The sequence below is a fragment of the Bidens hawaiensis genome, unplaced genomic scaffold (genome assembly GCF_021521415.1).
Source record: "Bidens hawaiensis isolate Kalapana, Puna unplaced genomic scaffold, B.hawaiensis_p1.1 tig00040808_1, whole genome shotgun sequence".
Classification (NCBI taxonomy): domain Eukaryota; kingdom Viridiplantae; phylum Streptophyta; class Magnoliopsida; order Asterales; family Asteraceae; genus Bidens; species Bidens hawaiensis.
In genome coordinates, this window is record NW_027497224.1 from 73,830 (window position 1) to 145,918 (window position 72,089).

At 38.5% G+C, this 72,089-nt stretch overlaps 1 protein-coding gene and 1 pseudogene across 2 annotated transcripts in view; one reads left to right on the plus strand and one right to left on the minus strand.

Annotated features, from left to right (window-relative positions):
* Positions 1-17,443: 17,443 nt before the first annotated feature.
* On the minus strand, positions 17,444-20,414 carry LOC143592459 (indole-3-pyruvate monooxygenase YUCCA6-like; annotated as a pseudogene). Its single transcript, XR_013145933.1, has 4 exons — positions 19,784-20,414; positions 18,362-18,610; positions 17,746-17,868; positions 17,444-17,665 (listed from the first exon to the last, which is right to left on the minus strand). The product of XR_013145933.1 is annotated as an indole-3-pyruvate monooxygenase YUCCA6-like (transcript).
* Positions 20,415-71,869: 51,455 nt separating this feature from the next.
* LOC143592446 (FCS-Like Zinc finger 10-like) overlaps positions 71,870-72,089 on the plus strand; it is a 2,041-nt gene continuing 1,821 nt past the window's right edge. The window contains exon 1 of the mRNA XM_077072359.1: positions 71,870-72,089. This exon is cut by the window's right edge and continues 1,133 nt beyond it. The gene's annotated coding sequence lies outside the window, so the exon portion shown is untranslated.

The following is a 72,089-nucleotide window of genomic DNA, read 5'->3' on the forward strand; positions in this document are numbered from 1 at the left end:
GGCGCATACCGGCTCGAAAGGCTCGATGGCACTCCCGTCCCAAGAACATGGAATGGATCTCAATTACGCAAATGTTACATGTAGATCAATTCCAAACTTATAAAGAAACGGCCTGGAGCCACTTCTAATGGAAATGATTCTCCTTTATCACATTGTGTTGATCGCTTTACATTTATACTTATGAACTTTCCGGACGGATATGCCGGTATTCACCGCATAAATATGGAAAGAAGTCGTTGCGTGTGGACGGCGGCAAAACCCGCATAAATACAAAAAACGGCAAAAGTTTCTAAGGAAAAGATGAGAAAAACCTTCACGCTGGTCAGTTATAGGTAAAGTTTGGTCATCCCACTAAATGAAAGTGACGGTCCTACCCGCACAACCATGATAGAGGAAACTGAACATTAACCTATTGACAACCGCACGTCGAAAGGTTAACTTATTCAAAACACTTGGAAAATTGCTAAGTTAAACTTAAATATGCATGAGCAAGTCATATAACGTTTATAACGCAAGTCAAAGAGATTCAAAAGTAAGCGGGACTATGCCCCCTTACCTTGGCAACCAAGTAACTATAAGACAGGTGCGGGTACAGTGTCAAGGCAAAACCCTTCACATACTTAGCACCTGCAGGGAATTGAAGCCAAGAATACCTTGGCAACCAAGTAACTATAAGACAGGTGCGGTTACAGTGTCAAGGCAAAACCCTTCACATACTTAGCACCTGCAGGGAATTGAAGCCAACAATACCTTGGAAGTAAAGTAACTATAAGACGAGTGCGGGTACAGTGTCAAGGCAAAACCCTTCACATACTTAGCACTCGCAGGGAATTGAAACCAAGAAGGATCTTCTGGGCCATGCTTGCGGAAACGGAAATAACATCCCCGCATAGCGGGAACGTTGAGAACTAGATTGTTTGAAGCTCCAAGATGGAATTGGTTGTATAACATAATTGATCACTATGTTTAAAACTACCAAAACCTCATGGAGAATCTACACAAGTGGAACTCAACGCTTCTGACTTGCAAGGAGGATACAGACCTACCTGCATCATACCCAAAATCAAGCAGAAAAGTCGGGAATTTCTGCACGTGACATTAGGACTTCCGCGGGAAGAATCCCCATGGAAAACCTTAAAACTAAACCCTTTTCAAAACTCCTTGCTTAAGTCCAAAAGTTCACCTCACTTATTAACAATTCATGAGAAGAACATTGGACTGGGGGGACTTGAAGAGGTAGGTCCCAGCAGAGCCCAGTTGGACCCGCAAGACTCACCTTGAACAGGGACGTCTGCGCGGTTGGACCCGCAAGACTCACCTTAAACAGGGACGTCTGCGCAGTTGGACACGCAAGACTCACCTCGAAGAGGGACGTCTGCGCAGTTGAACTCGCAAGACTCACCTTAAAGAGGCACGTCTGCGCAAAGACCAACTGGATCCGCAGGACCAACCATGCTCAGAGAGATGACGTCCTTACGCGCAGTACGCAAGCTGTTCCCACAGGAAAAGCCTCCCAATGGTGACGTACTCCGCCTGTTCCCGCAGCTGCGGATACTAGCCACCAGGGAAGGCTACCCGCACTAACAGCAAGGCTACACGCACAAGGCACTAACTCTCAAATAATTCAGTAATGTCACCTGAAGAGGGAATGTGCAAGCCGGGAATACTCCCGCCCGAAGCCGGGAATTCTCCCGCCCAAATGAGCCAGTCCGTACGCTACTGGAGGACCTTTTGTACTATACCTGCCAAGGTATGGACAAAAGATCTGACCAAAGCTGCGACAGCTCACTGACAACAGTACGACGAGCAGCACGCTCTAGTACTTAATGTCACTATCAGCCGCTGCCTACTCACCAACCCTTGTCGTGGCACGTACATAGCCCGCAGTTGGTGGAAAAGGAATAGTACACAGCCGGCCATGTCACTATCAGCCGCTGCCTACCCACCAACCACCAGCACGGCACGTGCGTAGCCCACAGTTGGTAGAAAAGGAATATAATACAGCCGGCTGTACCTTCTTGGACACCTACCTTTGGCTATAAATACTCCAACACCTTGGAACGGTATCATCATCTTATTATCATCTTATATCTCCATATATTATCTGATATCTGCTCTAGTCATTTCTCTTAATATACACTTATATTCAAGAGCAATCTAGTCTGATTCTCACGCCGGAGGGTGGTCACAAGGAGGTACCCCCCCTTCTCAGTGACGAGCTCACGGTGTCTGTTTTGCAGGTCATCAGAAGAACAACCATCTTTGCCGGACCTAACCCTCGTGGGAAACATCTATTTAACCCCCAGATTATCCGTAATCTGCCGGGGTCGACTAGTGTTTCTTCAGGTGCGGTTTGATTTCTCTTCTAGTCAATTCACTTATGAAAGGTACACGGTTTTCCGAGTAAGAAAACTATCATTTTCTATATTCGAAGTTAAGCAAACTTCAACATATCAATTACATGATATCTTTAAAGATACATAAAACGAAATGAAGCTTGAGTTTGGGTTTATAGTACATACGGGTAAATGGATCCCGGAAGTATAGTCCAAAAATCAAGTAGGGTATAATCAAGTGAGACATGACTAGAAATTTTATTGAGCTCGGTTATTCTAACATCTCTTAGACTAATAAACTTCCGCATTTTATCGATCACATTGGAGTTTCTATCTTCATCCTTATAACTTAACTATAAAACACATTTATACATAAATTTTTTTAATATCTTATTGTTCGCCCTTCCATTTTTTTGACTGGACAAACATAGTACACTTATCTTTACAATTTCTTTAAAGTGTTCAAATCAAATAGTAGAACTTTTTTTTAACTAAAGGAGTTGTATTTGAAGGGAGATAGCATGATTAGGGAAGAGACCGGCTTAGTTTGTTGCTTGGAGATTATGTTTTTATTTTGTCTATAAAACATACAAACATTTTAATAAAAATAAATTCATTACCGTTACAAAGTTCATATAAAGTACTTTTTGAAAATAAAAAAGTATACAGTTTGCTAGTGACGTATTAAATTGAAAAAGAAAATAAAGACATAAAACCAGTAACTCTACATACTTCGACATTTATTCATAGGATGTTGATGTTAATTTATTATTATTATTATTATTATTATTATTATTAATGCATTTCCCATCAAACTTTATATCATACACATAGCCATCTTCTTCTTGTTGTTAATTGTATATAGGCTTTAACCCGTTAGGGTTTTATCCGGTTAAGAGGAGGCACATAGATTAGTTCGGCAACCCTAATCACGTTCTTAAATTGGGATTAACTTGTTGATTAAGTTACCAAGGGTTTAAACCTAGTTGTATTAATTCCCTATATATAGAGATCTCATATGAACTTGTAATTTTTATCACTCAATAAGTCAATAATATAAACTCTAGCTAGTTGTCGTCCGTTGATGTAGGTCAAACCTAGATCGAACCATGTTAAATATCTCGTGTTTGGTTACTTGTATTTGTTTGTGTGTGTGATTCTAGTCATATCAAATATTTTGAAAAGAAAATAGTAAAAGAACTTTTTAAAACTATATATCTTGTAAATAATTGGGAAAAGGAACTGAAGAGAAGGAAGAATAGTGACTAAAGTCTACGGTAAACAAAATCTCAAGTGAAAGTGCATCATGTGCTAAATGAATGGTGCTGGTGGATGCATCCTCATGTACAGGCATGCATGCATTTTCCCTTTTCATGCACTTATTCAAATTAAGACCCAATTTGTGGGGCATGCATGTGGGCCATGCACACGGCCGGTGACATGCACACATGCATATGATTATGATTACGATGTTTCTGACTTGTATCACTAAGAAACATAACCAATCTCAATGTGTCATTCGTATGAGCTGATCAATACTGTAGCATATGTATGACTATGATTTTTCAAATCAAATTTCAATCACAACCTTACCACTAAGTGGTTTCCTTGGAGGTCTAGTTCAATCTCTACTAAATGCAAATTTTGTAAATATGAGCGAGCACCATTGGGAAGAATTCAAACTTGGGGTAAGAATAGGTTGGCAGGTGTTATAACCCTTTGAGAGAGACATCGCTGCCACCAAGTTAACGTCATTCAAAAACAAATCACAATATTACCACAATATACTCGGACAAATAATAAAATAAAAATGTTTGATTGTTTGGTTTCTTAACTTATATTCTAAAAAAAATGGGAATGCAGTAGTAATGGTGTCGGTAGGGGTAGTGTAGTTATTGTGACGTTGGTAGCAGCGATATGACAATAACAACAGGAGCGATAACGATAATGCTAGCAGGGTGACTATGGATCTGATGGTGATTGAAGCGACGACATTGGTGGTGATAGAGAGAGAGTGAACAATTTTGATTGCTTTGGTTTGATTCTTTCAGGATTTAGAAGAAATGTTGAATTTGAGAGAATTTATTGGACCGTTATTTATTCTTAAATTATTCTCCAATCACGCCATAGCTAAATGCGAGGTCGATATTTTTGTCACACATTTTCATTTGAAAATACTTAATTGAAATTATGGTTGGGTGTTGCTAAACGTATTCGTATTTTTCTCATTTTTACTAAACATATCATATCTCTTAAGTTTTACATTAATATGATTCAAACCTTTGTTGTTTCTTTTTTTGTTATTTCGTTATCTTTTATTATTTTTATTTTTTAAAACACATATTTTAATACTTTTGTAAATAACAGAATAATATTTTTTTTCTTATTTGCATAACATTTTTTATTATTTAAAAATAAGTTTCTTTTTTATAATAGTTTTATTTTTTTAAAGTGTGGTTTTTCAAGTAGTTTTGAGATATAGTTTGCATTTTTTAAAACAAATTTCATATTGTTTGTTAATTAAAATAAAAAGAAATAGTGTATTTACGTAATAAACTACACAATTTTTTTGAATTAAGAATACAATATATATTTTTATGTGATAATTAATATTTTAACATATAAATAATATTAAATGATGGTAATATGTCAAATAAAATTATTAAAAGAATTGAAAATTCAAAGAAGGGTGTATAACAAGTAAGGGAGATGGTGGATGGCAGGTACATTACTAGAATAGATGGCTCAACTTAGTCTTTTGTATAGTTGAAAGGATAAGTGGTTATGTCACTTAGGGTGGAGGGGTGAGTGACGGGTACCCACCACCGGTACGATGGGTTCTCACCACCGCTAAACCCCATTTTTTCGCTGCTGGGTAGTTACCAAGGGTACTATTACCTGAAGAAACACAAATGAATATATCCATTCAACGACTATATTCCATCCCCATTTTTAATAAATTCCAAATTAGTATCCCATATCTTTCTCTTTTAAATCTCAGATCTTTCAATTTAAATACATTTTCTACGATCAAAAAATACAAGCAAAATAGATACACTTTCTACTCAAGTTTCATAGTTTATATCCAATTTTTACACACTCCATACACAGTAGATCCAAACAATTTTAGAGGTAGAGGAGTTGGTGGAGGTTCCGATAAAGGTGTCTGATGACGGGGGTAGCCCAAGGAAATAATAAAATGGCTGGAACACATTAACGCTAAAAGGGTTAAAAGGTTAAAAGCTTCGTTCCCGCCCAAACTTATGTAAACAAGTACCCACGTGCTACAGTACGATGTCACATTACTGTTCACATCCTTGTCCTCTCTGAACAAAGGATATGCTCAGATAAAGTAATATTATTTTAACTATGGACCAGCGGTCCAAAGCTTCCCGCCCATAAAGGTCAACTCTCTAGGCAAACTGGAGGGGAACTAGATTAGTTACAATTGGACGAAAGGCTTAAGTCTCTTCTCCTATTTAAGTGAGACTTAGCCATAAACATAAACACAACAGATTTTGACAGATAACACAATCTCCCTAATCTTCTCTTCTTCCTTGAGAAATATGCTCTTAGCTTATTTCTTTCTTACTTCAATAACTTCATAGTTTCACCAAGAACATCATTCTAAAACCGATTCCAAACATCACGGTTCTTGATCTTCGGTGAGCTATAACAACAAATAACTAACTAGTGAACCTCCTTCTACGTTTTGCAAATGTAGAGGGACACCAAGACCTGCGTTAGGTTAACCTGAACCCTTGAAGCTTGTTAACCTAACCAGTCCATTCACTATCATTGGTCTTATCTTTGTTGTAGCAACAAGTTGGCGCCCACCGTGGGGCTACGCCGCTTACTTTATCATAAAGACCAGTAGTGTAGCTCCATCACCATGTCGGAAGGTGGATCTCCTGGAGAAGTCAATCAAGTGTCAAGAACACCGACACCAAGTGCCAGCCAAGAAGCTCCGGCGACAACCTCGATTTTATCCACTCCGGGAGGAACTTCGACGGGACCTTTGTTCCTCGATTTTTCACCTTTTCGAACTCCAACCCCTTCACGATCCGGAGTTCCTTCTCCTCATGCAGGAGTCACAAACACTCTGGAACGTGTTGACTTGACAATGGAAGGGGTATCCCGACATTTCTTGCAACTAAGACATCTTCTTAACCAACACGTGAGCCAAGAAAGAGAAAATGGGATAAGAATAAGGCTAGATTATGACGAATCAGAGCCCTCACTGTCGCTGGACGTCCACCTTCCCCTCTAATCAGCTCACGCCCGGCTGTTTCTCTTTTTGAAGCTGGTCCAAGTGTAACCTGTCAACCCTTTAACCCATCCCCCTACACCTATGGGAGATCAATCCCAACGGCTTTCCCTTTGTTCACTTCACAACCCCTTGGACACGAGACCACTCTCGACCAAATATGGCAGTCACCAGCTTCAAGTGCTCCTCCTACATCCACTACGTGGGAGTAGGCCATGCCGGTCTTGCCCTTGGCTCGAAGTGCAGTGATGAGCACTTCCATGGGAGAAAACCAAGCAGCAGCAACACCTGAAAGCCTTCAAGGCTTTAACCTCATGCCTCAGATGATGGCTCAAATGATGGCACATTTCCCTTGGACCCAGCTCATCAACCAAGCGCTGGGTACTCACCAAGGAACAACAAGTCATAATCCTGCTGTGAGGCTAGATGAAGATTTGGCAAAACCTTACAAGCCCGGTAACCTATCTTGTTTCTCTCAACAAATCGACGATTATGACTTTCAAACAAAAATCAAGATGCCGCCCCATATAAGAACGTATGATGGGACTGAAGATCCCGAAGACCACCTCCAGATCTTCACTGGGGCGGCCAGAATTGAAAAATGGTCACATGATGAATGTTGTTTGATGTTCATGCAAACGTTAGTTGGGTCAGCCAGGATATGGTTCAATGACCATCCTGCTCAAAGCGTTCGGAGCTTTGACGATCTGAGCAAAGGCTTCTTGGCCCACTTCTCACAACAAAGAAGGTACGTCAAAGACGCCACGGTCATTTTTCAGATAAAACAAAAAGGATGATGAGAACCTTCGAGACTTCATCGAAAGGTACAAGAAAGAAGGGTTACAATATGTGGGGGCTGACGAAAAAATGAGGGTGGCAGGCTTCATGAACGCCATCACCTCCAAGCACCTCACAAGGGACTTTAACAAGTGCCTGCCTAAAACCCTTGAAGAAGCTCTTGAACGAGCTGAGGCACATATTCGAGGCGAGGAGGCCGTTGATTTCAAAGAGCAGCGAAAAAGAGCTCCCAGTTGGCGAGGCAACAGCCCCAACCGAAAGAGAGGGAACTATACTTCTTATGACAAGTATCCCCGGAGTTCAGATCAACGAAGGCCTAAAGGCCGGAACCCTCCAAGCAGGGAGAAGACTGTAAACTTCACAGCCTTAACCAAAACCCCTCAGTAAATCCTTGCCACAGAAGAAGTGAAGCACAACTTCTGACCTCCTCGACCCTTGCCCAAGAGCAAGAAAAACGAAAGTTCCACCCAGTTCTGTGAGTTCCACGAAGAAAAAGGTCACCACACAAACGATTGCTTTCAATTCAAGAGAAGAATTGAGGAAGCCGTCAAGTCTGGAGAATTGGCTCATTTGGTGAAAGGGGTCAAAGACAAGATGGCTGAAAGAAAAAGCAAAGAAGTGAATATGGTGAATATAGACTAAGGTGTTCCCCACAAACGACAACGCTTGGAAGTATGGGAGCTTCAATGCATCTGCTTCCCACCGCCTCAAGGTAACTTACTCTCAAACACTCTAACGGTGGAAGCGAATGTGGGAACACTCCTAAAAAACAAAGCCTACATCGACACAGGGGCGGCCACAGAGATCATGTATGAAAGATTCTTCAACCGGCTGAGCAAGGAAGAACGTTCAAGGCTTCAACCCTCTGAGTCATCTATAAAAGGTATCGCCGATGTACCCTTGAAGCCTTTAGGCCAACTAACCCTTGATGTCTGTTTTAGTGAAGGCAGGATGAAGAAAACCAAACCACTCACTTTTGTGGTTATCAATACACCTTCCAACTATGATGTGATCATAGGAAGGCCAGGGCAATGTGTGTTCAACATGGCTGTTTCGGTTAGTCAAGGTGTTGTGAAGTTTCCCACCGACAGGGGAATTGCAACCCTTCAACCTACCCAAGAGGTTCACACGGTTGAAGGGTAAAGCTCAAAAAGCAAATACGAAGAGCAAGAATTAATCATAAACCCCAAGTACCCTGATCAAAAGGTACGGGTAAACACAAGCCTTTCCAAAGAAACACTTTCACACCTTGAAAAGTTGTTGATAAATTACAGCGATGTATTTGCTTGGTGCCCGGAAGACATGACAGGCATCCCTCGAAGCGTTGCAGAGCATGAACTCAAGATACCTCCCAATGTTAAGCCTGTTGTCCAAAAGAAACGGAGCCTGGCTCCTGAAAGAAGCTTGGCAGCATGTCAAGAGGTTGAAAAGCTTGTACAAGCTGGGATCCTACGTGAGGTCAAGTATCAATCTTGGGTGGCTAATCCAGTCATGGTTCGAAAACCTGACAAGTCTTGGAGGATGTGCATCGACTTCAAAGACTTAAACAAAGCATGTCCAAAGGATTGCTATCCCTTACCCGAGATGGACCTCAAGGTTGACTCTTTAACCGGCCATCCTGTAAGTATTTTCTCGACGCTTACAAGGGTTACCATCAAATTCTCATGAAAGTGGAAGACGAAGAAAAAACTGCATTCCACACGGACAAGGGTATTTTTTGTTACCAAAAGATGCCTTTTGGCCTACGAAACGCCGGTGCAACCTACCAACGTTTGATCGACAAAGCATTTGCTAGCCAAATTAGCAGAAACCTGGAAGCTTATGTTGATGATCTAGTAATCAAAAGCAAAACCGAGCATCAAATGCTTGAAGACATACAAGAAACCTTCCAAAACTTGAGAAAGATCAACCTGAAGCTTAACCCTGGCAAATGCTCATTCGGGTTCGAAGAAGGCAAGTTTTTGGGGTACATTGTGGGAAAACAAAGCATAAAAGCTAATCCCAACAAAGTCAGGGCTGTTCTCGAAACCAAATCCCCACAAAGCAAAAAAGAAATGGAAGGCTTGCAACCTTGAAGCGTTTTACCTCCAAGCTTGCTGAGAAATCCCTACCCTTTTTCAAAACACTAAAGGTTTGCACCAACAAGAAAGACATCAGGTGGACGGAAGAAGCAGAAGAAGCCTTCAACCAAATGAAGAAACACTTGGCTTCACTCCCACCTATTGCAGCCCCTGAAACGAGAGAACTGATCTCTGTCTATCTCTCAGTCGCTGAAGAAGCACTAAGCGCGGTTCTAACCATCGAACGAGACAAAGTTCAGACCACCAACAACGAAGCTGAATACGAAGCATTGATCGCTGGTCTGAAGATTGCCAAAGAGATGAAGATCCAAAAGCTACAAGTCTTCACAGACTCGTTGCTTGTTTCAAGTCAAGTAAATGACAGCTATATAGCCAAAGAGCCCAACATGAAGAAGTACCGTGAAAAGGCAAAAGGGTTGATGATCACGTTTCAAGAATGCACCATCAAACAAGTCCCAAGATCACAAAACAAGAGAGCCGATGCCCTGAGCAAATTAGCATCCCTCACTTTTGCACACCTCACCAAGAAAGTACTGGTGGAAGTGCTGAAATCTCCTTCAATTCAAGAATTGGAGGTTCAAGATGTAATCACTAAAGATGGCCCCAATTGGATGACTCCCATAGAAAAGTTCCTCAAAAATGGTGAGTTACCCTTGGACCAGACTGAGGCTGAAAGGGTTCGAATCAAATCCAGACAGTATGTGTTGCAAGGAGAAACGCTTTATAAAAAGGGCTACCTTGCACCACTACTGAAATGTGTAGGCCCTGAACAAAGTCAATATCTGATCAAAGAGGTTCACGATGGGATATGTGGAGCTCATTTGGGCCAAGAATGGTGGTTGCAAAATTGATGAACCTCGGATACTTCTGGCCCACCATGCACCGAGATGCAACCGAACAACTCAAGAAGTGTGAATCTTGTCAAATTCATGCACCGGTTCCCAAAAGCCCTAAACACGATCTAGTCCCCATCTCCTCAGCTTGGCTATTTCACAAATGGGGAATGGATATTGTTGGTTCATTCCCACCGGCCAAAGGTGGGGTAAAATTTTTGCTAGTAGCCGTCGACTACTTTACCAAGTGGCCTGAAGTCAAACCACTTGCAAAAATAACGGGCAAACAAGTCATCGACTTCGTATGGGAAACCATCATTTGCCATTATGGGCTGCCAGGAGTGTTGGTCACGGATAATGGGAAACAATTTGCTGAGAAGCCTTTTAGCACATGGTGCAAAGAGTTCAGAATCACTCAAGTGTTTAACTCAGTCGCATACCCACAATCCAACGGCCAAGTTGAAAGAACAAACAGAACCATCGTTGAAGGAATCAAAACAAGGCTGGGAAGGCACAACAACAATTGGCTTGAAGAACTCCCAAACGTTCTATGGGCAATAAGAACAACCGAAAAGACAAGCCACAAACGAACGCCTTACAGCCTAGTGTTCAGATCGGAAGCTGTAATCCCAGCCGAAGTCGGAGTTGTGACTCAAAGAACACTCAACATGGACCTCGAATCAAACAACAATGAGACCATGTTGAATTTGCAACTCCTTGAAGAAATTCGTGATCAAGCCGCAATTCAATAGACCAAATACAAGCAAAAAATGGAAGCTTATTACAATGCAAGAGTGAAGCATGAACGCTTCAAGCCTGGAGACCTTGTACTCCAAAACAACGAGGCCTGCAAAAAAGAAAATCAAGGAAAACTTGGCCCAAAGTAGGAAGGACCATACACAATCCTCGAAGCCCACAAGGGTGGATCCTACAAGGTGGCCGACGCAGAAGGCAAAAGGCTTCCAAGACACTGGAACGGCAAAACCCTTAAAAGGTTCCATGCCTAATCAAAATGTAAAAATATATTTCAAGAGATGTACAATTCTCCTTTTTGTGAAACAACAACCTCTTGAATGAATGATAAACTTTTTGTCATAACTTGTCTTTACTATCCTATAATCAGGTTGAGAACCTAGCAAGAAACTCCATGGCAAGGTCCATGTAAGGGGATGAGATCCCAGGCCACATCGCTCAATAGGTTCAAGGGTTAAATGGACCTATATAAGGGATGAGTACCTATATCAATTCGACTCCATGAGACTTAGAAAACTTTTTCAACCAAAACTTGTCTCATAGACAGGTTTGAACAGCCTACACCAATTCGTTCCTTAAACTTCAAAACAGTTTAAGAAAACAAAAACATACACTAAGTAGTGATACAAAGGATAGCCACATGTGCTTTTTACCTAATGAAGCCTTGAAGCTAAAAGTGACTGCAGCACTAAAACTTCTTAAGGAAAGTTAGCTAAAATCACATCAAACTAACAAGACAAGCAACCAAAATACACAGAACATCACAGTTCATAAACAAGGCCATTACAAGGCCATAGCTAAACAAGCATTCATACATAATAAGCCAATTAAAGCTAAAACAAGGAAATCACAAGGATTCCCAAGAAAATGTTCAAAGGGCCAAAAATGCCAAACACAACCACAAGGCAGAAACTTTAAGAGTTCCATGCCAAACCTACATTGTTTAAAGATTACATAACATTGTTTTAAAGTTCTAAGAAAGCTACGAATAAAGTGTTTAAACATCAGGAACAGGCTTTGAGGTACTAGCCTTACCACCCTTAGCCTTCTTGAACTTCTTGACTTGCGGGACAACATCAGCAACAGCCGAGCCTTCGAGGCTTGCCACATGAGACCCGTCGCTTTCCCTAGATAAAGTCTCTTCACTATCACCAGAACGGGAAAGTTTTTTCGACAAATACTCAATCACCTCTTTGGCAACCTTCTCATCAAGGCCGGCTGGTTTCGAATCCTGCAAAACTGAAAGTGGCTTACCATAGCATGATGAAACCGCACCCACATAAGGGTAAGTGAGCCTTTCCATCGCATGAACTGAACCAGTAAAAAGCTTGTAGGCTTCAGGGTTGAACAAGGGGGGCGGCTCCATAGGTTGACCAGTTTCGTGATGATGGAAGCCTGCAATGAAATCCAAATGCTTCCCATGACCTAGCAGCTTCGTGTAAACATCACCCAGCACCGAGTTAAACTCTTTAGAATGAAGCATGTAAGATACAACTTGCTGAACCCATGCTCAATTAACCACTTGTTGTCATCAGAAGTCTGAGTAACTGAAGCCTTCAAGCCTTTCTTCTCCATCTCGAAGGCTCTCCTCTGCGCCTCAAAGGCTTCACGGTCAGCATCCAACTTGGCCCTATCAGCCTCCATGGCTTTCTTCAACCCTGCCATCTCAATCTCATGGCCACGAGCCAACTCTTCAATCTTTTTCACATGCACTTTCTCCTTCTCTGAATAACCTTCAACTTCTTTCTTCATAACCGCATTAGAGGCCTTCATCTTCTCCTTCGACTTCATGAACTCCTCATACTCCTCCATCCCCGTGCGAAACCGAGTAACACCTTCTGCCAAAAGGGCAGAAAAGTTACAAGAGTTCAAAATCAACCTAGACAACAGGGATTCATCTTCCATCTTGGAGATAGTATCACGAACCCCCGGATGAGAAAAATGAGCCAATGCATCGGCACAAACCTCGGGATCCTTGAAACTATCCCCAACCTTGACACTCCATCCTGGCACATAAACTGCATTCCCGTCCAACCCTTGAACGACTGGCATCTGAACCTTCTTGCCAGTCGACTTCTTCTTCTTAGAAACCACCAACCCCTGTTCCTTCTCAGCCTCCATAGTTGGGCCTTGGTCTTCAGAAACCTGAATATCATCACTAACCTCAACTGGCTCATGAGAGGATGAGGCGGCAACAGACTTTAACAAACGACGTGTGGAACGACGAGTGGAAGATTTTGGAACAGCAGTCTTGGTGAACCCTTTAACATTTGCAAACCCAGCATACTCAGCATCCTCAAATCGACCCTCTTTCCCTCGAATAACCGAATCCTCCCCAACAACGGCTGCAGCATCAGTAAAAGCAACGTCGGAAGTATCGTCACTCTTTAAGAAGTCCAAAGCAGACATGACTGCAAACACAAAAGAAATCCATCAACAAATATATCAACAAGGTAAGCCAAATACGGGATAAACAAGCGCATACCCTTATTATCCCTCATGAGCACGGGATCCCGATTAGGCTTATCCTAAAATTTGCTAATTCCTAATAACAGAAGAAGATGTTCGGGGAGAGGGCGAAGACGCGAAGGACATGTTCTAATGGATTTCAAAAAGGCTTCTTTTAACTCAGATTCGGCCGGTTCTGGTTCATTTAGAACGGCTTCGGGTTGTCTCCAAACGGGTTTAAACGGAAGGATAGAATCAGAAACAAAGAAAAACCAGTCATTCCAAGAACCGAGGGTCGTAACCGCTGAGGAAACCAAACATATATCAACCTTGGTATGTTCGAACGTGTACCAATCACCATTTTTCACTAAGTGAAAGAAACGGCGAAAATTCAACAGCGAAGGGTCATAACCTAGGGCTCTACACAAAACTTCAAAGTGCAAAACCCTAGCGAGTCCTAACAGATGGATTTGGCCAAATGATATACGATAATACTCCAAAACATTAAGAACAAAAACCGAAAAAGGGTGTCGGAGGTTAGAAAATTCGAAATGACTGCAATATAGAGCGATAAAACCCGCCGGACAACGATCGATGGAAGAATCGACCGGCGGAGCAATCGGTTTATACTTTAACCCTATTCCCCACTCAATACAAAACGATTCAACCTCTTCCTGGGTTAATCTGGAAAAACTGATCGAATGATCCTTTTTGGCAACCATAACTTTGAAGAAGAAGGAATGATCGAAACTAACCTGGTAATGGATTGAATGAAACTTGAAAGTGTTTATGGTGGAAATTGTTAAATAAATCTGGAAGAAAGTGAATAGTTATCCCATTGATAACTATTAATGAAAAACAGTTATTGGAAACCGTAATCTGACAGTTACAATCACATCAACTGTCACATCAATAATTCAAAAAACAACCAAAACTGAACAAAGCTTCGAAGCCTACAAGCCTTGAAGCCTTTAAGCAATAAACAAAATGTGTGCAAAAGTCAGAAGCCCTTGAGCATACTCCTCAAACACCTCTGACTTGGGGGGCTGATGATAGGGGTAGCCCAAGGAAATAATAAAATGGCTGGAACACATTAACGCTAAAAGGGTTAAAAGGTTAAAAGCTTCGTTTCCCGCCCAAACTTATGTAAACAAGTACCCACGTGCTACAGTACGATGTCACATCACTGTTCACATCCTTGTTCCCTCTGAACAAAGGACATGCTCAGATAAAGTAATATTATTTTAACTATGGACCAGCGGTCCAAAGCTTCCCGCCCATAAAGATCAACTCTCTAAGCAAACTGGAGGGGAACTAGATTAGTTACAATTGGACGAAAGGCTTAAGTCTCTTCTCCTATATCAGAGAGACTTAGCCATAAACATAAACACAACAGATTTGGGCAGATAACACCATCTCCCTAATCTTCTCTTCTTCCTTGAGAAATATGCTCTTAGCTTATTTCTTTCTTACTTCAATAACTTCATAGCTTCACCAAGAACATCATTCTAAAACCGATTCCAAACATCACGGTTCTTGATCTTCGGTGAGCTATAACAACAAACAACTAACTAGTGAACCTCCTTCTACGTTTTGCAAATGTAGAGGGACACCACGGCCTGCGTTAGGTTAACCTGAACCCTTGAAGCTTGTTAGCCTAACGAGTTCATTCACTATCATTGGTCTTATCTTTGTTGTAGCAACAATGTCAGTTCTATTTCGGTAGTATTCAGTTCTAGTTAACAATCACAAGGCTACTAACCTATGTTTTATAGCCAACCACCAATGTTTGTAAGACATTCTATTCTAATTCACTCGGGTCATACTACCATACGGACGATCAAATGGCGCTCAATTCGTTTTTAATGAGAAGTCCGGCTTATAGGCCCCCTCAAGACACTAAAGACCAACCGCTCCCATTGTATGACGATAACGAGGAAGATGAAGAAGTCCTGGAAACGCAAGTCTACTATCAACTTCAATTTGAAAAATATAATTTATGTGATGATGAAGAGGACAATGATGAAATTGAAGTTCAAGAAACGTAAGAGAAGTAACCCAACCAACCAAAAAAATTCAAGGTCGGATGACATATGTACCATGGACAACCAATCAAGAGGTAGCGTTGGCGAAAGCATGGATTCATATTCCGAAAGATAAAAAGGTAGGAAGCCAACAAAAACACGATAGTTTTTGAAATAGAATCCTTGAGCATTACAAACAACTCGTAGGCGGAAGCGAACGAACCTGCATCAACTCAATTCAAAATAGACTCTAATGCATACAAAGATTACATTTTTAACGGATTATATCAACAAGCAGTAAAACCTTTTTTTTTAATTTTGATATACTAGCTAAGTTTATTTGTTTTTTACTATTGTATTAATCTTAATTTTTTTTAACTATATAGGATTGTGTGAGAATTTGAGAAAAAGTTGATGCAATGATCTTCAAGTGATGTAACTGCTACGAATGAATTCCAAAACAAAACAAATAAGGGTGGTTTTAAACATGTAACAAAATAAGAGGCTATGAGAAAGCCTGATAAATGGCTTCAAGTCACACTAATGGGTGAATTATCTGATACTCACTCAGACAAAAGAAGACGGCCATTAGAAGTCGACAACTATATATACACCGAGTTCACCCGAATATGCTTTCACTTCTCATATGTCAGACCTCTATGATTATCTTGCGTTTTCAAGACCAACTCAAAAAACAAAGATGAAAGTCGAGTCATCAAGCAAAACATCATTGAGGAGAGCACAACACAAGGAGAGAAAGCTTTGCGCTTAATAGACGAGCAACGGGCGGCGGTGGAGGACCAACGAGTGGTGGTGGTGTCACAACAACAATTTAACCACGACATGAATACGTATAGGGAGCCACACAAAGGTCTGACTGGTACACTATTGAATTTAATTCTTAAACGAATGTGAGATAGCGGAAAATGTACGGTTTGCCTTGTGACTTTTATATTTGTTTTTATAATGTTTTTGTTTTTTATTTCGAATTATGTAATTTTTAATGAAAGTTTTTATTGATTTTTAATTTATTATTAAAACTTAAAATCATTTAGGATAGTTCAGCTATGTGTAATTATCCCTTAGGGGTAGTTCATGGTAAAAATGAGATGACAGTACATGCTTAGTTAGAGCATATAAGTGCATACTTGGTTAGAGCATATAGTAGTTTTGGTACCTTTAGGGTTGCACCTCTTGCACCCTTAATCAAACAATTACAACATTTTTCCCTCTTTTATAGATGTTAGATTATGGATGAGCTCGGGATGGTATCGGTACAAATCCGAAAATCTGAATCCCAAAAATTCAAAATATTTGGTATTGGTACTGATATGTTTGGTTCGGGTACCAATACGGTACCGGTATTTCGTGCATAATTCGGGAAATACAGGACGGGACAGTAGCGGTACCGAAAACGTCCATCCCTATATCATATATACATTTTTAGGATGGAAAAGAAGTTATATTTATTAGATCGCTAGAAGTTATTGTCAAATAACAATCCTAATAATAATAATAATAATAATAATAATAATAATTAATAATAGAAACACTATAACTAATCAATCTCTTAAGAAAGTAAATTGAATACAAAAAAAATATACAAATAAAAAAACATATCCAACCCTTCTATCTTTACCCCTATCCCTCTCTATGTCAAAGGAGTTAATGTTATGGCAATGTACAAGATGTGTATACGTACGCTACCCTAGATCAAGATAGAGGTCCCTTCCCCAAATCAACATAAATAAAATACCCTAATTGCTTGCTAGCTAGAAGTAGTTCCACCACAATTCCTCCTCACTTTTCTACAATTGGATGACCTACTTTTTGGTTGATTTCAGTGTCAAAAATCTGTTGTAGTTAAAAGAAACTTGCCCCTTCATGGTAAGAAGAAAAAAAACTAGCGTTGTAGTGCGAAAGATCGCCCAATGGTCATGGAAAGATGTTTGGCTTCTGCTTTCCATGACTTTCCTATGTCTTCTGATACTCGCCTTGCATCCATGGATGAACCAAATAAGCCACGCCTAGTGAACCCTACCGCGTATAGCCCATATTCGCCTCTCCAACCTTGAGGAAATGTTTCCCGAGGCATCCCATCTTTTTCCGAGAACATTTGGTTCTCCTATAGACAAATATAGTTAGTTTTAGATTGATTGGAAATAAATTAGGAATGGGATAAAGAGAATGAGCATGATATAGTACCTTTAGCCAAGATGGAGTATTACTTCGGTATCCTGTTAGTAAAATGATTGCATCAAATTTCTCTACTCTTCCATTCACAAAATGTACACTATGATTTCCAACACTTTGAATGCTTGGATGTATCTATACAAGTGAAAATTCAAATTAATTACACGGATAATATTTTCAATTCTTTCAAATAAGTTAGTCTTGTATATTCAAATCAATGCTAGAAAAAATTTGTTACTATTTGGGTTCTTTTTGACCACATATGCTACAATCTATGACATACAAATTCTTCAAATATTTGGATCTACACATATTTATAAAACTTATAAAACTCGATAAAATCTTTGATATCTGAAATTTATAGAGATTCTTTCACATATAATTATAGTAAAAAGGAAAGGTAAAGTAAACACAAAATGTTAAGTATACATTTAATTTAGTTATTCCAGATGGACAAAAGTTATATAACTGAAATTGCATTTAATTTAGTTATTCCACATTAGAAATAAGTGAAAGTCCAAAGTAGAAGAAAAGCATAAAGCTAGAAATGTGAACATGTTTAAGGAAATGAAAAGAACCAAAAGTAGCACAAAAGTGTATAATGGATTCATATAGTAGCTTGGTTTACCTTGATGTCTCCACTTTTAATCTTGGCTAGGGTTCCCACATCCAAAACCGGTGTTTTTCCCGTCTTGTTTTTTAGTTCAAGGGGTCCTACTTTGGGACGGTCGAGCCCAAAACTTGCTGTGTTTCCAAAAATCAGCCACGACATGATCAATAGAAAGCGATCAACGAGTCTGATAGGTAGCCACTTGAGCAACCACATGGACAACCCGAAAGTCGATCTTCCGAACATCTCCCGTGGTAGGACATGGACCTAATTTCCAATATATCAATGTCAGTTATAATTTTTGTTTAATTTGAAAAAAAAAATGATAATGATAAATAAAGTGTGATCTTTTTTTATAAGTGTGAGAGCACTTTTTGATCTTGTGTAGTAGCTTCACTATCATTGAGGGCCAAGGACACTATATGCTAAAGGGACCTTTACAGTAAAGAAACACTCATGTAACTATAATTAATTTTCTTTATTTTACCTTTATTTTGTTTTTCCCAAATTGTTTATGGTTTTTTTATGAATACAGTACACTCTTATGCTATTTGCTCGCATGCTAGTGAGTTCCAAGAAAGTGGCGATTTTACTTAACTTTTCACTCATTACAAAATATTTGGTATTATTTTGTATAGCTAGTGTATGTGTGTGCTGTTTGCTAGAGAGAGAGTATGATATTTAAGAACATATTTTGTATGATAAAGATCAAGGTAGGTATAAGATGTCATTTTCGACAAAAACAAAGCAGGTTCGGTTTTACTAATTATTTTATATTTCATGAATACCAGATTTGTTAAGGTATAATGTTTACATTAATGCGCAAAAAGTTGGTATAAAGTTATAAGCATACAATCTACAGAAATTTGACCAAATCCATCCTAACTATATTTCCAACATTGATCATTAGCTTCAACTTAAATTAATTAATACTTTTTAGGTAGTAACAAATTTTAGATTAATTAAATAGCTTAAAGTGATAACCATTAACAGTTAGGTTAACTTTTTTACCTTAATAATTCAAATCATTTCCCTAATAATCCATAATATAACTATCATAACCATAGTAAAGTTACACCAAGTTAAAACTATATCAATCTATCATTAGTTAATTGTCTACCAATAATAGTAACAATGATAATAACTTAAATATTAAATATTGTTATTATTAGTGTTATATTATAAACAGATATAACAAATAATGCGTTTGGATCAAATACAAATGAAATTAACGTGTTAAACGTAAGAATCAAGTAGAGTAATTATGTAATTACTCTATAATAATTACACTATGATGTAATTACATAATTACTCTACTTGTATATATAATTATTTTACTTGATTCTCACGTTTAGCACGTTAGTTTCATTTGTACGTTAACCTTCCCCACAAATAATAATCTGATCATAATAATAAAAGTATAGAAGAACAAGAACTTACAGAATCTCTAACAATAAGAGAAGGATGAGCATTATGGTTACATAGATCTAAACACACTTCCATCCCAGAATTCCCACAACCTACGACCAACACTTTCTTGCCACTAAACTCATTCCCATTCTTATACTCCGAGGTATGTTTCACCTCACCCTTAAAATCCTTAATCCCTTTAATCTCCGGCACGACCGCCTCCGCATTCTCTCCGGTAGCCACCACCAACCATCTACAAACATACTCCATCTCTTCACCCTTTATCCCCACACTCCTCACTCTCCACAACCCTAAACACTCATCATACTCCGCACTCTCCACCGCCCTGCTCGAAAACCGGCTTTATCCCAAATTGTTCCGCGTAATTCTCCAAATAATCCACAAATTGTTTCTTGGACATCGGGTAATCCTCGGGGAAAGGCATCATGGGAAGCTCACAAAACTTCTTCGGAAGATGCAACCGAAGCCGATCATACGTCTTGTATCGCCAAAGCGATGCAATACAATTCGACCGCTCCAATACGATACTAGGAACCCCTTTATCCTTCAAACAAGCAGCTGCCGCTAGCCCCGAGGGTCCTGCCCCAATGATAACCGGACCGCGAACCCACACGCAACGTTTAGAGGCGTGCGTGGTCATGGCTAAAGTGAGGATCATTAGCCATTTTGCCTTGAAATTCCCTTACAATTAGCCATAATAATAATTTGTATATGATATCTATAGATAATAATATTATATAATGGATTATGGATTAATATGAGTGGTTGATATTGTGTGAGATTCGAAGAAAAGGGTTCAGTCAAAAGCAACGTGTTGTTTGAATTGAAGTGATTAGCTAGGGTTAACTCCTGAATCTTCGGGAGATGGTTTTTTAACGAGAAAATAGTGTTTGGATAAATTATAAGATGATGATCAGTATTTGTAGGATTGAATATATTAAACGGATTAGAGATCGATCATTTAATGGATCACCATTAATATTAATCATACATTCTTTTTGCAGGAATGAATAAATTAAGAATGAGAGTGATCGAGATGAATTAAATTCGGTCACTATATATGATAATATATAGTGGTAGAGAGGAGCTAATGGTAGTGGGGACATATATATATAGTTATATTACCTCTTCCATAAGTTATATAATTTATTTATTTTTTAATAAAGTTTTAAAACATGATGATACATGTCAACCATACGATATTCTAGTATTTTTGAATAAAGGTTTACACGTCAATATCTATTCTTTTCGAATTAAATGTAGTATATATATATGATATATATGTTGAACGGTTTCAGTTCTCAATAGTTAATGTGCAAGAACTACTATGGTTCCAATCCAATTTGAAAGCACATGAGCTATCTAACTAGAGTAATTCGGTTTAATATATCTATACTATTTATAATGCATATATATCAAAACGTCATTTTTAAATTTTAAGTAATACAACTATTATTGTTTATCAGACAACACTTAATTCACGTGGTTAGCATTTCAAAGGAAAATTTGTGTTCTATCGTAATCTTCCACCAACTTTTTTGATTATTTAAAGATTAGTTACAATTTTATTCAGTCATCTTTATCAAGTTTTGATCGGTTAAATGATATTTATACTATTGCTCCCACATTTTTATCCATATTTTTTTTCTAGTTGCACTCTAAAACAAACTTCTTCTTTTAAACATGAGCATTAGTTTTTCAATTTGAGTATGCTATTTCTATATTTTTTTAATTAAAAAAAATGTGTTACGTGATTACCAATGTACTTGTTCTCCACCATATCACATGGACAACTCTCTTGTATATATAAATTATCATCAAAATTTTATTAAATAAATTTGATACGTGCTTGGATAGCAAATAAAGTATGGGCATTAAACGAAATGTATTTGCAAGTTGGCTGGTCGAGTCAAGAAATACTACACAAACCAAAAAAGTGTGAATCAAGGCAAAATGACACGCGTATATGACGGGACGTTTACACGAATATTGTGTCATTCAAGCTAGAAGCCTTGTTGATGAATTAAATGCAAATAAAACGAAAATGTACTATAGAGCCGATATTGGTTGCATGCTTGGGACAGTATGCACATGAGGATCACAAATAAGAATGAATAAAAGAGGGGCCATTGTTGACACTATTTCTAAGTAGTGTGGTTAAAAGTGTACAAGGCTGAAACATGAGGGGCCTCAAAGCACAACTCAAAAGACTGTGGGTGGTGTAGTTAATGACAACAAATGGTTGGTGGTGGTTCAATGAATTCAAGTAAATGTGGAAGTATTCAGGTATAATTAAACACAGTGGCGGATCTAGGAATTTTTTTTAGGTGGTGCACTACTTTTATATGCTTAAATTTCATAGAGTCGGTCGGGTATAAAAAATTCCGGGTCGGTTCGATGATTCGGCCAAAGCTCATTACATAATAAAAATACGATAAAATAATAAAAAAGATACCGTCATTAAAGTGTCTTAATTTACCAACTAAATTGGTTAGAGGTAAATCATGCCCGGTTTGTTGACACGTACCTCTAAGTAGATATGCCCGTCTAATTTCATCTTTTTGACTTCGCTGATAAGATGAAATGGTTTGCCTTTCGAAAGGATCCCATGAAAGATCATCAAAAATTATTTTTGACGGTTTACTACTTGAAATTGATGATCCAAGGTTCGATGGTTCACTTTGTAAATATCTCTTAATATTCAAAATACCTACAAATCAACAATTACAAACTAACAAATTAAAAACTATAAGAAACTAACAAATTCTAACAAACTAAGAAATTAAAACCAACAATCTAACTAATTAAAACTAAAGTAACAATCAAAAACAATTAACAAGAAGTCAAGAACAATTAAAACTAAAGCAACAATTTAACAAATGGATGATCATTTTATAGAAAACTTTCTAAGAAGCATTTCATCGAACACCTTGTAAGCATAATTGTTACAATAAAAAAACATTTATTCATCTCATTCTACCACCAAATTAGAAAGATTTGAGAGCTGAATGTGAGAGTTAAACAACCAAACCACTTATTAACACAACCTAGACCATATAAGACAATAGAAGAAAGCAAAAATCCCAAAAATTATTTCAACATATCGATGGGAATTGGGAAAGAACATGGAAGATCAAACATACCTTCAAAGTCGGAAGAAGAGAACGGCTGAACGGGGACGAGGGGTCAGGGGAGATAGGCTGTCTGTGTTTGAAGAGAGGCCAGGGAAAACTGAAGAGGCGCCAAATTTGTTGTTGTGGTCTTAGTGTTTTAATAAAACCCATAAGGTAAGTTGGTAAAAAAAAATAAAAATAAATCTATCCTTCAACAAGAATGGAACCTGCGACCTTAAGGTAACCAAACAAACACCATACCGGCTGAACCAGCACTTCAAACTTTTATGTAGTGGTTCCTTTCCTATTTATAAGGTGGTTCCTTTTATATTTTCTATATATAATTAGACTATTATTTCGAACTCGAGTGGTTCCGCGGAACCACCCACTTCTACTATAGATCCGCCCCTGATTAAACAAGGGTTGTTTTAGTTGGAGTAAGTTATATTTTAATTCTGTACTATTTAGTCACGGATGAAGTTCTTAACCTTTATAAAACTATATTGAAAACTCTCCTTTACATGCTATTCACGTTACTTCTCTAGTCTCTTTGCAAGAGTTTCCAAAACCAACCCAATTATTTATATTCTTTGTGTATGAAACCATGGGGTGTTAAGCTGACACGTTCTCAAAATATCTTTTTTATTTAAGGTTGTATATAGACTTTATTAATGCTGTAAATCCACGCAAAAATAAAGTTTTTTTTATGTATTCTTTAAAATAACGTTATTTATTTATATGTTTAACTTATTTTAATTATTTACGACGATTATTTGTTTTGAAATTGGTCTGACAATAACATTTTTGAAAACAATTCGGTTATGATAACATTGTTGTTAACTCATGTATGATAAATTTACTGATTTGACAGTTTTACGGTTGTACATTCAAACACCCTTGTTATTCATTAGTAAACATTGTGCTAATATCTAAACAACTATAAGGATAACTTCATTGATGATCACCACTAAACAAATGAGTAGGATGAGATCATATGGTATTGGTATCGTGTCGAAAGATACTGATATAAAAAACGAGTGGAAAGTATGAACCGAATGTCATACTGATTTGTTGCTTCATCGGTATTGGAATCATTGAAGATAGCAAAACCGAATGTATCAAGACCAAAAATATGAAAAACGAATAATGGTACCAGTACATGTGGTTTTGGTTTAATATGCTACCGGTGCTCGACAGAAAACTGCTCATCCCTACAAAGAGTATCAATGACAGTTCCACTTGTCAACAATTTTCTGAAAGTGGTTACCGATAGGCCCATTCATACACACACGTAGCATAAACGTGTTGAATAGCCCACGACTAAAAACTGAAAACATGACCCACTACTTTAACCCACTATTTTAACATAACAAACATGTGACTAAATAAATAACTTCCTAAACACTTGACCCTTTAAACTTGAATTTCTTGCTGACCCGTATCCGACCCGGTTTGACCAGTCAAGATTAACCCAACATAATTATCAATGAATAATTATAGACATTGCCAACAGCTAATTATCGATGAATTACCGATAAACTCTCCAACAATTGCTTGAAAAGTCTGAGTGAGAATCTTATCGAAAATTCAGTTCTTAATTACTGATAGATTCTTCACTGACAATGGTTTCCACCATACTGATAAATTCTAGGTTATTGTAATCTTCTTTGTTGTTTTTCCAATTTAATGTAATTCATCGGAATATATTGATGAATTTGATTCGCCGGTCTAGGTAACTATCTATTGTTAATACACATTTGTTTAGTAATGAATCAACAACCTCGTCACGAGAATATGGTATATATGTAATTTTTTAACCCATCATGGCTGGTTGCTACCTTATGATCAAAATAAAAGTGTGATTTTTGACAAGTGTAATAAATGAATTATAAAATAAAATGTATTTGGCCACTCGTGTGTTATTTTGGTCATGATGAAGTGAAAGAGGAGCAATAACAAAAGTTTGATGAACTTTACATGAATGATGAATGTATATATATGACAAAATTGTTAAACAGTATATTTGGTCATTTGTCTAGGAGCATTTCACCTAAAATTGTTTAATTTAAACTTGTTTAAAAATTAAATTGACACTTCTACAAAAAAGCATCACTAAAATAACGTTCCTAGTGCTGTGTCGGTTGTAGTAAGCAAAGAGAGAGAGTGAAAACTATTGCAAGAGAGAAGAATGTGGTGACTTAACTATGAAACGACCGTAGCCTTAGTGAATGGGGTATAATTCTCAATAGTATATCAAATATATAATATGTAAACATACACGTTAGAGATAATAATTGTAAAGGTGTCAAGCAACATCGTTTGACGATCAAAGTACGTGACGCAAATATGGTCATATGCATTATATTTATCTCCCTCTCAATTATGATTTTATTAACATATGTGATGTGTACGCAATAGAGAGAAATATAATGCGATATGTTTATATTCGCGTCGTATTATGCAAGATCCCACCAATGGTGAAAATGTTCTTGAATGTAACTAAGAGTCATTGACACGTGGAAGAAAAAAAGAGTGATGGTACATCTTATATGACGTTTGATTTGTTCTCACAAAAGGTGTATTACAAAACAAACGTAGTGGTAGGAGAAGATATACTACTAGTTAATACACACATTTACTACTCCCTATTTTATACAGTTTCTATCGAAATATACTTATTCTCATGAATAGTCGGATCACCAAAGAGAAAAACTCCCGTGAGGACACTAACGTTGTTGTATTAATGTGTAAAATAGGTATGTGATGGCGAAGATGAAGGTGTTATGTCTATGTTTTGATTTGGTGGACAGGATAGGATGCGGGTCGATAATACACAACATGTGCAGGGTGGGGAAGGTTTTGGTTAGATGGAATTTGTGTGTGGTGATGAATATAGAGATTTTTTATCAAGTGAACCTTTTCTGTCATTTCGATTTGGCTAATCGAAATGGCTGGCGAGACGTTGTGAAGTTGATGGTTGGTGGTTGTCAAACATGATAGTGTTGGGTCAATTGTTGTTTGGCTCAAGTGTAAGGCTCAACCTAAGAAGTAGGGTTTATTATATTTGGTAATGTCTTGACTAGCAAGTTAGGTTAGTCTATATAAACCGGGTAATGGTTAGACATTAGGTGGTGTGAGTTTGGTGTAACCGAGTTAGGGTTCATCAAGAGTCAAACCGAGTTAGGGTTTGAGGGTTTGTAATCAGTTTTTTGAGTTAGATTTTCTGATTAATATAAACGAGAGTTATTCGTTTAGTTTGTGTGTTGATTATCGATACGGGACTTGAATTGGTATCAGAACCAAGTTCAAGAAATCGATAATCGGTTAGCGGCGATTGGTGGCTTGAGAGGAGCAATCAATCGCGGAACCAAGTTGGGTTCGTACTGATACGTCGGAGTAGCGGCGTGGTATAGTTACAACGGTGTAACGAGTAGGTTGTCGGTGCGGCAGCAAACGCGGAAACAAGTTCTGATCAGAGTTGTAGGTTAGCCGTAACCAAGTTTGGTTTGTGGTTGTACGATCGAAACGAGAACAAGGAAGGTTTAAGATTTCAGGCGTGTTGCTTTGTTTCGTTTTTTGTCCGGACGAAGAAGACAACCTGGTTGTTTTGAAGTTAAATAAGAAAAAAAAGGGTTTTCTCTTTTTGTTTATCCAGGTCGCAAGATTAAGTATTTTTTTTAGTCAATTGGTGATTTTTGGATACGAAGAAAAAAGAAAAAAACAATAACCTTTATTTAAGTAATTTTTAGTGAAGTAAAGCTATCTGCACGTAAGTCGGTTTTCGAGAGGTATTCGTGATCGGGATTTTGCGAGTAAACGGGTTCGGTTCTAAAAAATTGTTCAGCACTAAGTTGTTCGTATTTGTTCCAACGAAGTGGAGCAAGGGTATTCGACAACGTCAATGGCAGGTGACAAAGAAGAGTCGATAATTCAACCCAAAGCGAGTGGGGGGATATCGTTGCAGGTTCCAAAGTTGAACGGAACTAATTACATCACATGGGCGATTGTGGTGGAAGCGATCTTAGATGATTAAGAGTTATGGGAAGTTGTTCAACCGAATGAGGGTGCGGCTATTGATGCGAAGAAGAATAAAACGGCAAGGTCGTTTTTGTTCCAGGTTATGGAAGGTAATATTCTTCTTTAGGTTTCTCAATACAAGAATGCTCGAGAAATATGGGCGGCTTTGAAGGCACAGTTTGTTGGGGACGAGCGAGTCCAAAAGGCTCGACTATTGACGTTGAAAAGTGAATTTGAAAAACTCAAGATGGCGGAAGACGAGACTGTTGATCAGTTTGCGGGAAAAATAACCGGTATGGTTTCAAAGCCAACGGGTCTTGGTCACGTATTCGAGCAAGATGTTTTGGTGAAAAAGTTACTTAACGCAGTTCCAGACAAATACTTCAACTTGGTAGCCTCAATCGAGCAAACGGTTGATCTCGATAGTATGAGATTTGAAGATGTTGTTGGAAGACTTAAGGCGTTCGAGGAACGTCTACGAGGGAGAGAACGCGCTTCAAATTCACAAGGTCAGTTACTTTTCAATCGGTCGGAAAGTAATTACAAAGGGAAGTCGTATGATCAGTCCGGTAGCCGAGGTAAGGGTTGGCCGAGTTCGCGGGGACGTGGAAAAGACCGTGAAACCGGAGGTCAAGATCGGGATGATGAACATCAAGATGGTTGTGACAACCAAGATGGTCAACATCGTGGGTCAAGGTATACGGGTCAAAGAAAGGATCGTCAATGGAGAAGAAAGGATATGTCACAGGTTCAGTGTTTCCGTTGTGACGGGTTCGGTCACTCTGCGTCTACGTGTCCGGAACGTATGAAGAAAAAGGAAAAATCTAATTTGAACAAAATTGATGATTTTGATCCAAGTTTATTTATGATAAAAGGTGATCAGAAAACGGTTTTTCTGAATGAAGATGGTGTGATTCCAAAGCGTTTCGAAACCGAGCCGATGGAGAAAGATGTTTGGTATCTCGACAACGGAGCATCGAATCACATAACGGGTAATAAAGCTTATTTTTATGAAATGAATGAACAAGTCACGGTAACGGTGAAGTTCGGAGATGAATCTTGTATTGATATTCGAGGAAAATGGTTGGTCTTAAATGAAGGAAAAAAGGGGGAGCAACGTTTGTTGACCGATGTCTACTACATCCCGAGCTTACAGTGCAATATCATAAGTCTTGGTCAAGCAACGGAAGGTGGATGCGATATTCACATGAAGCATGATTTGCTAACCATTAAAGATGATATAGGTAAGCTTTTGATGGAGGTGACAAGGACCAAGAATCGATTGTACAAGATCAATCTCAAGATAACAAGTCCCGGTAAACGAGCTATCATTGGAATGAAGAATTTTGCAGGTAGGGATCTTCAAAGTATTGGACTGAAAGAAGACAAGCGGTTACGAGTCAGAGTCCAATCAAAGATCCAAGTTCCAAAATTCAAAGTCTAAAGAAGAGAGTTCAAGAAACTAAACGCGTGGTCAAGAAAGTGATTCAAACCCAAGGGAAGGCGTCTAATAATCAAACGAAACAAGTGTGTCTTCTAGCCAAGTGGAGCCGAAAGAACATTGCAAGAGATCATGAAAAGCCTCGGGAGAATCAAGAGAATGATGACAAGCTTGAAGTTGAAGACCCGCCAATTTCGAGTAGGAAATTAGGGGGTGAGTCGGGTGACTCGGGTACAACAATTGAGGGGTGATTGTTGGGTCAATTGTTGTTTGGCTCAAGTGTAAGGCCCAACCCAAGAAGTAGGGTTTATTATATTTGGTAATGTCTTGACTAGCAAGTTAGGTTAGTCTATATAAACCGGGTAATGGTTAGACATTAGGTGGTGTGAGTTTGGTGTAACCGAGTTAGGGTTCATCAAGAGTCAAACCGAGTTAGGGTTTGAGGGTTTGTAATCAGTTTTTTGAGTTAGATTTTTTGATTAATATAAACGAGAGTTATTCATTTAGTTTGTGTGTTTATTATCGATACGGGAATTGAGATAGAACATAAAATCACATTAAAAGAATCACTAATTGGATTCTAACACTCACAATTCAATGAATAAAAGGCACACTTCGTCTATAATAAAAAGAGTTGTGTATTGTAAAAGCACGCAGAACAAAACGATCCATTTATTTTTCTGAGTTTTGTAAAGTTAAAAAATAAAGAAATTGACAATAAACATTTATATAATATGGTTTCGACTCTCCTAGACAGTAATGATTTTAGTTTTAGGAAACCATACTGGTATCACCCAATACCATATGGTCCATACCCAATCCAAAACTCTTAAAAGATCTATATTAATCACATACCTAGTAACATGTTCAAATAATTGTTAGAAAGAGTGTAAGTTTGTATTTAGTGATCTTGTGTAGACCAAACAAATGGCATACAAAACTTTTTTCAACACGATAGTCGTTGAACCAAAGTCTTTGTGCATATATGTGTAAATTGTATTAAAGAAAATGCAAGTGTTATCTTGGACTGTCATTGATCGCAAACACAAACTTTCAATCTTATACATTTTCTTATTGTATTCTATATTAATTTAACGTATTAGTTTTTTGATCAATTGTTAATAGTTTAATAGGTTTAAGCAACTAGAATCTTTTTAAGTACCCGTTTGGTGAACCCCTTTATATAAATTATTATTATCAAGGTTCCAAAGAAGTTCGGTTGTTTTAATTAATTTCGCCTTTTCTATAAGGAGTAGGCATAGTGTGAAATTGAATTGTATGTAGGATTTGATTTAGACACTAAAACTATAATATTATATCAGATGCCACTTTTATAGATGGTTTATTAGGCCTTAAACAATATAATTAATAAAAAGGTAAAATATTTTCCGCACCATCAAGGTCGAAATAAAAACTTTATCCATAGTAAAAAAACAAGAGATCAAAACAGATTAAAAGTAAAGAATTATAAGTGATGGAAGTGGTATGGAAATGCGTTAAATTTACACTTTAAATTAAAAAGAAAAAGGTTATGAATTTTAGGGGGTGGTTTATGTTTTTTTTTGGGGTAAGTTGTGTATTTTAGAGCATTCCTATTAGGTTCCTGAAGAAACACTAATCAACCCCGGGCAGATTACGGATAATCTGGGGGTTAAATAGATGTTTCCCACGAGGGTTAGGTCCGGCAAAGATGGTTCTTCTGATGACCTGCAAAACAGACACCGTGAGCTCGTCACTGAGAAGGGGGGGTACCTCCTTGTGACCACCCTCCGGCGTGAGAATCAGACTAGATTGCTCTTGAATATAAGTGTATATTAAGAGAATGACTAGAGCAGATATCAGATAATATATGAAGATATAAGATATGATAAGATGATAATACCGTTCCAAGGTGTTGGAGTATTTATAGCCGAAGGTAGGTTTCCAAGAAGGTACAGCCGGCTGAATAGTATTCCTGTTCTGCCAACTGTGGGCTACGCACATGCCATGCTGGTGGTTGGTGGGTAGGCAGCGGCTGATAGTAACCAGGCCGGCTGTGTACTATTCCTTTTCCACCAACTGCAGGCTATGCACGTGCTACGACAGGTTGGTGAGTAGGCAGCGGCTGATAGTGACATTAAGTAATAGAGCATGCTGCTCGTTGTACTGTTATCAGTGAGCTGTCGCAGCATTGGTCAGATCTTTTGTCCATACCTCGTCAGGTACAGTACAAAAGATCCTCCAGTAGCGTACAGACTGGCTCATTTGGGCGGGAGTTTTCCCGGCTTTGAGCGGGAGTATTTCCGGCTTGCTCACTCCTTCTTCAGGTGACATTACTGAATTATTTAAGAGTTAAGTGTCTTGTGCGTGTAGCCTTGCTGCGCTGGTAGCCTTCCCTGATGGCTAGTATCCGTTGCTGCGGAAACAGGCGGAGTACGTCGACTATTGGGAGGCTTTTCCTGCGGGAACAGCTTGCGTACTGCGCGTAAGGACGTCACGTCTCTGAGCATGGTGGGTCCTGCGGATCCAGTTGGTTTCTGCGCAGACGTCTCTCTTCAAGGTAAGTTGCGAGTTTAGCCTTTGCACAGACGTCCCTGTTGAAGGTGAGTCTTGCGGGTTCAACTGCGCAGACGTCCCTCTTTGAGGTGAGTCTTGCGGGTCCAACTAGGCTCTGCTGGGACCTACCTCTTCAAGTCCCCCCCAGTCCAATGTTCTTCTCATGAATTGTTAAAAGTGAGGTGAACTTTTGGACTTAAGCAAAGGGTTTTGAAAAGGGTTTAGTTTTAAGGTTTTCCATGGGGATTCTTCCCGCGGAAGTCCTAATGTCACGTGCAGAAATTCCCGACTTTTCTGCTTGATCTTTGGGTATGATGCGGGTAGGTCTGTAACCTTCTCGCAAGTCAGGAGCGTTGAGTTCCACTTGTGTAGATTCTCCATGAGGTTTTGGTAGTTTTGAACATAGTGATCAATTATGTTAAACAACCAATTCCATCTTGGAGCTTCAAACAATCTAGTTCTCGACGTTCCCGCTATGCGGGGATGTTATTCCCGTTTCCGCAAGCATGGCCCAGAAGATCCTTCTTGGTTTCAATTCCCTGCGGAGTGCTAAGTATGTGAAGGGTTTCGCCTTGACACTCTACCCGCACTCGTCTTATAGTTACTTTACTTCCAAGGTATTCCTGGCTTCAATTCCCTGCGGGTGCTAAGTATGTGAAGGGTTTGCCTTGACACTGTACCCGCACCCGTCTTATAGTTATTTGGTTGCCGATGTATTCTTGGCTTCAATTCCCTGCAGGTGCTAAGTATGTGAAGGGTTTTGCCTTAACACTGTACTCGCACCTGTCTTATAGTTACTTGGTTGCCAAGGTAAGGGGTATAGTCCCGCTTACTTTTGAATCTTTTTGAAATTCTAAGAGTTGGTGAAAGGATAAGAACGGTCCAAACTGTTGAAGGGACGGTTGCGTAGTCCGACGGTTTCTTCTGACAGTTTCGGGACGTGCAGGAAGTTATGGCGACGTGACAGTATATGGTCAATCCAGACGCTTTTTCAGGAGCGTGGGCGCGAGTTTTCGGGCGCGTGGCCGCGAAGTTTACGGCGCGCGTCCTGTCAACAGCTGTTGCCAGCTTGCTTTTTCCACGTGTCATAGTTTCATTGCACCAGCGTTTTCCTCTCTCTTCCGCATTAAATTCATCGCATTCATTGCGATGAGTATAAAAAGAGGGAGAGGGTGCATCTTAATCCACACCTTCACTTCACTCTTCTTCTTCTAAACGATTTCCGGTGAATACTCTAACCTTTCCGTCGAGCATTCTCCTGAAATCGTTCTTCACATCCAAAACATGTCTTCCGTTCATGATCTTGAGGCTACCGCCGAGGAGTCTGACGTGTATGCCGAGAATCCGTCGTCTACTTCTGATAAGGACGATAAGAGTACTGCTGGTAAGTGCCAGTGTGCTCTTACCGTCGACCTGTACCAGTACATTGTTAGGAAGTTCATGCTCGAGCCTTTCGAGCCTGAGTTTCCTAAGCCTCATCAGACGGTGTACGATGCCCCCAAGGGCAAGATAGGGGTGTATGCCGCATTCTTCGTCTATGGGAATTTCAGGTTCCCATTGACGAAGTTTGTGTACCGTGTTTTGGAGAGACACGGTGTACATCTGACGGAGGTACACCCAATGGCGATCGCGAAGATTCGCCATTTTGAATGGGTGTGCCTCATTCTGGGCGTGGAGCCCCATGTCGACCGCCTGATGACCTTCTATTCCTGGAGGTGCATCCAGGGGTGGTATACCTTGGTCACTCGGATCAAGGGTTTGAAGATCTGCGCTACCGAGCGTAGTCTTCGGTCTTGGAAGCGGGAGTTCTTCTATATCTCCGCTCGCGTCGTCCCCATAGCGATGACATTCAAGAACGGGAGAGCTCTCCCGAACCTTCACGCCTCCAACTACCAGGAGGCGGAATGGTTCTCCAAGATTTCCCGGGTCCAGTCTCCGGTTTACCGCTTTGCGGAATCCGGGATGGTGATGCTCGGGATGAGCCAGGTGTGGAAGGATGCTGGGGCGGAGGCGCCACAGATTCCCATCGTCCTCGAATACGGTTTGAACTCTATCCCTTACGGTATGATTCACATCCTCTTGCTGATTTAGGGTTTTTCTTTTAACTGTTTCTTTTTTTGTTTCATAGAGGAATGACTTACAATCGCTCCTGCATCCGCGGGAGGCTGGTGGTCCCGCTCGGCTGGGTACTCGTGCTCTTGATGAGAATGAGTTGCCCATCCTTGAGCAAACGGCGGATCGGTTTGTGGAGGTCTACCCGTCGGGCCATGAGATTTTGAGTGCCACGCGGCCAGGTAAGGAACTCTTTAACCCCCACCCTCTCCATGCTCAAACCTCTGCTGGAATTCCTCTAATCTTGTCATCTTCTGATGAAGAATCCGCAGATGGTCCTTTCTTCGCGAGGAGGAAGAAGGCTGCTGGCGGGAATGGCAAGGCGAAGGTTGCCTCCACCGCCGATCAGGTTAACCGGTCTGACTCGGAGACCGAGAGCGAGGAGGCGGCGGGGAACCCTGGTGGTGGTGAGACCACTGTTCCAGAGGTTGAGACAGCTGTCACCTCTGAGCAGCCCAGGATGACGACGGTGAGCGGCGTGAAGAGGCCGGCTCCATTGGGTTCGTCCCCGCCTGTCAGAATCTTCAAGCTAAAGAGAACTCGTAAGTATAATTTTCATTTACTTTAACTGCATATCCTTCCGCCATTATATTTAACTATCTTGTCTTCATGCAGACATGGATGCAACTGCATTCCAAAGTGGTGCGGGGAGGAGCACCTCTGGACCCATGACGGTAGGTTTGGTCAACCTACCCGAGGCGATGACCCAGGCGACTGCGCCTGTTTCAAGTGTTGGTTCAGTTGCTCATCCCATTGAGGCAACTGTTCCAACTGTAACATCATCCCCGCCGGCTGTCAGTGCGATCTTCACGGAATCCTTCACTGAGCCGGCGGTGATATTTTCTGCGGGTTCTTCCGCAGCGGCGGCCACGGTTGTGAGTTCACCTCCAGTGAGTTCACCTCCGATGGTCTCTACCGCAGCGGCTTCGACCGTGCCTCCGGCGCCGGCGACTACCTTGTCCCCGGCCGGTTCAGCAGGTATGTTTGGGGTTGGGGCGTCTAGCCAATCTCTGCCTCCTTCCCATCTGCCTGACCTCTTGGATGGATATCCGTTAGGTTCAGGTGATGGGTTTGGTGGCTATCGGCCTGCTGTCGACCCTACAGGTGCGTAGGGTTATTTTGGCCTCTTTTTTTTTATATCATCTTTTCCTAACTGTTTTTTGTTTTTACAGTGTCGGATTCCAATGAAGTGTATGTTCCACGTTGGAACATCCGCCGAGGAACAACCCTTCGGACGGCTGTGGACTGCGACGAGTGGGTGCGCCACGCCGCCCCAAGTGGGGCGCTGGGGAAGCTATGTCAAGCTACCAGGAGGATAGGCTGACAAACGAGCTCCGGATTCTCCTTGCCCGGATGCAGCCGCGCGTCGAGTTGCTTTGTCGTGAAAACGACAAGTTAAAGGCGGCTCGTATCCAAGAAGTAGCTCAGGCGCGGCTATCCGGGAGGAGAACAGGAGACTCTCCGCCGTTGCTGCGGAGAAGGAGAAGGCCTTCAAGGCCCTCGAGGTTGAAGTTCAGGCCCGTCTCGAAGCCCGTTCCAAGGCTACCCAAGCTGTTAATGAACAGCTTCGGTTGGCTAAGGAAACTGCACGAAACGCAACTGAGAGGGCCACCAAGGCTGAAGCTGTTGCTGAGCCTCTACGCACTGAGAATGAGGAGTTCAAAACCAAATTAGAGAGGCTTCAGCAGGCTCATGATGCTTTGGCTATGGAAGACGCCAAGAAGCTCCAAGAGATCTTGGATCAGAGGGGTATGCTTGACCATACTGAGCGTAAGCTGAAGGGCGTTGAAGAGGCTGCTGCTAAGGAGGTGTTGCTTGCCAACCTTAATAAAAATGAAGCCGAACGCGCCCGTAACCAAGCTCAAGCTGCCCTCCAAGAAGCTCTGATTACCAAGGAGTGGCTTCTACGAGAAGCGTTGTCGCAGGTATGTGTAGCTTCATAATGTCTTTACGCTTTTCTTTATACTTAGAAAAGGTTTTGATACTTGTATTTTTGTTTTGTAGGTTGTGCATCGAGTCTTCACGGACACATCATATGACGATGCTATGAGCGCAGCCCTCAACGCTTCTCATGAGGATGGGGAAAAGGCTGGCTTCCTGCTTGGTCTAGGGTTTGTTGAACAAGGCATTCCGCCTTCCAACTTCCCTCTGTACGATGTAGATACTGAAGCTGATTATGACCAAGCAGTGAACCAGTATGCTGCCTTCCCGCATCCAGTGGTGGAGAAGGTGAACGAAGTTGCTGCTGCTGATGATGGGCTAACCGTTCTCAAGACCTTCCTTGAACCGCCACAGCCAACTGATGGTGCGGGTACAAGTGGGTTTGGGGGGAGTGGTCCTGAAGCTTGAACCTTTAGATCCCTTCCCACTGTTAGGATAGGTTTATGTTTTTGTATAGATTTACACTCTTGTAGGCGGGTAGATACCCGGCCATTCTTGTAATACTTGAATTTTTATGGAATGTATAAATCTTTGTGCGGGTAGGACCGCCACTTTCACTGGATGACTTGCTTTATAGACGTTATATGACTTGCTCATGCATATTATAGCTTAATTTGGCACTTGTTTTGCCGCATAAACCATATATGATTCGCTCGTGCATACTTTAACTTAGCAAATTTCCAAGTGTTTTGAACAAGTTAACCGTTCGACGCGCGGTTGTCAATAGGTTAGTGTTCAGTTTCCTCTATCATGATTGTGCGGGTAGGACCGTCACTTTCATTTAGTGGGATGACCGATCTTCACCTATAACTGACCTGCGTGAAGGTTTGCCGTTTTTTGTGTTTATGCGGGTTTTGCCGCCGTCCACACGCAACGACTTTTCACACTTATTTATGCGGTGAATACCGGCATATCAGTGTTTTGAATAAGTTAAACGTTCGACGCGCGGTTGTCAATAGGTTAGTTCGGTTTCCTCTATCATGATTGTGCGGGTAGGACCGTCACTTTCATTTAGTGGGATGACCGATCTTCACCTATAACTGACCTGCGTGAAGGTTTGCCGTTTTTTGTGTTTATGCGGGTTTTGCCGCCGTCCACACGCAACGACTTTTCACACTTATTTATGCGGTGAATACCGGCATATCAGTGTGTTGAATAAGTTAACCGTTCGACGCGCGGTTGTCAATAGGTTAGTTCGGTTTCCTCTATCATGATTTGTGCGGGCAGGACCGGCACTTTCATTTAGTGGGATGACCCAACTTTACCTATAACTGACCTGCGTGAAGGTTGGCCGTTTTTTGTGTTTATGCGGGTTTTGCCGCCTTCCACACGCAACGACTTACTTCCCCACTTATGTATGCGGTGAAGACCGGCATATCAATGTGGAAAGTTCATAAGTATAAATGTAAGATTATCAACGTCAATGTGATAAGGAGAATCATTTCCATTAGAAGTGGCTCTGGGCCTTTTCTTTTACAAGTTTGGAATTGATCTACATGCAGACTGTGTAATTGAGCTCCCTTCCATGTTGTTTGGATGGGAGTGCCATCGAGCCGATATGCACTTGGTTCTGAATCTCGTTGTTTACGCAGTATGTAGTCTCCATCATTGTAGCTGCAGTTTCGTCCGTCTTTTCCCCAACTGGGGTTCTACACGCATTAGCCTGCTCAGCGTTCATTACGCCACGAGGTGCGTGAGCGTCCCATCTCTGACAAATGCTTCGACGGTGTCCTTCAAGTCTAAGCATTCCTCGGTGGTGTGGCCTCTTGTCCTGTGGAAGTCACAGAATTTGCACTGATCAGCGTTGTGACGCTCTCGGATTATTGTAGCCTTTGGCCATGGGAGCCTCTCGGTGTCAAATATTTCGGTGACGCTTTTGGTGAGTGGCGTCCATCTGGAGTTCCGGTTCGACGACTGCATGTTGTCCTTTCCGCCTAACCGAGGGTGCGAGCCGGATGAGGTGTCGAAGTTTACCCTTGACTGCCAAATACCTAGCTTCCTCTTTTTGTTTAGTCGGGCGGTAAGGACGTTGTTTTCTCTTGTTTTCTGGGTGTAGAGGTTTGTGCTTTGGGGAAGATCTCTACCCAGTTGCTTTTCCGTTTCCGCGAAGCGTTTAGCTGTTGTCATGATGGCATCCCATGTGGATGGCATGCCGTCTTTACCCGTTAAGGTGCGGATGAGCTCTGGATCTTTCGCGCCCTGGATGAAAGCAGCGCGAACAAGATCTTCGCTAATAGCGCCCAGACTCAGCTTCTTTGAGTTGAAGCGAGTGATGAAGTCTAGCAAAGATTCATCTTCCTCTCGGATGCAGTTCAGGATCGTCCATTGCTCTTCAGTGTACTTTCTTTGTTGACTGAAGTGTTGGCTGAACTTCTGTTGGAAGTTTGCCCAATCGTAGATGTGGTGGACCGGTAGACGGTCAAACCACGCTCTAGCCGCTCCAACCAGCGTCATCTGGAACATATAAGGCCACGTGGGTTCCGTCCAATTGCTGACGGTTGCCCCAGCTATGAATCTGTTCAAATGATCGTCTGGGTCGGATATACCATCATAAGTGCCGATGTTGGGCATCTGCTTGGCACTCTTCGGGGCGATTGCTTCCGCAATGTCCCTTGCAAACTTGGACGTTCCCGCATTTGCAACAGTTGGTCTAAAAGCTTTGGAGAAGTCACGTGGGTTTCTACCCGCGTTTTTTGGTTTGAAAGTTTCTCCAAAATTCCTTCTCGGTTGGAAGTCTGTTTCCTAACGCTTCCCTTTCGCCCTATGGCGAGGGTTTGCGTCGGTGTCGGATTCCTCCCGATCATCGTCCGAATACTCGCACTCACTGCTCATGTTGAGCTGTTGTCGAGTGCTTCCGAATTCGTCAGCCTGTTGGAGTGAACGTAAGCGTTCATCCAACTCAGCTTGGAATTCCCTCTGACGTGCTTCCGCCCACGCTTTAACTTGTTCAAGTGTTTGGCGGGGGAGCCTCGTCTGTTGTCTTTCCGCCTGGGTATTAATGAATCCCAGGGGATGATTGTTTACTGCACTTGCCCCGGCTTGGGTAGCCGGGGTAGTGTTCGTAAAATTTACTGCACTTGCCCCGGCTTGGGTAACCGGGGTAGTGTTCGTAAAATGTGTGTACTCGCCGGTGTTCCCCCAGTAGCTGGGGTTGTGGTTACCGGGGTTTCTTGGTTACTCCCTGGCCTTGGGACCAGAGTAACGTTAACCATCTTTCCAGAAGTTTTGAAAAAACTGAAAAAGAATTAAGTTCTAGCTTTTATGCACGGATGGCGCCAATGAAGAAACACTAATCGACCCCGGGCAGATTACGGATAATCTGGGGGTTAAATAGATGTTTCCCACAAGGGTTAGGTCCGGCAAATATGGTTCTTCTGATGACCTGCAAAACAGACACCGTGAGCTCGTCACTGAGAAGGGGGGGTACCTCCTTGTGACCACCCTCCGGCGTGAGAATCAGACTAGATTGCTCTTGAATATAAGTGTATATTAAGAGAATGACTAGAGCAGATATCAGATAATATATGAAGATATAAGATATGATAAGATGATAATACCGTTCCAAGGTGTTGGAGTATTTATAGCCGAAGGTAGGTTTCCAAGAAGGTACAGCCGGCTGAATAGTATTCATGTTCTGCCAACTGTGGGCTACGCACATGCCATGCTGGTGGTTGGTGGGTAGGCAGCGGCTGATAGTGACCAGGCCAGCTGTGTATTATTCCTTTTCCACCAACTGCAGGCTATGCACGTGCTACGACAGGTTGGTGAGTAGGCAGCGGCTGATAGTGACATTAAGTAATAGAGCATGCTGCTCGTTGTACTGTTGTCAGTGAGCTGTCGCAGCTTTGGTCAGATCTTTTGTCCATACCTCGTCAGGTACAGTACAAAAGATCCTCCAGTAGCGTACGGACTGGCTCATTTGGGCGGGAGTTTTCCCGGCTTTGGGCGGGAGTATTCCCGGCTTGCTCACTCCTTCTTCAGGTGACATTACTGAATTATTTAAGAGTTAAGTGCCTTGTGCGTGTAGCCTTGCTGCGCGGGTAGCCTTCCCTGATGGCTAGTATCCGTTGCTGCGGGAACAGGCGGAGTACGTCGACCATTGGGAGGCTTTTCCTGCGGGAACAGCTTGCGTACTGCGCGTAAGGACGTCACGTCTCTGAGCATGGTGGGTCCTGCGGATCCAGTTGGTTTCTGCGCAGACGTCTCTCTTCAAGGTGAGTTGCGAGTTTAGCCTTTGCGCAGACGTCCCTATTGAAGGTGAGTCTTGCGGGTTCAACTGCGCAGACGTCCCTCTTTGAGGTGAGTCTTGCGGGTCCAACTGGGCTCTGCTGGGACCTACCTCTTCAGTTCCCTATTTCTATCTCCATCTCTAAAATTTAAAGAAAACATATAAAAAATGGCTCCAATCCATTCCCCATCTCCAAACTTCATCTCCAAATTTTAACAAAATGCTACAATAGATCTCCAAATTTAGAGCAATGTCAAAGCACTCAATTTCCAACTCTCTCCTTAATAGTTTAAGATATAAATGGAAGAAAGAGAAATAAATAATAAAAAAAGAATATAAAGATAGAAATGGAGAATGGGTTGGGGGAGGTTTTTAAAAAATGATGTATAAATTTAAGAAATTATGGTTTTTGGTTAAATTTTAAGGATGTAGATGGAGAACCCATTGAGAATGCTCTTAGATGATAAACTTTGTTATAAAAATATATACTCAACCAAACAGTTTGTCTTTTAAGACGAAAATAAAGTGATAATGGAGTGGCAATATATCAATGACAAAAAAAAAAACAAGTATAAAATGATAATTTAGTGGGCCATATTCGATCTACAATCTACAGTTGCTTCACCAAACAAGTCGCCAATATCAAATAAAATGGTTCGACCGACGAAACAAAACTCCCCCTAATGGGAGTGGTTTAAGAGACTCCACAAACAAATATGAGTCCTTTATAGTAAAGCAAGCACGCTCTCCTTCTAATCTAGGGTTGTCACTTTTACCCGAAACCTAACATAAAAAAACCCGTATCCGAACCGAAAAACCCAAACCCGAACTGAAGTAATTCGAGTTCGTTTTCGGGTTTGATTTATAAGTTTCGGGTCAACCCGGATAAACTTTTAATTTTGAAATTAAAAATATTTTTAGGTATAATAGGCTTAATCTTAGCCACTAAAATTATCAGAATCTGACCGTAATCGATTGTTATAACAACTATTAAGAATCAATTGTTTATTGTTAATTTATATTTTCCGTTTATTACTAATAGCAACCGTAATTGAACAATCAAATCACGTCCGATTGAAGAAGATTATGGTTCGAGTTAGTTACTTAGTTTTATTCTTCTTTTGAATTGTTTTATCAAGTTATGTTGGTTTATTATTGATTATTTGCGTTCCGATCAAAGAAGAATATGTTGTTTTAATTTTAGCATTGAAGTTTTTTTAATTTTTTTGTTTTGTTTTTTAGGATACTTGAGATTAACCCAACCCGAAAAAACCCGAACCCGAAAAACCCAAGAGAGATTTGGGTTAAGTTTCGGGTTAAGATTTAAAACTTTTTCAAAAGTATTCTCTAAAATAGTTACTTAGAAAGAATGAAAGATTAAAACCAATCGTTCACACTTACAAATACATTCTAAAATAACTAGCAGAATGAATTATTTTCAGTTAAGAAATGGGGGAGGCCCACAGTAGGAGCCCAAAAGTTACAATATTCTTACTTATTTGTTTGAACTTTTAGCCCAATATGGAGCAATATTCTCTGAAAGAGGGGCACTGTCTTTGAATATGGGCCCACTTCATTTTTAAGGGAAAGATAATTAAAAAAAAAGAACTCCATTCTAAACAACATATTTAGTTTGACTTTTTAAAATTATATATTTTTTAACATGTTAAACTATGTTGATACCCTAGTTTCCCATGGTTCTTGAACCTGCTTTCTCCTCGGTGATTGCTCTCTAAAGTCTAAAGTCCATAAACAACCCTATTAAATCTATAACTTTATCTTTTCCCTTCACTCTTCTAATTGCTTTGATTCTTGAGAGCGTATGCTAGTCTAAAACACATCTAATTAAAATTTGTGAAGCTAATTGAATTCATTGCAGTTAAATATGAAATAAATTATAGAGACTTGTATTTCATGCATAAGTAGCTAAGTACAACTACTACAACCTTTTATTGGACGAGATAATTTAAGACTTGTACCCGACCTGAGTTTTTGCCCCGCAATTTCTAAACTCATCATTGGTAGTTGTTGATTCGTTGGTAACATTGGCCGTCAATATGCTGATATAGTCTTTAACCACGTTCGTTATTTTTATAGATTTTCAATAACCAATTTTCATCTTTCTGATTGTTCCTATCTTGACCGGGGCCGATATTTTCACCTATAAAGACACTTTGATTTATATAAAATTATTATTATTATTATTATTAGAAATAAATTCATTTGTTCTGTTTATTATAATAAATAAACTCTGAATTTGAGTAATAATTCATTTACTTTAAATAACAATTTCAACGAAAAAAACTCCGAATTTGGTAAATAATTTTTTCATCTAAATCAATTTAAAAAAATGAAATTAACTAGGGTTTTGTCCATTATGTTAAACTAGATTTAAATCCCCCGTATTACGGGGTTGTTTTACATTATTCGATTATAATATAAATAATTTTTTTTGGATTTTAATTTATTTATTGTGATGAAAGGGTTCACATATATAAATGAGATTTTATCACCCGGTTTAAAAGTTATCCGGGTTTGGTAAGACCAATGACCCGTTTATTTTTTTTACTGTCATTTTTTTTAATTATACATAATATCTGCTTTAAAAAAATCAATTTTATCTTTTAGTATATCCTTATTTTATAGTATTTTCATATCAAATATTTGGTGAGATTAATTTTTAATTTAATTAAATGTTATAACCCGATTATGGGCTATCAGGGTTTGGTGAGACCCATACCCGTGAATTCGTGTCAAATGAATGAGAAACCTCAATTTATAAATAAAACAATCTGGTGGATTGATAGAATGTAGGGAACAACTAGAGAGTTTTTAAAGGTTTCGTTTATATATATATATTTAAGGTTTAATGATTAAAAAATTTGTTTCGTAAAATGAAAGCTTATTAAAGTTTTTTTTATTTACAATCGTCAACAATATACATAGTATAATATGTATATTGATATTCTTTTCACAAACATAGTTTGTTATTGATATTTGGATTTCACCAAGTATGTTATGAAATATATTCTAACAAAGTATATTAGTATGTTATGTAAATATTTATTTTAATTTTTTTTAAATGTAAAGATATAATATAAATAGAATTTAAATGAAAATGAATAATTTAATCAATTTGTATAATTAATATAAATAAAGTGTAAAAGGAAAGCAAATAATTGTAAATTTATGACATATATTATTTTTGGAGGGAAAAAAACCTATGAGGATTAATCACAAAGTGACACATGTCCACAATTATTTTTCTTTATTTGAATAGGTAGATAGGGTTTTGATCAAATACAAATGAAATTATCGTGTTAATTGTGATAATTAAGTATAGCAATTACATAAGTACTCTATGATGTAATTACATAATTATTCTACTTGTATATATATAATTATTTTACTTGATTCTCATAAATAACACGTTAATTTATTTAGACGTTAACTTTTTTTCACATTAAAATATCAAGTTTCAATGGCATTAAAAGAAACAAAATAAAATAAACTATCGGACCACTATACATTATCCGATGATTCCTTTTCTATTTATACAAAAGAGAAAAAAAATGATCACACTTTGATTCCTTTTCTATTTATACAAAAGAGCAGAAAATGATCACCAAGTGTGATGCTAAGAGAATATGATGGATAGTTTAGCTTTTAACTTCATACTTTCGCTTTTTATTTATTTATTATTATAGAGGGAGGTTCAAATAGAAAGTATGGTTGATCAACAAAATTTGAATTCAAATCCGAAAATCCGAAATTTTGGATGTATGAATCTCGGATATCCGAATTTTCGGATTCGGGTAGTGATTTTATATTTTTCCGGACAATTTGGATATTCGAACTACTCAAATATTTTTTATATTGTTAAATATTATTTAAAAATTTCGATTATTTCTGATAATTTTTTGGTCATTTTAGAATAAATTTCGTATATTTCGGATATCCGAAATATTTTTAAAAGTAGTTCTTTAAATTTTATTGTTATTATTATTTTATTTCAAAATCCGGATATCCGTTTGGATACTCGAATATGAAATTTCGAATATCCGAAATTTCATATACAGATTCGAAGTTTCGAACAATAAAATCTACTATCTGAAATATTTGAATTTTCGAAATTTGTATATTCGATTTTGAACTCTCCTAATAGAAAGTGATATTTTAATGAAAATTATAAGAACCAATCTGAATGAAGCAAATGATAAATAGTAGTTAGATAAGAAAATAAAAACCCTTGTTGTATATGGTAATGATAGGAATTGTGGCATTTCATTAAAGAATGTGCCTACCAAACATTACGAAAAGGCCAGATATCACATTAATAAACTAAAAAGGAGTCTTGTGAAAAAAAAACTAATAAAATATTGATATTTAAGACATTAACTAAATATGTATTGTTATTTTAATTTTAACAAATATACTATGTTTTTAATTTGTTTATATATTGTTTAATCAAACTATTAAAATAGTTATTTATAATTCAAGACGTCAAAGAAAGCTTCGCATAAAATTTTTTTTACGTTCATTTTTTTTTCATGTTTTCAGGTAAAGGGGATAGTACCTAGGGCTGTAAGTGAAATGGACGTCCGGTGGACGTCCGGGCGTCCGTTCGGCAAGAAGTTCGTTTATGTTCGTCCGTTTAATAAACAAACTAGACATGGACACAAAAATTTCGTTTGGTAAGCTTAACGGACGAACACGGACAAGGGCCAAGTCCATTCGATAGTGTTCGTGAACGTCCGGTAACGTTCGTCCGATTACGTCCGGTAATATCCGTTCGGTATCGTTAGTGTTTATATCTATTCAGTATTGTAATTTAACTGTGGTATTTCTAGTGTTATTAATAACACTTTTATATTACAAACACATGTTTGATGTCTCTTATTTTATAGTGATCCACTTTATGTTAATATATTAAGTGTTAAGTATATTTGGATGTTATATGGTGTAATTCCTAATTTGTATGTGAATTTGTTTAGATTTATTTTTGGTATTAATATGTAACCGTTTATATTTGTCAATTAGTGTTCGTTGTCCATTAATGTTCACATGTTCGTTTGTCCATTAATGTCCATTAGTGTCCGTTTGTCCATTATTGTCCGTTTAAAATATTAACGGACGGACATGGACGGACACGGACAAACTTAATTTCTTAATGGACGGACACGGACATGAATTTTCGTTTGGTAGAGTGTTCGTGAACCGTCCGTTTGTCCGTCAAAAACTTAACGGACGGACACGGACATGCTCTCGTCCGGTCCGGTCCGGTCCGTGTACACCCCTAGTACCCGTCAAAGAAAGTTTCACATAACACTTCATTTATGTTAATTAACCTTTACTGATTTGGTTGTTTTATAATTTTGCGTTTAAAATATTAATTAGAAGAGTGTCCGCGCGATGCAGCGGAAAATTGGAAACACATACTATGATAATCATGTAACAAATTTTTGGGTGCTTATTATTTCGTTTGAAACTGTGAGATCATTCACCAGTTTGGTTTCACGGTTGAAACCGGAGGTATCCGTACATATTGAAATGTTAATTATTTACTTATTTAGTATTAGATATAATATATATATATTAGACATAGTTAAAATATAGTTAACCAAAGTTTTAGTTAATGCGAGCAAACTCGTCTATTACAACTTTAATTTAGCCAAATTTTTATTTTTTTTTTATAATTTTTGTTCTTGTTATTATTTCGCTTTCTATTTATTCTAATAAGGTTTATTATTTATATGAATATGAACAAAGTTATCTTTGTTCATAGTATGATTCTCTTAATAATGTATTAGTTGATGATTAGTTTGAAGTGAAAGTATATGCAGATTAATAATTTTTGTTTTAATTTTTAAACTCAATTTTTTTTATCGAAGTACAAACTATATCGGAACCTAATCGTTGGTAATGGTTCGATTTAGTTGGGTTTTAATTATAAATAGTTTAGTTTCGGTTTTCGACGACAAAAAAAAAACGTGTAATGTTGGTTCATGGTTTAATTTAAAACCATCAAAAGCAAACCGCAAACACTTTTGCATAAGTTTTTTACTTCGAAAACTATAGCAACATCATACTCAAATTAAAGACAATAAAATGCTCGTTTTTATGATGTCATTTATGTTAAAAAATAGTAACGTACGTTTAAAAATCGTTGGGTTAAAAATGTAAATAATATAATATATATGTAAAAGACCAAAGACCGATGGTGTAATTTTAAGGAATGAAACTTGTAATTATTTTGAAAACATTGCAAATGTCGTGATATTTGATGTTATAATGACATTTGTGCCCTAATTAATGTTGTAACACATACATTAAATGTTGTAAATTACTTAAATAAAGCGTCTTAGTTTGCCCATTAGTGATACATTATATATAGTACAGATAAAAAAAATATATTAATTATGTTTATTTTACTAATATTTAATGAATTACGACTGCGTTGATGTATCATGAAAGTATTTTGGTATTTACATAAACTTATGAATTGCAATGCAGCCCGATATATATTATTTATAGGAAGATGCGCGCATGCATGATAATTTAAACGTTTATAAGTGTAATTCCTTAATCTTTTAATAAAGACACTATAATTACTTAGGGGTTGTTTGGCAATGTTACCTCTAGGGGTGTAACTTTTAAGGGGCCCGGTTACCGTCGTTTTGTTGATTTCCGGAGTAAATTTTCACTATTTTGTCCAAATATTTTTATATGTATTAAGCCCGTTCATCCCTTAGTGACTTCGGACACCCCAATAACTTAGCCCCAAGCTTCAGCACTGGTTATGCCGATTAACTGATTAAGAGGTAACATCTGAATAATTCAGCATATATCTGAAACATAACCATTAATAGGCTCAAGAGCAATTAAAATGTGTAACAAACACACTCTACTTCTAACTGATTCAACGATAGTCTGTTAATGAAATTATTATGAAGCTACCAAATATCCCCTCTTAGTTGAAGAGAAATAAACTTTAAAGGAAAATGATTGAAAATGTCGGGCATCTAATGAGATTAGGAGTACGAGACAAAGAAGTTTGCAAAATTACAGTTTTAATAGATATATTAAAAATTAAAACAATACTATTTTAGTAAATACGAGCATTTTTTTAAACACCTTTTATAAGATACTAATTTTGTTTCTTTAACGATCAACGAATAAACTCTGGCTACCCATGGTAACCCTATAGCAAAAGACGGCCCCACATATATTCCCATATGCTCGTGATCACAGACTACGTTTGGTAGCCCAAACCTATCATCTCATGTTCCATGTTCTAGGGAACATACCGTATAAGGTCACACTATGATAAAAACATGTTTGCAATTAGATTCAAACTTGATCTCTTACATCCTCCATCCATGTTCTTCACATCCCATCCCATGTTAAAGCTCGTTGGCTTATAAATACTAACTATAAAGGCCAAATCAACATCGGATAATACAAACATGATTTAGAACAATCATAAAGCTTTTTAGCATGATTCTTTCTTATTTTATTTATATTTATCAAAATTTTATTGCATAACTAAACCGAAAGCACTACAAGATATTATATTATACATGTTAACTAATTAAGTCATTGATATGTGATTTGATAAATTTAAAAAATTAAATTCCACCAGAAAAAAGATGATTCGTACCATAATTACGAATTAAAGTATCTCGTTTTAGTAGTTCATTTATTAAATTCCAATTAAATTATATATATGGTTTCAGCCAATGGCCGTACTTTGGTATCACGTTTCGAATATATGAAAATCAAGGTATGGAACATCTTATTAATATCGAAACTATTATTATCTAATACTACATATGTACTAACGTTCATTTGAAACTATAAAAAAATTGAGACTCGCATTTAAAACTACTCTTATTTGTAAACAAAAGGTTAAGAATTATGTAGATAAATATGGCTATCCGATATACCAGTCCCACATACCGCCTTCAGTCGATGTGGACGAATGACACTGCAGGGAACACACCAGTGGCGAAGCTTGGGCTTAGTCATGGGGTGACCGAAGTCACGGACTCAAAAAATTTTCGGGTCGACGATTCGGTTCGTGCTGGTGATTCGGGTCGGGTCAGATCAAACAATATAACATCTATATATCTATTTTTTCTTCATTTATTCAAACAATTGTTCTTACAATAAAAAAAACTAAATAATTTTTAACCAACAAATAATTAAATTATTCATGATAATGCGAGAGGAAGGGTGAGTAGGGATAAGCAAATTTAGTATTGCAACTGGTACCGAAATCGATACAGATTTGGTACCGTTTGTACTGAATAGGTACCAAAGTTTTGAGTTTCGGCACCGGTAAATATCAAATTTTACATTCAATACCGGTATCGAACCGAATATTTTGGTATCGGTACCGGTATGGTACCGATTTCATCCCTATGGGTGAATACCTAGAAGAAGAAGTGCAAAGACCTAAAACATTTATAAAAACATATATTTTACTATTCGACTACTATTTTGTAACTTTTGTTTATAAATACTGCGAAATTTTAGAAAAAAAGAGCCAAATGATGGGGTATTATATTTATAAAAAAATATCAATGGTGACCGGCAGCATTTTGGTAAACTAAATCGGGGGTGACCGTGCTTAATACCTATGAAAATTTTCAAGAAAAATCATGGAATTTACCCTACCAACGGAGAAAAAGGCAGTTGCCGGGGCCACCCCCAGTCCCCATTGAACTTCGCCCCTGGAACACACTACTCTTGACAACCTTGTAGGGAACACCACACTGCAAGGAGTAACGTTTCGATGTGAGATTTACACAAATTAACTTGTATCCTCTTCCAATCAAATTTCTTAAAATATCAGCTTAAAATTCTGATAAATCGTAACGAAGTTAAGTTTTTTTTATATATTTTTTTAAACGAGGTCCAACGAGAATATAGTACAAAAGGTGGGACTTATGACAAAAATATTCTCATGTTATTCTGTATGAGGTTATTATCGGCCAACTGAAATAAAAGTATTAGGCCCACCTGGGCCACAATTTTGATAATACTACAAAATACAAACTACAAACTAATATTAAAAGCCCAACTACCAAGATTATAAAAGCCTACAGAATGCTGATTGTTAAACCAGGTGAACTTGAGCCCACGCAGGGCAAAGGATCTAATTAGGAATTTAGGATGTTTATTAATTAAAGTGGTGACTTGTACTGCCATTCAGGGGTCAATCTCTTGGGTCGGTTTGTAATTCTCTCTCGTTCAATTTAGCTTCTTACTGGCCGGGTTTGTTTTAATAAAAAATTTGCCTTTCAATAATAATAATAACAATAATAATAATTAAAGTGATGAAATAATACATAGAACTATAAAAGAAGAAACACAGACCAAGAAGATCTAATCTGAAGAAACACTAGATGACCCCGGCAGATTACGGATAATCTTAGGGTTAAGTAGATGTTTCCCACGAGGATTAGGTCCGGCAAAGATGGTTATTCTTCTTAACCTGCAAAACAGACACTGTGAGCTCGTCACTGAGAAGGGGGGGGGGGGTTCCTCCTTGTGACCACCCTCCGGCGTGAGAATCAGACTAGATTTCTCTGAATATAAGTGTATATAGAGAGAAATAGCTAGAGAAGATAAGATAATATGAGATGATATATATGATGATATAAGATGATGATACCGTTCCAAGGTGTTAGTGTATTTATAGCCGAAGGTAGGTTTCCAAGCAGGTACGACCAGCTGTATAATATTCCTTTTCCACCAACCACAGGCTACGCACGTGCCACGATGGGAGTTGGTGAGTAGGCAGCGGCTGATAGTGACATGGCCAGCTGTATAATATTCCTTTTTCACCAACCATGGGCTGTGTACGTGCCACGATGGGAGTTGGTGGGTAAGCAGCGGCTGATAGTGACATTTTGTACTAGAGTGTGCTCCTCCTCGTACTGTTGTCGGTGAGCTGTCTTTCTGTGATTGGTTCATGGGCTGCTTTGGTCAGATCTTGTCTATTTTGTCCATACCTTGGTAGGTATAGTACAAAAGATCTTCCAGAAGCGTACGGACTGGCTCATTTGGGCGGGAGTATTCCCGCCCTGCTCATTCCTTCTTTAGGTGACATTACTGAATTATTAAGAGTTAGTGCCTTGTGCGTGTAGCCTTACTATTAGTGCGGGTAGCCTTCCCTCATGGCTTGTATCCGCAGCTGCGGGAACAGGCGGGGTACTTTACCACTGGGAGGCTTTTCCTGCGGGAACAGCTGGCGTACTACGCGTAAGGTCTTCATCTCTCTGAGCATGGTGGGTCATGCGGATCCAGTTGGTCTTTGCGTAGATGTCCCTCTTCAAGGTGAGTCTTGCGGGTCCAACTGGGCTCTGCTGGGACCTACCTCTTCAAGCCCCCCCAATCCATTGTTCTTCTCATGAATTGTTAATGAGGTGAACTTTTGGACTTAAGCAAGGGGTTTTGAAAAGGGTTTTTAGTTTAAGGTTTTTCGTGGGGATTCTTCCCGCGGTTTTCCTAATGTCACGTGCAGAAATTCTCGACTTTTCTGCTTGATCTTTGGGTATGATGCGGGTAGGTGTGTAACCTCCTCGCAAGTTGGGAGCGTTAAGTTTCACTTGTGTAGATTCTCCACGAGGTTTTGGTAGTTTTAGACATAGTGATCAGTTATGTTAAACAACCAATTCCATCTTGGAGCTTCAAACAATCTAGTTCTCGACGTTCCCGCTATGCGGGGATGTTATTTCCCTTTCCACAAGCATGGCCCAGAAGATCCTTCTTAGTTTCAATTCCCTGCAAGTGCTAAGTATGTGAAGGCTTTCGCCTTGACACTGTACCCGCACTCGTCTTATAGTTTCTTGATTTCCAAGGTATTATTGGCTTCAATTCCCTGCAGGTGCTAAGTATGTGAAGGGTTTCGCCTTGACACTGTACCCGCACTTGTCTTGCGGTTTCTTGGTTACCAAGGTAAGGGGGTATATTACCTCTTATTTTTGAATCTTTTTGAATCTTTTTGCAATTCGAAGAGTTGGTGAAAGGATAAGAATAGTCCAAACTGTTGAAGTGACGTTGGCGTCTCCTGACGGTTTCTTCTGACGGTTTCAGGACGTGCAGGAAGTTATGGCGACGTGACAGTATATGGTCATTCCAGACGCTTTTTCAGGCGCGTGGGCGCGAGTTTTCGGGCTCGTGGGCGCGAATTTTACGGCACGCGTCCTTTCGACAGCTATTGCCAGTTTGCGCTTTCCACGTGTCGCCATTTCATTGCACCTGCGCTCCCTCTCTCCTCCGCATTAAATTCATCGCATTCATTGCGATGAGTATATAAGGGGGGAGATGGTGCATTTCAATTCACACCTTCACTTCACTCTTCTTCTTCTAAGCGATTTTCGGCGAATACTCTTAACTTCTCTGTCGAGCATTCTCCTGAAATCGTTCTCTTTCCTACCTTAAAACATGTCATCCGTTCATGATCCTGAGGTTACTGCCGAAGAGTCCGACGTATACCCTGAGAACCCGATGTCCACGTCTGACAAGGACGACAAGAGTACTGCTGGCGAGTGCCAGTGTGCTCTTTCTGTCGATTTGTATCACTACATCGTCAAGAAGTTCATGCTCGAGCCCTACGAGCCTGAGTTTCCAGAGCCTCACCAGACGGTGTATGATGCCCGCAAGGGCAAGATAATGGTTTATGCCTCATTCTTCATGTATGGGAATCTCAGATTCCCACTAACGAAGTTCGAATACCGTGTTCTGGAGAAACACGGTGTACATTTGACGGAGGTGCACCCGATGGCGATCGCTAAGGTTCGCCACTTTGAATGGGTGTGCCACATTCTGGGCGTTGAGCCACGCGTCGACCGCCTGATGACCTTCTACTCCTGGAGGTGCATCCAGGGCTGGTATACCTTGGTCACTCGGATCAAGGGTTTGAAGATCTGCGCTACCGAGCGCAGTCTTCGGTCTTGAAAGCGGGAGTATTTCTATATCTCCGCTCGCGTCGTCCCCATAGCGATGACGTTCAAGAACGGGAGAGCACTCCCCAACCTTCACGCCTCCAACTACCAGGAGACTGAATGGTTTACCAAGATCTCCCAGATCCAGACTCCGGTTTACCGTTTTGCGGAGTCGGGGATGGTGATGCTTGGGATGAGCCGGGTGTGGAAGGATGCTGGGTCTGGGACGCCGCAGATACCCATCGTCCTTGAATACGGTTTGAACTTTACTCCCTACGGTATGCTCCGTCTTTTGTGCTGATTTAGAGTTTTTCTTCTAACTGTTTTTCTTTTTATTTTCAGAGGGAAACAACTTACAATCGCTTCTGCAACCGCGGGAGACTGGTGGTCCCGCTCGACTGGGTACTCGTGATCTCGACGAGAACGAGTTGCCCATTTTGGGCAGACGGCGGATAGGTTCGTGGAGGTCTACCCGCCGGGCCACGAGATTATGAGCGTCACGCGGCCAGGTAATGGATTCTTTAATCCTCGCCCTCTGCATGCTCAGACTTCTGCTGGAGTTCCTCTAATTTTGTCATCTTCTGATGAGGAATCCGCAGATGGGCCTGTCTTCGTGAGGAAGAAGAAAGCTGCCGCCGTGAAGGGCAAGGCGAAGGTTACCTCCACCGTCGACCTAGTAGATCAGTCTGACTCCGAGACTGAAAGCGAGGGGGCGGCGGGGAACCCTGGTGGTGGTGAGACAATTGTCTCGGAGGTTGAGACAACTGTCACCTCCGAGCAACCAAGTTCTACGACGGTGACTGGCGTGAAGAGGCCAATTCCATCGGGTTCATCCCCGTCCGTCAGAACTTTCAAGATTAAGAAAACCCGTAAGTGTAATTTTACCTTTCCCGCATTTCTTTCCGCCGTTGTTTCTAATATTTTGTTTTCATGCAGGAGTGGATGCAACCGCATTCCAAAGTGGTGTGGGAAGGAGCAGTTCTGGACCCATGACGGTAGGTTTGGTCAACCTACCCGAGGCGATGACCCAGGCGGCTGCGCCTGTTTGCAGTGTTGGTTCAGTTGCTCATCCTGTTGAGGCAACTGTTCCAATTGTGACGTCATCTCCGCCGGCTGTCAGTGCCATCTTCACTGCATCCTTCGCTGAGCCGGCGGTGATTTTTTCTGCGGGCTCCTCCGCAGCGGCGGCCACGGTTGTGAGTTCATCTCCAGTGAGTTCACCTCCGATGGTCTCTACCGCGGCGGCTTCTACCATGCCTCTTCCGGCACCGGCGACTACCTCGTCCATGGCCGGTTCTTCAGGTATGTTCAGGGTTGGGGCTTCTAGCCAATCTTTGCCTCCTTCCCATCTCTTTGACCTCTTGGATGGATATCCCTTAGGTTCAGGTGATGGTTTGGTGGCTACCGGCCTGTTACCGACCCTATAGGTGCGTGGGGTTCTTTTGACCCATTATCCATTTTTATCATTTTTTCCTAACTGTTTTTTGTTTATGCAGTTTCGGATTCCAATGAGGTGTATGTTCCACGGTGGAACATCCGCCGGGGAACAACCCTTCGAACGGCTGTGGACTGCGTCGAATGGGCGCGCCATGCCGCCCCAAGCGGTGCGTTGGGGAAGGCAATGGCTAGCTACCAGGAGGGTAGGCTAACCAACGAGCTCCGAATTCTCCTTGCTCGGATGCAGCCGCGCGTCGAGTTACTTTGTCGTGAAAACGACAAGTTAAAGACGGCGCGTGGCCTGGAAGTGGCTCAGGCGCGTGCATTGCGGGAGGAGAACAAAAGGCTTGCCGTGATTGCTGCGGAGAAGGAAAAGGCCTTCAAGGACCTTGAGGTCGAGGTCCATGCCAGGCATGAGGCCCGTTCCAAGGCTACCCAAGCTGTTAACGAACAGCTTAGGTTGGCTAAGGAAACTGCGCGGAACGCAACCGAGAGGGCCACCAAAGCTGAAGCCGTTGCTGAGCCTCTGCGCACTGAAAACGAAGAGCTTAAAGCCAAATTAGAAAAGCTCCAGCAGGCTCATGATGCTTTGGCCTTAGAAGATGCCAAGAAGCTCCAAGAGCTCCTGGATCAGAAGGGTATGCTTGACCGCACTGAGCGTAAACTGAAGGGCGTTGAAGAGGCTGCTGCTAAGAATGTGTTGCTTGCCAACCTTAACAAAAATGAAGCCGAACGCGTCCGTGGTCAAGCTCAAGCTGCCCTCCAGGAAGCTCTGGTCGCCAAGGAATGGCTTCTACGAGAAGCGTTGTCGCAGGTATGCGTAATTCCGTAACTTCTTTACGCTTTTCTTTATACTTAGAAAAGTTTTTGATACATATATTTTTATTTTTTGTAGATTGTGCATCGGATCTTCACAAACACATCATATGACGATGCTATGAGCGCAGCCCTCAACGCTTCTCATAAGGATGGGGAAAAGGCTGGTTTCGTGCTTGGTCTGGGGTTTGTTGAGAAGGGCATCTCGCCTTCCAACTTCCCTCTTTATGACGTGGACACTGAAGCTGCTTACGACCAAGCAATGAACCAGTATGCTGCCTTCCCGCATCCGGTGGTGGAGAAGGTGAACGAGATTGCTGCTGATGATGATGGGCTAACTATTCTCAAGGCTTTCCTTGAACCGCCACAGGCAACTGATGGTGCAGGTTCAAGTGGATTTGGAGGGAGTGGTCCTGAAGTTTGAACCTTGAGATCCCTTCCCATCATTAGGATAGATTTATATATTTGTATGCGGGTAGATACCTGGCCATTCTTGTAATGTTTGAATTTTGTATGAAATATAAATGTTTGTGCGGGTAGGACCGTCACTTTCACTTAATGACTTGCTTTATAAACGTTATATGACTTGCTCATGCATATTATAGTTTAATTTGGCAATTGTTTTGCCTTATAAACAATATATGATTTGCTCATGCATACTTTAGTTTAACTTAGCAATTTTTCAAGTGTTTTGAATAAGTTAACCTTTCGACGCGTGGTTGTCAATAGGTTAGTGTTCAGTTTCCTCTATCATGATTGTGCGGGTTGAACCGTCACTTTCACTTAGGATGACAAACTTCACCTATAACTGACCTGCGTGAAGGTTTTCCTCATCTTTTTAAAACTTTTCTAAGTGTTTTGAATAAGTTAACCTTTCGACGCGTGGTTGTCAATAGGGTAACGTTCAGTTTCCTCTATCATGATTGTGTGGGTAGGACCGTCACTTTCATTTAGTGGGATGACCAAACTTCACCTATAACTGACCTGCGTGAAGGTTTTCCTCATCTTTTTAGAAATTTTCTAAGTGTTTTGAATAAGTTAACCTTTCGACGCGTGGTTGTCAATAGGTTAATGTTCAGTTTCCTCTACCATGATTGTGTGGGTAGGGCCGTCACTTTCATTTAGTGGGATGACCAAACTTCACCTATAACTGACCTGCGTGAAGGTTTTCCTCATCTTTTCCTTAGAAATTTTTACCGTTTTTTGTGTTTATGCGGGTTTTGCCGCCTTCCACACGCAACGACTTCCCCACTTATTTATGCGGTGAATACCGGCATATCAGTGTGGTCAGATCATAAGTATGAATGTAAGACTATCAGCGTCAATGTGATAATGAGAATCATTTCCATTAGAAGTGGCTCTAAGTCTTTTCTTTACAAGTTTGGAATTAATCTACATGCAGCCTGTGTAATTGAGCTCCCTTCCATGTTCTTGGGATGGGGTGCCATCGAGCCTTTCGAGCCGATATGCGCCTGGTTCGGAATCTCGTTGTTTACGCAGTATGTAGTCTCCAACATTGAAGCTGCAGTTTCATTCGTGTTTTCCCCAACTGGGGTTCTACACGCATTAGCCTGCTTAGCGTCCATTACGCCACGAGGTGTGTGAGTTTCCCATCTCTGACGAATGTTTCGACGACGTCCTTCAAGGATACGCATTCCTCCGTGGTGTGGCCTTTTGTCCTGTGGAAGTTACAGGATTTGCTTTGATCAGCGTTTAGACGCTGTCGGATTATTGGAGCCTCTGGCCATGGGAGCCTCTCGGTGGCAAATATCTCGGTGACGCTTTTGGTGAGTGGCGTCCATCTGGAGTTCCGGTTCGACGACTGCATGTTGTCCCTTCCGCCTAACCGAGGGTGAGAGCCAGATGAGGTGTCAAAGTTTACCCTTGACTGCCAAATACCAAGCTTCCTCTTTTTGTTTTGTCGGGCGGTAAGGACGTTACTTTCTCTTGTTTTCTGGGTGTAGAGATTTGTGCTCTGGGGAAGATCTCTACCCAGTTGCTTCTCCGTTTCGGCAAAGCGCTTGGCTGCCGTTATGATGGCATCCCATGTGGATGGCATGCCATCTTTACCCGTCAAGGTGCGGATGAGCTCTGGGTCTTCCGCGCCCTGGATGAAAGCAGCACGAACAAGATCTTCGCTAATAGTGCCCAGACTTAGCTTCTTTGAATTGAAGCGCGTGATGAAGTTTAGTAAAGACTCATCTTCCTCTCGGACGCAGTTGAGGATCGTCCATTGCTCTTCGGTATACTTTCTTTGTTGACTGAAGTGTTGGCTGAACTTCTGCTGGAAGTCTGCCCAATCGTAGATGTGGTGGACCGGTAGACGGTCAAACCACGCTCTGGCTGCTCCAACAAGCGTCATTTGGAACATGTAACACCACGTGGGTTCCGTCCAATTGCTGACGGTTGCCCCCGCTATGAATCTGTTCAAATGATCGTCTGGGTCAGATATACCATCATATGTGCCTATGTTGGACATCTGTTTGGCACTTTTCGGGGCAATTGCTTCTGCAATGTTCCTTGCAAATTTGGACGTTCCCGCATTTGCAACAGTTGGTCAGAAGGTTTTAGAGAAGTCACGTGGGTTTCCACCCGCGTTTTTTGGTTTAAAGGTTTCTCCAAAATTTCTTCCCTGGTGGAAATCTGCTTGTTTACGCTTCCCTTTCGCCCTATGGCGTGGGTTTGCGTCACTGTCAGATTCTTCCCAATCTTCATCATACTCACACTCATTACTCATGTTGAGCTGTTGAGTGTTTCCAAACTCGTTATTGGCCTGTTGGAGTGAACGTAAACGTTCATCCAACTCGGCTTGGAATTCTCTTTGACGTGCTTCCGCCCAAGCTTTAACTTGGTCTAATGTTTGGCGGGGGAGCCTCGTCTGTTTTTCCACCTGGGTATCGATGAATCTCAGGGGAAGATTGTTTACTGCACTTGCCCCGGCTTGGGTAACCGGGGTAGTGTTCGTAACATTCGTATACTCGCTGGTGTTCCTCCTAGTAGCTGGGGTTGTGGTTACCGGAGTTTCTTGATTACCCGGTGGCTTTGGCATTGGAGTAACGTTAACCATCTTTCCAGAGGTTTTGAAAAAACTGAGAATTAGTTCTAGCTTTTATGCACGGATGGCGCTAATGAAGAAACACTAGATGACCCCGGCAGATTACGGATAATCTTAGGGTTAAGTAGATGTTTCCCACGAGGGTTAGGTCCTGCAAAGATGGTTATTCTTCTTAACCTGCAAAACAGACACCGTGAGCTCGTCACTGAGAAGGGGGGGGGGGTCCTCCTTGTGACCACCCTCCGGCGTGAGAATCAGACTAGATTGCTCTGAATATAAGTGTATATAGAGAGAAATAGCTAGAGAAGATAAGATAATATGAGATGATATATATGATGATATAAGATGATATAAGATGATGATACCGTTCCAAGGTGTTGGAGTATTTATAGCCGAAGGTAGGTTTCCAAGCAGGTACGGCCAGCTGTATTATATTCCATTTCCACCAACTACAGGCTACGCACGTGCCACGATGGGAGTTGGTGAGTAGGCAGCGGCTGATAGTGACATGGCCAGCTGTATAATATTCCTTTTTCACCAACCATGGGCTGTGTACGTGCCACGATGGGAGTTGGTGGGTAGGCAGCGGCTGATAGTGACATTTTGTACTAGAGCGTGCTCCTTCTCGTACTGTTGTCGGTGAGCTGTCACCCTGTGATTGGTTCATGGGCTGCTTTGGTCAAATCTTGTCTATTTTGTCCATACCTTGGTAGGTATAGTACAAAAGATCTTCCAGAAGCGTACGGACTGGCTCATTTGGGCGGGAGTATTCCCGCCCTGCTCATTCCTTCTTCAGGTGACATTACTGAATTATTAAGAGTTAGTGCCTTGTGCTTGTAGCCTTACTATTAGTGCGGGTAGCCTTCCCTCATGGCTTGTATCCGCAGCTGCGGGAACAGGCGGGGTACTTTACCAGTGGGAGGCTTTTCCTGCGGGAACAGCTGGCGTACTACGCGTAAGGTCTTCATCTCTCTGAGCATGGTGGGTCATGCGGATCTAGTTGGTCTTTGCGCAGACGTCCCTCTTCAAGGTGAGTCTTGCGGGTCCAACTGGGCTCTGCTGGGACCTACCTCTTCATAATCGTATACCATATATTCAACGGTGTCAAGAATGTGCGATATTCGAATATTCGTTGTGTTTGGAATTTTTGAAACATAATCTACATCCGAACTTGCTAAAAGTATTTTGTAGGTTTGACCCGAAGTAACTGACACAAATTTGTCAAGCCTTACATGCTGCACATACATTTTATCAGCTATGTCTAAGTTTTACTTATAAAAACTTATTATATATTAATAATATGCAAAAGCTCAACTTAGAAAGCTAATTTAAAATGCAACTTAAATGGTTTGGAAAGTTACAGTTTGATTAAATGTTGTTCTCGTTAACGACAAACGGTTTGCTACAACGTGACCTAAATATTTTTATGAAGTACTATCAGCAAGATTTAAATAAAGTACTTTCCCTTTAGTATACTAGGCTTAAAGCTTGTCATTTATCACTTTAATTCATTGTACTATTTAGCATGTTCTTGATGCAGGTGAGTGTGATTAATTCTTTTCATGATACAATGGGCCTCAATGGAGTGATATACCTTTTGCAAATGCAAATGGGCCAATACTCTTTTTGCAAATTCTAATGGGCCAATACTCTTTTTGGAAATCCAAACGGGCCTCAATCCAGCATTACCAACACCTATTAATCTATTATCGCACGTACAGGAATTCAAAGTCATTTCCATCATTAACCCGTAGTGATGAGAATTTTACTCAAAAGAGAAACGAAAGTGGAATTGGCCTATTGAGGGTAAGGATCCATGAGAGGTTCATAAAACGGGTTGGGTCAGTTCCCAACGAGTTCCTATCAAATTGGTTTCAATATTGGTTTCGGTTTAGGGTCATGAACGGTTTATGTTCCCGAGCATGCTTTTCGTGCACGCCTAATTCATGACACCAGTTCCATTGAGTAAAGTACAACTTCGGAAAAGTAGTCCAGTTGCCGAAATAGGTGGTGGAGTTAGTGTAGAAAAATACGAGTTATATCTAAGGGACCCCAAACTTTAGGGTTAACTTCATGAAATTTTAGGTTGTAGTGTTCTGCCTATGAGAGCAAAGAATCACTATATTGTGTATATTTTCTCCCTAAAACTCACTTAACTTTAATATGTGAGTATGTCATTATATCTCGCATGCTAGAATCTTAAGATTTTTTTTATTTTTTTTTTCGAAAAGGATTTTGATTTTATAATTTAGAGCCAAAATAGGTTGACCCAACCATTTTTGGTTGGGTTGAATACGATGGATCAGAGCATTCACATTCACATTCACATTCACATTCACTCCATCATATTCTATCATATAATTTAATTAAAAATCATACTTCTTAAGATTATCTTTTATTTTAAATATACCCCACACATCCCAATCTCTATATTTATCTTTATCTTAATCATAAACACGCATTTTATCATTTTTCTCGTTTTTATACACTTACATAACTAAATGAATGATGGATAGTAGTTTTTCATATATGAAAAATGACTAACAGTTTTTTTTATAACTTAGGGGATGTTTGGGATTCCTTATTTTACCTCCTTATACACTCACAAAACCCAACTTTTCCAAACACCTTATAATATAAGGAGCAAAAATAAGAAATTCCAAACAGCCCCTTATAGTTGGCGTAGAGAAATAGTGGATGGGATGTAGACACGTAGTGCATTTTTATAAGTTTGTTATAAAATTTGAAGATAGGATGGGAAATTGGATTAACGAGCACAACAGCGTGTGGTGTGCAGCCACTTGAATTTTTTTTTTCAGATATAAACCTGATCATAATTTTAATTTTGGTTTGTCGGGTTAACCTAATTAACCAGATATTTTTTATACGACAAATGAAGGTGTGCATGCATATACAGTTTCTTTGTATTGAAAGAAAAGGACAAAAAAAAAAAGAAGAAAACTCAGTAAAAATTAATAGAGGAAAGACAACAAAAGAAGTTGCAGGCACTTAATAACTGGATTAAAGAGGGCAAAACAACAACATTCATGATTGAAGTTCCTTAGACTTAACCACGGTTAACTTATCTAATATAACTTTTATTTTCAGTATGTAATTTAATAATTCTAGTATTTAAGTAACAACTGCTTTTATATATACTTATATTTAATTTGATATGATGGTACCTATTACCACAAAATTCATCAGTAATACTAGAAGAGATGTCCAACTTATAAGAATTGTCTTGCCTTAAATATTATAATGCATTTTGTTTGCATTGGTTATGGATGCAATGGTGCCTCCATAGTTAAACATGTTTCAATGCATTTCATTATTTCAATGTTTCAATGGCGAGTTTTAGAAAGTCTCCACTCCAACAGTATTAGCAAATTCGTCTGTTCATGCACGAAACAAACAATACTATGGTACGAGAGTCGAGAGAATAGATAACAATTTATGATATAAAAAGTTAGTTTACAATATTTTTTAAATATTTGAAAACTAAGTGCTACATGCAAAATCAAAGGAAATAAATCGTCTTAAGCTAAATCGCTATCAAGCAGAAACAATAAGTTCTTTAAATAAACATAAATATTGTTGTTATTATAATTTTAATAAACTATTATAAATTGTTTTTCTTGATAACACCCATAATCTAATGATCTTGTAGCATGGTGTCCACTCTTTTAAAATGAAGGTAGCCAGGTAGGTGATGGATTTAAAATTCTTGCAAGGCTAAAGGATTTTAGATGAAAATAATTAAAATAAATAGATAAAAATATTTCTTGATAACCAAGTTTGATGAGGACATTGAACCTAATTTGTAGAAAAGGTAAAGTAAACATATTTGCTCTACAAGACACAAAAGTTAACGGACGCAAACACCGAGCCGTTTGTTGTCGGTAGCGAATTGAATTGCTTCACAAGTAATCGGTGATTTGGAAAAAAAAGGTCTTTAGTCGGTGGTGTTACTCATTTTTTACCATACATTTGCACCTGCAATAATATATTATATAATAATGAAATTCTGACCACTATTAATAAAACAAAATTACTTTATCGGCCACATTAAAAACAATTAAATGTGTTGTCTCTTTTTAAAACATTTATAAATTAAATAGTTAGATGAAGACAGGCACATCAACTTTTGCATAAATTCTTGATTACCATTAAAATCTGAAATTTAGACTTATACAAACCTATGTGTAATCGTCGTGTTATTTCTTTAAAAAATATGTAATGATTTAAATAAAAAACCATTCCTTTTAATAAAATGTGAATTGGATTAAGCGATTGGTTTGAAAAGGATGTGGCTGCATACCATACGTTGTTGTGCTCGTTAACCCACTAGCGCCTTTAGCACCCTCCACCCTCTACCACCCCTCTACAATGGTTTCACGAGAATTTGAGCTAATGTGAAAGGCTTTGTCCATCCCCCCCCCCCCCCCCCATTCACACACACACTACACTACACTTAGGGGTGTTTGGGATTCCTTATTTTATCTCCTTATAACTTTTCATTAAGTTAATAAGTTACAAAAATGTAACTTATGAAACTTTTCCTCTCACAATATAAATCCAAACAGCTTATTACTTTTTAAAAAGTTAATAAGTTATAAGTTGGTAAAAATAAGCAATCCCAAACACCCCCTTAGTTTAATATTTTTAATACCGTCTTATCAAATCATGTGAACTAACATAAATCCTCTTATTGAGACAAAGTAGGTCGAGAGGGGATACATACTCAACAGTCCAACACATACAACACTCTTTTAGATCACATTTTTGTATGTTGTGGTAGAGAAACTAAAACCCGGTAACTATAAATCTTGTATGGGAATAATTAGAGGAGACTTCATCATATATTGTTGGACGTGAAGTAATGTCACTAAACCAAAAGTACAAGTTTTGTTCACCTAAATATTGGTTTGACGATAAACTAACTTGACAATATGTTTTTTTTAAGTTGTTTGCATGTGAACATAAGCTACACAATGTTCATCACGTATTTTCATTGTTAGTTCATACATGAGTACACAACTACACGTCCACACATCGCAAAATGCATTCCTTATTGTGATGGAAAAAAATGTGAGCTTGAGATACAAATGTTAGATATATATATTCGTATGCTCATGTTTACATTTTAAAACATCAACAACAGAAGTTCAAATGATCAAACACGTGAAGGGAAGTATGTATTTAAATTTTAAGTTAGAGGAAATATGTAATTGAATGACTTAGGAATGAGATATATGTAAATGTCACTTGAAGAAATCAATAAAAGAAGGGCATAAGAGATAATGGTTGACGAACTGTTCAATCTTTGTTAGAACATGCTATAGTTGGACAACCTCTTCAAGTCTAATTTTAAAAATAAAGCCAAATTTGAGCATGAACATCTTTAAACATTCAAGATACATTTAACATAATGTAAATGAGATGTGCTAGAAAACTTGAATGATCACTTAAAATACATTTACTTAAAAACTAACCTTTAAATAAACTTTAAAATTTTATTTACCTGCCCAAACTTGTATATAAAAATATACATTTTTTTATAAATATATAGATTGTTGATAAATATGTTGGACGAATTAGCATGTATGATAAATTTAAGCATGGGTTAACGTCTATTTTCTACCTTGATCAAACCACATGTGTAAACTATGTTGATGTGACCAACGAGTATGTTTTTAAAACGGTGCATATATGTTTTCTAAGAAACAAGAAACACTTTTAAGTCATATTTTAACTATAACAAGAAACACTTTTAAGTCATATTTTAACTATAACTAGTATAACAAAAAAGTGTACAAATGTGTCTAGTCACAGGACGGTGGGGGCATGGATTAAGTTGTGGTACGACCGTGCCCCCTATTAATACACATACATGTTATGTTTCACACAAGTTTCAAGATCTTAAAAAGCAAGGGACGAAGTGAGTTGTAAGTATAATTGTATCAAGTATTTGAACGTAAAGTTATCATGGTAATCCCAAAAAATAAAATAAAATAAAATAAAATTAGAACACTTTTATATTAGAAATATTGTATGCTCTCAGTTCTATTTTTCATCTTAGAGAGAAAGAAATAATGGGTAGAGATAGTGATCTGCCATGCATTGTGTGTACATTAGATCATGTGTAGTGGCAATTCCTTATAAAGGCATTATACGTCATGTAATGTCCATATCACCAACGGGGTTATACTCAAATCAGTGTGTAATGAATAACCCTTCTTTCAATCATTACCCAATAATTAATTAATTTCTATCATTTATTTAAGTTAAATATAAATAACATAAACATTTAATTTACGGGGAATGTGTTTTCATCTCAAGTTAACAAGATTTACATGAGAATTTTGTAGTTTATGACTCACTAATCTCCAATAGATAATCATAGTATCATTGTCTAACAAAAGAACATCAATAAATAGGATTTTTTGTTAGAATTTTCACTTTTGAAGTTTGAAGAATGCAAACTTCTCTCTTTAAAATTACCACAAAATCATGGGTTTGAGGGTTGAGGATTAATCCTTTCCTCTTATTTGTCGATATCGCCCTTCTCACCACCCTCTTCAGAGTTCGGGTATTACATTGTGATACAGACTTATAATTTTTCTCTATTAACTCTTAACTAATGTTTATTCTAACTTCTAACGATCTTGAATTAAACAATTAAATAGTAATAATAAAATAGAAATGTTGAATGTAAATAAACAGTTTACTTGATCAGTTGATTGATTACTTATAACTTTTATTGAAATTGGGATGTTACAAACTACAACATATAGGTCAAATGTTTGTAAAGAATATAATTATTGGAGAATATTATAGAATATGTTATTAGATTTTTAGTATTATCGTTTTACCATAATTAGGAGATTGTATTCAGTTATGTTTTCTTGTATTAATCTCATTGTACATCTATATATAGTTGATTAATAATACATTACATCTTACGCGTTTTCATTATTCTACAATAATAGAAAGAGGAAATTAAGGATAGTGACGTGTTAGAATGAAATAAACGTTTGTGAAGGTTGATACATAGAAAGGAATAGGTGTTATTATTATAGGATAAACGACTTGCTGAGATGAACGATGACTGCGTACGTTTGTGAACGTTTGTGAGAAAGTGTGTTGCGGATTTGTTAATTAATATCTTAGAAAATACAATAGCCTATTCTATACTTATTAAGATGATATTTAATTACAGTATGCACCACGTGAAATATGCAAATTTCTTTATAGTATTAATAAACAACACTTGACGATCTGGCTAGCAAGAATAGTAGAATACAATGATGCACACCACGTCAGTGGCGAATCTAGACTCGAAACCAAGTCGTAGCGCTAAAATTTTTTTTCCCCGTATTTAGTGCAATGTTAACGAAACAAATATAAAGAACACGACAACAAATAAATTTAAATTAACCGGGTTAACGAACCAACAGTGGCGGATCTAGGTTGGGCTGTAAATAGCCTCTTCGGTTTTTGATAGCTTGAAACCGAGCCATTACATCTTCTTCATTTACTTTATCAAACGTTTCTCTTTCGACCGCACAAACTAAAGCATTGTGCAAATACTCATTACCCATTCGATTGCATAAATCCGTCTTGATAAGCTTCATTTTAGAGAAACATTTTTCAACGATTGCAGTTGCAACCGGTAAAACCAATGCTAGCTTCAATATTCGATAAACCAAAAAAAAAAGTTGTGTGTTTTCCGGTTTCCACCATTACACGAGCAAGATCACCCATTCCACCCAGTTTTGCAAATTTATCATCTTCCTTTAAAGTGTAATAAAAAGTCATAAGATCAATCGGAATACACTTCGTTAGTAAAATCATTCGGATACATCTCTGAAAAGCCATTATCTTATATATGCCAAACTTGGAAAACGAATCACAATGATTTAAACCCGACATATTTTCTAACAAACTAGTTGAGACCTCACTAAATCTATTTCCAAGTTCTTGAATTTGCATATCCAAGACCGTGTTTAAAACTTCAACCTCAAAATGATATCGATTAGTAATGACATACTTCCGGTTTCTTTGATTACCATAACTTTCCTCCATATCTAACATCTTAATCTTGTTTTTTCCACAAAGAGATGTAACTTTTGCCAACATTTTGTCAAATCCGGTTTTTCTTAGATTATTCAATGCTCGATTTGTCCCGCTTATCAACTTAGACGATTCCAACAAATCTTGACTCTTTTTTTGAAGATGTTTTGATAAAGCATTTGTGAGGCCTAAAATTTTGTCCAACAAGTGTATATAAAACACAAATTCAAGAGTCTTAAAATATAATAGAATATCTTTCGCATTATATTTTTGTTGCACACTATCTCCATCTAATTTAATAAATTGAAGTACCTCAACAACTTCCGGGAATAATTTAACAAACTTGTGATTGTTCTAAATGGATAGGTGAAGTGGTGAAAGTGGGTTGGTTGGGTTGGGTTGGGTTGGGTTGGGGGGTTGGGTTTTTTGTTTGCGCTTTGGCTTTTAATTGGATCTAAAACATAGATTGGTTGGACTTAAAATCTTAGCGGTAAAGTTATTTTTTTCCAGCCGTAACGAAACACGAAAATCGACCAATTTTTTTTTACACTACCCGTAAAAATTTAAGCCGTAACGGAGGCTACGGCTCCCCTTGTGGCATGTCCGCCCCTGCACCACGTGGTAGTCAAAACTAGATTGCATGAGTTTTGCCTGCCGAGAATAAATATTTCCAAGCAGGATAATCAGAATTCATTTGAGTAAAGTAACTAACACATAAATTAGTGTGTAAAGAATACAAACTATAATATACAAACTATCTTGAGATTTGTTTTAAGGGGTGCACATTAAAGTTTTACTTCCATATCTCATTTTAAATGCTATAATATACAGTTTGATATATAAATTTTAATTATAAAGAGCTTATGAAAATTTAGTGACTTTTAATATAATAGCCATCAATAAAAACTAGATAAATAATATGGAAAATCACTAAAATAAATATTTGACTTTTCTAATTAAAAGACATTAGCTATCCAGACATTCTTTCTACATACATTTTCTCTCTTACGCATGTCCCTTTTTAAACCCATATTGGTGTTTAATCAGCAATTCTCTTTTCAAAAATAAAGATGGACCGGATAATCGTTTAGAAGATGATACTTATCAATCCTTGAGCACCGAGTGCATGAGTCGCCAAGCACGTGGATGAGCTAAGATCTTTCTATGTGATGGCCGTACAAATCTCGCAGCCAAAGTTTCCTACTATGTGGGTGTGTTCTGGCGAAACGCCGACTAATATTCCGACATAATGCTATTGAAGGGCATCATAAGCTTACGTTGGAAATGAAATAGACACCATATGGTACCCTAATCATAGATCCATGGTGGCTTTATAGCACTACTCTATTTAACTTTTGGATATATATTTTTCTAACGCTTTTTATTTTATTTTCCTTCATATAGCCTTCATGTATTCATTTAGCATGGCTAACATGTTGAGTTTAATTTCAGATAGTGCATTCAAATGTGTAGATGATAAATAAAGGATGCTTTGATTTTGGTTACTGCTACTACTATGATAACAACGGCGACCACGACTACAACTATGACAACAACGGCGACCACGACCACCATCACCACGACTACCACCACCACTACCAATCTATTGTTGTTGCTTATAACATCCATTCATTGGAGCGAAGAGGGGCCGAAAAGGATTTTATTTTTACATCTAAAGTTATCATAGTTACAAATAATTTATAAAAATAACACACTTTTATTATTTTTATGTCAAAACTAAAATTGACGGACTAGCTAATATTTCTATCGGTTAATGAAAGAGCCCAATACACAAAAAATGCATATTGGGTCTTTGAAACAGTTCATATCATTTTGATAATAATCAGTTTAATCTGTTTTACCGAGAAGGTCTACGGTTCGAGTCCGTAAATATTATGGAACAATAGTTAAATCAGTTATATAGTTAAATTTAATAAATTTTAAGATCTCTTAATAATGAATTACTGATGGTCTTAGACCAAACTTGTAATTTTTCTTTTTTAAACCTAACTAGTTACGGTCCATGTGTTGCGGCGGAAGCGTTGATATATGTTAACCAGTGTGTCGTTGCAAAAGTTTAATCGTGTGAGTGTTACGACAACTATGATACTATTAATAAGAATTATATCGAAACATACCGGCTAAATGCTACACTACGTAGAAATTGAACTCTTGACCTCCTATTTAAAACCTTATGCAACCTACCACCCCATCAAAGTGGGAAACGTAGATAGAAATAAGGATGCATTGATAAAAAATTAAGTTTTTGTGAAGAAAACATATAAGTACTTATGTTTGACCTATGTGTTTTGTCCGTGCATTATGTGAGTTTGGTATTGAATAAAATTTATCAAAGCGTACGTATAAACATTGCCGTTTGTATTTGAAATTAAGAACAACATTACGTTGCGAAAAATAGTTAAAAATATGTTATATGTGACCCGTATGTGTTTCAAATAGAACTTACATTGAAAGTTGTTTGTATTCGAAATTTAAAGTAAACTTACGCTATCAAATAAAGTTAAAAATATTTAAATTACAATTACCTAGTACACATGCAAAAAAGTAATTCTTTACATTCATAAATAGTAAATTTTGTTAGTTAACTAACATATGGTTTGTATATAATGATATTTTCCTCATCTTTCATACGTTTAATTTAATTATCGCATGAAAACTTGAATAAGTAATGAAAAACTTGACGTGTAATGTAACAGGAAGGAGAAATATCATTTAAAAAAAATATATAGTCCAGTTCATTCTTTTTATTCTTTTCTGTTATATTACTTTTTATTCAAGTGTGTTTTTATTATATACATGGACATAAATAAACTAACCATGGTTAAAAAGGGTGTTGTGAAAGTAATGGAGATTTAACGTGAATATTTATTTGCTGGAAGTCAGTATAACGGGGCCCATTTTTTATAATGGGCCTAATTTATTTTGTCGTTTTCTGATATATTCATCGTACTATCCAATAAAGCCATACCTTTTTTTTACCCTTCTAATTTCAAAAAAGCAGAAAAAATAACTTCGTCTTAACAAATAATTTAATAAGCATATTTGCAGAAAATGTATTGAAAATAATAAGCATCATAAGTTTTTTTTAGGGAGAACTTAAAACTTGTTTTTGCATTTATGATATTATTAGATGGTTAAGTTTTTAATTCGGCCATTTAATTTGTTGTTAATAGAGGTGTTTTTCAAGTTAGTTCTTTAAGTTTTGGGTTTTTCGGGTCGGGTTCTTCGAGTTTCAAAGTATTAAATCTAAATCCGAAATCAACCCAAATCTCTCATGGTTTCTTCAGGTTTGGGTAATTTGGGTTCGTGTTTTCTCACCTTGGGTTAATCGGGTTTCGAGTATCCTACGAAAAAACTACATTACTAAATTTAAATATAACATATTCTTCTTTATTCGTAATGTAAATAAACCAATAACAAAACAAAAATAAACTAATAAATCATCCTGAAAAGAGTAAAATTGAGCAAATTCAACCATAATAAACAAGACCGACATAATCGACTTCAATATTTTGTGATTAGGGTGTTAGATTACAGTTGTTTTAGTCATAAATTGAAATATTAATAAACATTAAACAACCGATTCATAATAAGTGGAATGAAAACAATCGAATTGGACTAAATTTTGATAACGTCAGCGGTTAAGGCTAGAGGTGCACAAATCGGGTTTTCTAAATACCCCGGTTCGGGTATAGAACCGGGTTCGGGTATGACCGGGTACGGGTATGACCGGGTATTAGTAATAGTCGGGCAGGGTATTGTCTCTAAAAATCATACCCTATGCATCGGGTTCGGGTAGGGTATAGAACCAGGTATTCTAAAACCGGGTATTTGAATACCCTATTATCAGGTATTGAAAAAACTCTATTTACGGGTTTTTTCGGGTTTTTTTCCGGTATTTTTTTATATAGATTGGATTTTTTTAAAAGTTTACACTTTTTAGGGGTATTATTTGGGTATTTTTAAGGTATTTTTCTGGTATACATCGGGTATTTGAAATACCCGGTTTCGGGTATTGGAAAACCTCGGTTCCGGGTTCGGGTATTACCGGGTGCAAATAGGGTTTTCGGGTATTACCGGGTACAAATCGGGTCCGGTTCTGGTTCGGGTTTTAGTGCCAAAATGCATACCCTATCCGTACCCTACGGGTAGGGTCGGGTTCGGGTATTAAAAACCCGGGTATTAGAAAAACAGGTTCCTGGTATTTATTTCGGGTCCGGTTCCGGGTTCGGGTTTTTTGTGCACCTCTAGTTAAGGCTTAAATTATAATATCTAAAAATATATATGGTTCTAAAACTAAACGTTTATTCGGGTTTTTAGGGTTGACCTGAAAACTAGAATTCGGACCCAAGAACCAATCTGTATTACTTCAGTTCGGGTTCGAGTTAACCTTTTATCTAGTTCGGGTTTCTTACGTTGTGTTAGTTTTAGTTTGGGTACGAGTTTTCTCAGGTTGAGCTTCGAGTAAAAATGACAACCCTACTTGTTACTTTTGTTATCAATATCATCATGGCATCATCAACATAACAAAATATATTACGAACTTATACTAGTTGGATTAAAGAAATGGTGAGGTCATCATCAAGTTTTCTTCCGGCAGTCTTACGATTAAAATAACTTTATGTTAATTTAAAATTATGAAAAACACCTAACTGGTTACCATACAAATTTAAATTTTTCCAACAAATGACGTATGATCTTAATAAGTTATAAAAATTGGTTCAAACATCTCTAAGTAATCGTTCAATATCTAAAATACTTACAGAAATAAACACAAAATATATTATCTAAATTAATACCATGATATAATGAATCACCATCGATCCTGCTGCAAGTACACATACAAAATTGGAGGTCATGAAAAACACATTATAACCGAACCACTAAATCTTGCACACACAAAGTGTTCTCTATTTGACTCAACAAATGCCGTTCTCGCCCTTTTCCTAACTCCAAATAAGCATATTTTTATACCCTTAACGAGATTTAAAAATAAAATGAGACCACGGAAGATGATAAAATGGTATAGAGGGGGAATTCCGATAATTGTTTTAGACAATCTTAAGCAACTGATAATAGGGCAGAGTTTAGTCTTTCATGATAATAAAAAGCTTGTTCATATGCTAATAACTTATGTTCATGCATTGATTTTGCCCGTATTTTTTCACCAAAAGACCCGTGAAAATAATGAAATAGACTCATGATAGATGCATGCATGTTACATCATTATAAGGCACTTTAAAGTCTAAAGTCACCGTTCTTGAAATCATTTTAAGATGTTCAAAAACACAAATTTAAGTTATGAGAAGTCATTCAAATAATCATGCCCTAATTTTTTGCGAATTACATAGTTATGCATTTTTTATTTGTAGGAAGTTATGTTTTTCACAAATCATTACACGACTAAGCAGTTGATATTATAGAACCATGTAATTCCTATTATAATAAATTTCCCACATGATTTTTTAGTGTGAATATTTAGCTTTTAATCCTCTATTTATTTACTTGTGAATTGTGATGTATACTTTCATACGATAAGAAGTTGAAAGCCAAGAATAAGAACACACATGATCAAATCCTATTAGTTGTTTAGTAGTTTTGAACTTGCTTATTTCGTGCTTGTGCTATAGTGGTTGCAACTAACACCAAAACAATTTGTATATACGTAAAATGTAAATCACGATGATAATTGATATACTAGTGGGAAGTTAACAATCTAGATAAAATTTTATAAATTATGTCAGCTTCGTTGTGATAAGTAAGATCGACGTAAAAGGCTAAATAACAACACTCAAATAACGAATATTTGATATTCGGTTAATTCAACTTATTTAATTTTATTTCCTGACTCCATAAAAAACCAAATAATAATTCGATTTTTTATTTAACTAATACCTAATAATAAAAATCCTGATTTCACAAGAAAGAGTTGGTAGAATGATAAGAGAGATACTTGATGTTTCATGTGGCTCATATTCAGGGGCGGACCTAGCATGTTATGTGTGGGTTCACGGGAATCCACTGATTTTCGAATTTTTAATATAATGTTTAAATAAAATATGAGAGTGAACCCATATATAAAATGTTGAGTGAACCCATAAACAAATTGAATATTGGTCTGGTGGTAAGGAATCCTCCTACTTATAGTGGTGACCTGGGTTCAAGTCGAATAATGATTGAATATTGGTCTGGTGGTCAATCATTATTCGACCTGAATGCTTAGTCAGAAATTTAAAGCCTTATAAACAAGTCGAATAACAGAATAACTAAACTAATGAAGTTTCGATAAGAGACCCAAATTTTGCTTTTTCCTATAGGCCTCCAAAACGGTTGAGCCCACCGTAACTAGAATGTATGCATGATCATGTTGAAATTTATTAAAATGAATTATACAATTAGCTGATGACAACATTTGTTCTTTGTTATTATATCGTATTTTTTTATCTAATGAACCTTATCCGACCCGAACCATCAAACCGACCCGAAATTTTTTGTCTCTGAATGTATAAAATTAGAGTTTCTAAAATCAGTGAACCCATTCGGAAAAAATTCTAGATCCGCCACTGCTCATATTTGATTCATGCCATCGTCACTTAGTTTCGGTGACACCGGGTGATGATGAGAAGCTAGATAAGTAGCTGACATTCACTAGTTGAATAATTGAACTTAACAGTTTTTATCTCACCGCTTTGTCGTACATTCGGGCAAGCGTTCACAAATGTTGACCCTATGTAATGGTTTTTATCAGATCGGACGACGAGTGTATCACGATGTGGTGAAAAAATTAATAATAAATTGCTCAATGCAATTTTTAAATTTATTTAACTAATAAAATACAGAATCTTTTAATATTAAATGAGAACATAAATTAAATAACAAAAATTAAATGTTCTTTGTCAATGAGCCGGTGAAGTAGTAAGAGAGAAAATTGACGTTTTATGTGACTCAGGTCTAATTTATGCCCCCATTATTTAGTTTCAACGGAATTGGGTGATGATGAAAGATTAGACGAGTAAGTTGCGTTCACCAGTGGATCCTTGAACTGAACAAGTGTTATCTCACCGCACTGTCATGCCTTCGGGAAAATGTTCACAAGTGCTGCCCCTAGGTGAAGATTTTTTCCGAATCGAAAGACGAGTGTATTTCGATGTAGTGAATTTAGCTAGTTACTTATTTAAAAGATTTGTTAAACCGTTCAAATAATAATAATAATAATAAATTGCACATTCAATTTTTAAATTTAAGTACTCCAATAAAATACTGAATCTTTTACTATTAAATGAGAACACAATTAAACAACAAAAATTAAATCAATGTGTATACATCAATATAACTATATATACATTAAAGTATACGTATCCTGATACACACACTAAAATCCCAGTCCCCACTACAAAGAGAGAGAACAAGAGTATCCAAGAAGCTCATTCCTTTCTTCTCTGATTTTGATGCATGAGTAGTACTGTACAAGTTTCACTCAACCATTGATAGGAAGAAAAGAAGTTGAGAAATTAATAAACAGTTTCTTTCTTTTCTTTCTGCTAAATATTCATCCTCTGTCTCAAGGTC